The 71,336-nt window shown below is 40.2% G+C and overlaps 5 protein-coding genes across 6 annotated transcripts; 2 read left to right on the forward strand and 3 right to left on the reverse strand.

The window, feature by feature from the left end:
- The first annotated feature begins 445 nt into the window (after nt 1-445).
- Nucleotides 446-12,862, forward strand: pltp (phospholipid transfer protein). Its single transcript, XM_034685348.1, has 15 exons — nt 446-568; nt 5,733-5,874; nt 7,154-7,253; nt 7,429-7,557; nt 8,647-8,802; nt 8,950-9,013; nt 9,261-9,416; nt 9,494-9,670; nt 10,208-10,267; nt 11,540-11,704; nt 11,824-11,891; nt 12,113-12,155; nt 12,250-12,313; nt 12,445-12,521; nt 12,662-12,862. Exons 2-15 carry the CDS (start codon nt 5,754-5,756, stop codon nt 12,719-12,721), a joined length of 1,440 nt encoding a protein of 479 aa, XP_034541239.1. The 5' UTR covers nt 446-568; nt 5,733-5,753; the 3' UTR covers nt 12,722-12,862.
- Nucleotides 12,863-13,873: 1,011 nt separating this feature from the next.
- Nucleotides 13,874-25,005, reverse strand: khk (ketohexokinase). 2 transcript variants are annotated; one of them, XM_034697516.1, is made up of 8 exons: nt 24,642-25,005; nt 22,139-22,255; nt 20,976-21,110; nt 15,737-15,809; nt 15,439-15,585; nt 15,060-15,148; nt 14,788-14,945; nt 13,874-14,292 (listed from the first exon to the last, which is right to left on the reverse strand). In XM_034697516.1, the coding sequence occupies exons 1-8, from the start codon at nt 24,746-24,748 to the stop codon at nt 14,177-14,179; spliced, it is 942 nt and encodes a 313-aa protein (XP_034553407.1). In that variant the 5' UTR covers nt 24,749-25,005; the 3' UTR covers nt 13,874-14,176. The 2 variants fall into 2 exon arrangements, with proteins under 2 accessions (XP_034553407.1, XP_034553413.1); XM_034697522.1 differs by lacking the exon at nt 20,976-21,110.
- A 1,282-nt stretch (nt 25,006-26,287) lies between these two features.
- On the reverse strand, nt 26,288-30,820 carry rbm15b (RNA binding motif protein 15B). The gene has a single exon (XM_034682415.1). The coding sequence runs from the start codon at nt 30,550-30,552 to the stop codon at nt 28,015-28,017; it is 2,538 nt and encodes an 845-aa protein (XP_034538306.1). The 5' UTR covers nt 30,553-30,820; the 3' UTR covers nt 26,288-28,014.
- A 1,375-nt stretch (nt 30,821-32,195) lies between these two features.
- Nucleotides 32,196-40,943, reverse strand: manf (mesencephalic astrocyte-derived neurotrophic factor). Its single transcript, XM_034685240.1, has 4 exons — nt 40,716-40,943; nt 37,663-37,790; nt 35,458-35,599; nt 32,196-34,360 (listed from the first exon to the last, which is right to left on the reverse strand). Exons 1-4 carry the CDS (start codon nt 40,801-40,803, stop codon nt 34,176-34,178), a joined length of 543 nt encoding a protein of 180 aa, XP_034541131.1. The 5' UTR covers nt 40,804-40,943; the 3' UTR covers nt 32,196-34,175.
- A 10,190-nt stretch (nt 40,944-51,133) lies between these two features.
- Nucleotides 51,134-57,387, forward strand: oser1 (oxidative stress responsive serine-rich 1). Its single transcript, XM_034685319.1, has 4 exons — nt 51,134-51,506; nt 53,604-53,713; nt 55,038-55,154; nt 56,084-57,387. Exons 2-4 carry the CDS (start codon nt 53,637-53,639, stop codon nt 56,970-56,972), a joined length of 1,083 nt encoding a protein of 360 aa, XP_034541210.1. The 5' UTR covers nt 51,134-51,506; nt 53,604-53,636; the 3' UTR covers nt 56,973-57,387.
- Nucleotides 57,388-71,336: the final 13,949 nt, after the last annotated feature.

Here is a 71,336-nt window from a genome sequence, read left to right on the forward strand (position 1 = left end):
TTTAAATACTACACAGTGAACCTTTACATTTTCCTGGTAAGTGAACCTTATATGAAGTGCAATAATATAATATATATTATTATAGATATTCTAACCAGAAGCTATATAAAGACTCTGTTAGATTGAGATTATGCAGTGTGAAGGATTGATAAATGTGATAAATAAAAAAAAATAAAAAAACGTGCTGCGACTGTCCTCAGCAAAAGGATCCAACTCTGAGTGCCGGGTTTTGTAGGGTTAAATGCCTTGATTTTGAAATCTCAAAGTATATTTAAAAATAGCCTCCATGTAGTGACTGACTCAGGCCTTCAGCAGGGCCACTGTCATAATATCTTAATACTTAAACTGAAGGAGATCATCTAAATATATCCTCCAGCTTTTTCACACAGAGGAGAGGAGGAGGAAGAGGAGGAGTCAGTCCCTCGGGTTTAAACTCTCCACGGAGAGAGAGACAAAGTCAGAGTGAGCCGAGACAGAAGAGAGAGGACATCAGCTGCAGAATTTACAGAACCAAGAGAACCTGCAGAACCTACAGGACCGAGCTCCTTCTCCAGAAGACAGCTGATCTGTGAGTTTCAACATTTAAACTTCCAGAGTTAAACTGTTTGTTAGGCTTGGCAGGCGGCCAGCAGGTAAATAGAAGTCATCCTGGACAGGTCAGCTGTTTATCTGATCACATGTTGTCTCAGATTAAGATTAAACACACAGCATGTTTTTAAACAACAGGTTCAGACTTGTTTGCATATTTTACATGGATGTGTTATACATTTTCCTCTCATATTTTCAGCGTTTAGTCTTGTTGCCCTCCTGATCTCTGAGTCTTCACTGTGTTTCTGTCTGTAGGACAGAGGAGCTGATTTTAATATCATATTATCTACTCAGAACAAAACATGGTGAAGCAGCGTTTAGTCATTAGGCACCACACATCTGGAACACACTCCCTGAAAGCTGTAGGTCTGCTCCAACTCTCACCTCTTTTAAATCAAAGATTAAGACTTTTTTATTTGCTACTGCCTTCCTATCTTTGCTTATTTTTACTCACTTTAAATGCAAATCTTAATTTTATTTTTAACATATTTCAAATTTTCTTTTCTTTTCTGTTTTATTATATTTGTCACTTTAATTGTCTTCTTTTATGCTTGTCTGAATTTTTCCAATGCTTTTAATGTTTTAATGTAAAGCACATTGAGTTGCCCTCGTGTATGAAATGCGCTATACAAATAAAGTTGCCTTGCCTTGCCTTGCCTTACTCTCTAATTTTAGAGATTTCACATTATTAAAAGTACTAATGTTTATGAATTAGATGACGTTCAAAAGTATAAGCAGCCATTAAAACAATAATACAATCTGTTTTTGTGTAATACTGAGTCAACAGAATGAAAGAATAGAAATTAGACTTTTAATAAAATCACTGTTTTAAAGTTGAACTCTTTACAGTTTGCAGCCTAAACTCAGTGCATCATGAACGCTGTAGTTCAGTCTCTCTGACAGACCGGGGGGGGGGGGGGGGGGGGGGTCAGAGGTCAGGAGTCAGGCCGTGTTTGGATTCTAAATCTTCTCTTTGAACTGAAGCTTCTGATTAAAGGTTAGCCGTTAGCGGTTAGCCAGATGGCCAGATGTGGTCGCTGCAGCAGCTGGATGCTGATTGGCTGTCGTCACTGAGCTGCAATTAAATACACAGATTAGAGACTGAATGTGTGTGTGTGGTCCCGTGTGTCTATATTTGTGAGGACTTTCTACTCTTCAAAGACTGTTTGAAGAGTCAGATCTGAGGATTAAAGCGTGTCAGCATGTGTGTGTGTGTGTGTGTGTGTGTGTGTGTGTGTGTGTGTGTGTGTGTGTTTCAGGTCTGACAGTGAGGCTGTCAGTTAGAATTTATGTAGGTGACTCAGGAGGTTTTTCAGCTGATGTTAAATCATGTGTCATATGTTTGGTCTTTCCGTCCCAGTTAAAATAAATATTAATGTTACTCTAACATCACTGTGATATTTAAGTGGACCCTGAGGGGACATGGAGGGACGTTTATTTGGTTTAACCTGGGAACATTTTGTGACATCCAGAGGACACTTTGAAAAATTCTGAGGTCTTACAAATGTTTTTTATTAAGGTGAATTCTGAGTCATGCACTTAAGTAACAGCTGGTTGCACATAGAGGCCTCTGTGATTCTTCCAGTCTGGAGGACGGCTGATTCTGATGAAAACCAGGCTGTAGACAGCTGCCCACCTTACAGGTTTTATCAACGAAACATCTGCTAATGAAACTTTAACCCTAGAATCTAGATATATATATATTAGACACCTGTGACCTCAAGTGGGAACATATGTTGAATCTCACAAACATTTCTCAGGATCTTGCAAAACTTGTCTTACCAAAGTTGATCAGGTTCTAGATTTAAGTTCTCTAAAAAATTTCACAGAAACTTGCAGGAGATTTCCAATGTCTTACAAAAGTTTGAAATGGATCTCGAAAATGGTCTCAGGATTCAAGGTAAATTTATTTGGATCTTGCAAAGGTTTCTTACGATCATTCAAAAGTGTCTCAGTATTTCACTGTAGTTTCTCAGGAAGTTGCAAAAGGTATCTTGAAAAAGTGTCTAAGGATGTTGCTGAAGTTTTTCAGGTTGGCACAAAAGTTTCTTAGGATCTTGGAAAAAAACTGTAGGATTTTGAAAAACGTTCTCATGATCTGAGTCTGACAAGGACCCCCTTGGAAAGGAGATTACACATCTCAAGGGGTTATTCCCAGTTAAGAATTTGATATAATCCCTCAAAAGTTCCTCTGGATCTTACAGAATTTCTCAGCATCTCAAAAATGTTTCCCAAATCTTACAAATGCTATCTTGCAAAAATTCAACATCGCCAGTTGTCAGGATCTTGCAAAATATATTTTGAAAATGTTTCTCAGGAGCTGAAGTTTCTTAGATTTGCACAAAAGTTCCTCAGGATCTTCCAAAGGCTTCTCATGATCTTGCAAAAGTTATCATGTGAAGGTTTATCAGGATCTCGCCAAATTTTGTCAGGTTTTTGCAAAATAATTACAGAATCTTCAAAATGTATCTTGCTAAAGTTTGATAGGATCTTGTAAAAGTTTCCCAAGATATTGTGTGTCTTAGGATCTAACAATGTTTCTAAGGAAGAATTCTTGATATGACACATTTCCCTCGGATCATGCTGAAGTTTCTCAGGTTGGCACATTTTCAGGACCTTGCAAAAATGGTAGGATTTTGAGAAACTTAAGATCTGACAAAAGTTTCTCAACATCTCCCACAAGTTTCCTAAAATCTTACAAAAGTTATTTTTCAATTTCACGGGATCTTACAAGTTTCTCAGGTTTGCACAAAACTTTTTCAGGATCTTCAAAATGGTTTCTCTGAGGATCTTGCAAGAGCTTTTCATAATCTTGTGAAATTTTGTCAGTTTTTCACAAAGCTTTGTAAGGATCTCGAAAATGTATTGTGCTAAAGTATTGAGGATCCTGTAAAAGTTTCCTAGAATCTTGTGTGTTTTGGGATCTAACAAAATTTCACAGGATCTTGAAAATGTTTTTTTAGATAATGAAAAGTCTTCTTTGGATCATATTGAAATTTTTCATATTGGCACATTTTATCAGAATCTTGCAAAGTTGGAAAGATTTGCAATATTAAAAAAAACTGTTTTACGATCTTACCAAAGTTCCTCAAGATCATTAATAACCTTGCAAAAGTTTATTTGCAAAAGTTTAACAGAATCTTGCAAAAGTTTTCTGAGGATCTAGCTGAAGTTTCTTGGGTTTGCACAAAAGTTTCTCAGGAACTTACAAGAGCATGTCATGATCTTGTTAAATTGATCACGTGAAATTTTGTGAGGATCTTGCGAAATTTTGTCAGGAAATGTCTCACAGGTCCTTGCATATCTCCAAAAAGTTATTTGCCAAAGTTTGACGGGATCTTGCCATGGTTTCTCGAAATCAACCCTCTCCAGACATTTGAGAAAGATGACATTACTAAATTATTTAGAGGATGAGTTAATGGACGTTAATTTCATTTTTTTTTACAACCTTTATGGATTCAGGTGAAACCAGTTGATTAATTAATAGCATATAATCAGTATGATAGGTATAAAAAATAGAATCTGAGAGCCAAAACAGAAAGTAAACAGAGTTCTTTGTCCCTCAGGTTTTCTCAGAGAAGGGGGAGGATAGAGGGGGGGGGACAGAAGGGGAGGCCAGAGGGGGAGGATAAAGTGGGAGGAGTGTTGTGAAAGAAGGTTACTACAGTTCAAGATTAACAGTGTTTATAAGGACGACAGTCTGGGAATGTGTTCAGCTGCAAGCCGTGGAGAAACAGGAGACATAAAAACCCGAAAACTATCTGTACATTGTGACCTCTGGCCTACGGCTGCAGCTTCCTGTATACACTGGGGGACAGTTTGTCTGCTGACACTTTGTGCTTGTGTTTGACTGTGAGTCAGAGTCACTGCTCAGGGTCCAAACAACCCACGATGTGCTTGTTTTGTTGTTATGAGACAGGAATGCCAAATAGACAAAACCTTCCTGAATTGAATAAGTTTACATAGCGGTGATTCAGAATTATGGTCTACTGTTGAAGCCCTCTTCTCAGAATTCTTTGGTTAAACAAACCCTGTCTCCTGTTGACAAAGTGGCACCTACTACCTAGCAGTTTTAATGTACCCACCATGATGTCACCCACTGGTTTGTTTACTAACATTTTTCATTTGTACCAATCTTCTTAGTTTTACCTTTTCATTTTTGAACCAGAAGTGACCAAAGTGAGTGGAGTGGAGTTTGACTGGAGACACTCAGTGTCGTGGAATTTTCATAATCTTATATATGCGTATGTAAGAATGTTTAACTATTGTATTCTTTCTGTCTCAATGTCAAGTTAGAATAACTTGATTCCTATGTCATCTGTTACGGGTGAGATAGTGTCAGGGTGGTAGTCAAGGTCTCTCCCCTGCTCCTGTCTTTATCTATGTTTCATGGCCGACTTACTGTCTCCAGAAGTTATCTAACTTTAGCGTCATCTTCGGAGGGAATAAATACCGTGCCTGAGGATTGGTCTGTCAGAACTGACTTGGCATTGCACTGCACTCTCCTGCCTGTGTACTGTTATGTTAGTTCTCCTTGGCCAAGTTCTACATAAACTATTTCAACGTAAGCCATCCGAGTATCCTGAGTCTTCTGTGTCCAGTGTCCAGTTTGTTGCTGAATTCCATCACACTCAGTAATTAGCCAGTGCTAGCTCAGCCTTGTTTGGTTTGCACAAAACAAAACAAATATTATATTGATGGAGAAAGTTACTTTCTTATGCGTGCAAGATAATGATTTTGATCTGATAAATTGGATGTGGCCACTATGACGGCCACCATTCTATTTTTTTATATTTTTAGCCAAACTTGCCCATTTTCGGAAGGGTGAAGAAGGGAGCAAGGCATTAGCATACATTTGGTAATGAGCTAATGCTAGCTCTGGCTTGTTTTTTCAGCAAGATGAATTAGCATTTCTTTAGCAGCTGTGACTGGGCTTTAAAAGCACCCGAAGTTCTGCTACATTTGTTTATCCTTGTGTGCACAAGATTATTATCTTGATTATAAGTTGTTAACGTCTTTGGACAAGTGGGTGTGCCAGACAGAAGTCCAGCGTGCGGAAAAGCTCAGCCAGAACAACACACCATATTTTTATTTGTCGGCTAACTAAGGATCTTTATCGTTTTTACCTCTTCTGTGTTTCTAAGGTTGACGTGTTCTGTCTCAAGATGACTTCCTGTCTGCTGTCCCTCCTCTTCCTCTTCCTGTTCCTCTCCCCTATGATGTCAAGAGCCAACGCTCAACCAGCCGGATGCAAAATTCGAATCACTGACAGAGGACTTGAAATGTGTAAGTTCATAAACTCATCACAATAAACATGAAGTCAACTAAAACCCAAACCAGATTAAATTATAACCCTGATATAATTTATTACTGGAGTTTATTATCAAGGGGTCAAATTAAAGCCAAAATCTAAACTAAAACCCAAATGTGACGTATAACAGATTTAAAATGTAATCCATATTTAGACTGGTACTCAGATATGAAGTATAATCCATTTCTAAAGAAGGATCCAGATTTAGAGTTTAATCCAGGTATATAACCCAGATTTATGTTCCAGTAATATACAGTCCAAATTTGAATTTTGATATTTGAAGTGAATTAAAATACAGATTTAATGGAGGATCTTGATTTAAGTATAATTCAAATGTATCAGTAAAGGCTAAATAATTAATATGTGATCTAAATTCATAATCCAGTCTCACATATAATCCCACATATATAGTAAAATTGAGTCTTGAATTGAATCCAATAATTCAAAATATGACAATATATAATAATTAAAATAAAAAATACAGTTTTGAATATCACCAAAAAAGAATTATCCAAATACATCTCATTTTAATCCAGAATAAAACTACAATCCAGAAATAAAGCATAATCAAGATTTTTGAGTGAAATCAGAATTAAAATATTATCCAGATTCAACAATCTCAAAGTTTTACGTGAAATACTGTTCCAATTTTCACCAGAAGTCTCACACCTAGAAAAATCTAGATGTAAATGGTGGATTCAAAGTTGAATCCACATTTACATTTAAACTAGATTTAATGTATAACCCATGTCTTTAATTCAGATTTTGAATGTAGTGAAAATCTAAATATTGATTTGATTTTATATGTTAATTTTGATCTGGATCACAGTTCAAAGCAGGATTATGACACAAAAAATAGATAACACATTAAATCTAGATCCTACTTTAAACTTGAATTACTCTCTTAATCTGGAATAAACTTCAAACAAAAAATTTCAAACAAACAGAGTTACAGATGAAACTTACAGTGTAATTCTGAATAAAACTTAAAATCTCTGTACTCTTTATATTGGGATTAAAGTTAAATTTAGTGCTTAAATGTGGTTATAAATCAAATTTTTAACTGTAATCCAGATTGAATGTGTAATCAATGTATAGAATGGAAAGCTCACATATTAAACTGGAACTTGGATTCATCGTTCAGATTAAAACAAACAGATCAAGTCTTAAAAACAACTCCAGGTCCAAACATGAAACTTGTTTTAAAGTTGAGTTATTTGATGAGTTATTGATTTCAGTGTTTTTTGTTTCCAGTGAAGTTTGAGACTCAGAAGTTTGTTGCAGAAGAGCTCAGTAACATCAGCATGCCAGAAATGAAGGGCAAAGATGGACGCTTCCAATACACCATCACTGAGTATGAAAACTACACTCAGTGGAAAACCCAGTGATACTCTCATACTGAATATTCCACTTGTGTACTCATTCTCTCTCTCTCTCTCTCTCTCGCTCTCTCTCTCTCTCTCTCTCTCTCTCTCTCTCTCAATCACTCTCTCTCATGTCTCTCTCTCTCTCTCTCTTGTCTCTGTCAGTGTGAAGATTATTGAGCTGAACCTGACTCATGCTGATCTGCAGATTGTCCCTGATGTTGGTCTGATGTTTGGAGTCCATGACTCATCAATCTCGCTAACTTTCAACAGACGGATTCTCTACTGGTTTTTGTAAGTTCCTCAACAGAACATTAATGAGATGAGAATGTTGATGATGATCTTGATAGTGATGGTGATGACGATGATAATGACATTGATGATGAGAATGATAATAATGATAATAATGATGATGATTATGATGATAATGATGATGATAATGGTGAGAATGATGATGATAATGGTGAGAATGATGATGATGATAATGAGTATAATAATGATGATGATGATGATAATGAGTATAATAATGATGATGATAATGAGTAGGATGTTGATGGTGATAATGAGAATAATAATAATGATGATGATGATGATAATGAGTATGATGTTGATGATGATAATAATGAGAATAGTAATGATGGTGATGTTGAAAATGAGTATGATGTTGATGATGAAAATGAGAGCAATAATAATGATGATGAGTATGATGTTGATGATGAAAATGAGAACAATAATAATGATGATGAGTATGATGTTGATGATGTTCACAAGAGATATATTGGTAGCTATCTAACTTAAAGAATTGATTATGTTGTTTATGAAGCTAATGATGATAATTATGATGAAGATTATGATGATTATTTAATGAAAAAAACTTAAGATGTTGTGGATGATGATCATTTTGACTACAACAATTATATTGGTTATAATTATGAACATGATGATAATGGGGGTCATGATGTTGATGAAGATCAAACCTACATGATCAAGTCATTTTAAATAATATCAAACTTTAGTGGTTATAATGAACATGATAATGGTTATTTACAATAATGATGAACAAGAGGATGAGGATAATGATAAAGATAATGATTGTATTTAATGATGAAGACCAAGATTAGGATGATGGTTGATAATTTATCTAGTGAAATATTATTAGGATGGAAAACAGCAATAGGTCTAGATTATGATGATATAAGTGAATATGGTAATAAAGGACCTGATGATGATAGATAATGTTAGTAAATGATGATGATGATGATGATGATGGCAGTTACCGATAAAAATGTCAATGTTGAAGATGATTTTGGTGGCAGCTTAAATGATGATGATCACGTGACTAGTTGTACTTCAGTCTGAAGACGAGCTGCTATTATATTTCAGTTACGACACAGGAAACATCAACGCGTCAGCTGAAGGAGTGAACATCAACACGGTCCTGAATCTGATCAGAGACGATGAGGGTAGACTGAAGATCAATAACATCACCTGTGACGCCAACATCGCCAAAATGAGGGCCAAGTTTACCGGAACGCTCGGGTAAATAATCTGAGATACTCATCAATAATATTTTCTGTTAACTGAACAAATGTGTTACTTTTTATTATGAATGGTTACTGCTGTCATGTGACCTCAGCATCAGCCAATCAGGAGCTATTTGTGATCACTTCTGTTTTTAATTTTCAGGAAAGTTTATGATTTCCTGGCCACTGTTTTGACAACAGGCATGCGCTTCCTCCTCAATCAGCAGGTGAATCAATCATCTTTCTCAGAGTTAGCTCTCTCACCAATGTGTCTCTTACCTGTCTGTCTCTTAGATCTGTTCCTCTCTGACCTCAGTCTCCCTCTCTTATCAGCCTCTAACATGTTTATCCCTGACACATCACAGTCTCGCCCTCTTTCTGACCTGTCTTTCCCCATGTTTGTTTGGCTGTCTCCTTTACCTGTGTATGTTTAGTAACACTCTCTCTCTCTCTCTCTCTCTCTCTCTCTCTCAGATCTGCCCCGCTCTGAAAAATGCCGCCCTGGTTCAAGTTAACCAGATGTTGCAGACGATCCCTGTAAGGACAGAGGTTGATGAGTACATCGGGATTGATTACGCTCTGATTGAGGATCCGGTTTTGACGTCCGGGAGTCTTGACATGTACTTCAAGGTCAGTCTTTGGTATTTTGGTGTTATAGACACTGACTTGGTGTTAGCTGATACTGACAGTGTGTGTTGTGTCTGCAGGGGATGTTTTTTGACCTGTTGCAACCGAACGATACATTGGTGAACAATGCTGTGGATCCGGTCATCAAGGAGCACGACCGGATGGTTTATTTGGCTCTGTCTGAGTACTTCTTTGACAGCGGGATGTTTGCCTACTACAAAGCAGGGGTCTTCCAGATGAACATTGTTAATGAGAAGGTCACAACCACAACAGAACCTTAATAAGACCAATCAGACTGCTGAGACTATCATGAAAACAGATCTGCAATGAGGACTTTCACTGACCGACTACACAACTTATGCAAAACACACCCAATAGCTCTACACGCCCCAAAAACACCCAAAGCAACAACATATAACTGAAATACCTCAGACTCCAAACCAACGAAGACCTTAAACCACAAAATGTAACCAAACCATCAAAGATTGCAAAACAGAGCATTTCAAAACCCCCATGGTACTGCAAAAAAACACCAGACTACCAATTGTACCACAGGCCCCTGTACCACTATAGACACCTAATACACTACAAAACTGTCACAGGCTGTCATAACTAACATGGATGTCTAAAACCTGACCCCCATGACTAACACAGACTCTGTAAAGCACCTTACAGTAAACCTTGGATTTAGACCCCCATATCCCAGAGACCACCAAAGCGTACGGAACCAAGATTATTTTGTAGAAGTGAAGCGATCGTGTCTGACCTTCTGTTTTTATCTTCTCATCCTGCAGATGCCCAAAGACATGGAGGTGCTGTTGAGGACCACCTACTTTGGAGCTTTGATGATGATGGTGAGCAGAAACAGACTAGAGAATGTTGTTTCAGGTCTTTTTCTAATAGAGTGATGTCTACATTTACAGAGTGGAAGAGCAGGGTATGCTTTCAGAACTGTAAATCAAAACACAGGCTTTAAAAAGTGTTCCAACCACCTCATCAAAACATAGCCTCTTTAAATCAAAAGCAAACATGGCAATGCCAAAATGTCAGCCTGAAGCTACAGTCCACAAACCAACAGGCGATGTCATGATGCTAATGTCCACTTCTATGCCCGTCATCAGGGATAAATGCCTGTTTATGTAGTGTTAAAATAATATGCTTTAGTCTTTCCACTGTCTAATATTCATGATAAGTAACAACAGACCAGAGGCCTGAAGAAACAGGTTACTATAGTTGAATAGGAGCAGTCACAGCAGATTATTATGATGATGACAGACATTGTTAAGGCTGGTAACCATTAGACTAAGCTCAGAAGAAAACAGTTTAATACTGGAATAATGTAAATTATTACAGTACTTCATGTTCTCTCAGTGTTTTCCTGGTAGAACCGGATGAAGTACGGTGTGTTCTTTTACCTAAACCTCCTGTGAGAAGTTTTCAGCTGGATATGAAACATACTAAAGTTAAAACTGATCCTTCCTTATGACCCACAAAAACAAACCAGATCATCAATATCAACCCTGATCAATCAATCAATCAATCAATCAATCAATCAATCAATCAATCAATCAATCAATCAATCAATCAATCAATCAATCAATCAATCAATCAATCAATCAATCAATCAACCAATCAATCAATCAATCAAATCACAACAAATATTATTTGAAGACTCTTTACAGACAGAGCAGGTCTAGACCGTACTCTATGTTATATTATTAACAAAGACCCAACAGGGATAAGATCCAGTCCCATCTCACAGACAGGACTCAGTCTGATCTCATCTTAATCCACCGTGAGCAGAGCACTTTGCAGCATTTAGCAAGTTAAAGTGACAAGGACAAACTTCCTTTAACAAGCAGAAACCTCAAGCAGAACCAGACTCATGTTAGATCTGCTGAGACCGAGTTGGAGAGAGGGATAGAGGGAGATGTAGAGAGAGAGAGATGATAGTGGTGAGAATTATAAAAATAATTGGTCTAACCCTTGAAGGTCTTGTTTGCTTTTGTAGGTCATTTAGAGACACCAGTGTTGTTTCATAATCTAATAAAAAAAAACTCCTCACAGGAGCTTTAAAGGTGTGTGTCACTGATTTACATCTTAACCTGTCAGTATGTTCTCGGTAGAACCCGGCCATGCTCGAGGCTCCGCTCTCTCTGGAGTTCGCCGTCAACTCAAGTCCTAAAACCACCATCAAAACATCCGGGGCAACTGTCGTCATGACAGCTATCGTCAAGGTGATGGTGCTGCCTCCAGGTCAGCCTCAGGTCCAGCTCAGCAGCATGACCATGGTACGTACACACACACACACACACACACACACACACACACACACACACACACACAAGTACAAAAACAGTTAATCAAAATTATGATTTATTCATGTTTCGGCCTCTCTGTCCTCCTTCAGGAAGCAAAGTTTAACGCTAAAGTTTCCATGAAGGGGAAACGACTGGCTGTTCATGCTGACCTCCGCAGGTACACACACACCAAACACACACCAAACAAACACACACACACACACACACACACACACACACACCTAGAGGGGAACAGACGCATCATATGACAATGACATGAGCTGTGATTGATCGGTTTCTATTGTTGGATGGGTATCATGGGGATGTTGATGATGATTTCAGAAACTGGTTTTGGGTTCTGGATCGGCTCGCTAACGGTAACAAATTCTTTCCCTTCAGGTTTAAAATCTTCTCCAATCAGTCAGCGCTGGAATCTCTGGCAGTGAGTGTCTTCTTGTGTCACTACATTCAGAGTATAAACTGTGAGAGTGCATTTATAACAGTATAAACTGTCTGTCTGTCTGTCTGTCTGTCAGTTGATTCCTCTGCAAGCTCCTCTGAAGGCGATAATGCAGATGTCCGTGGTTCCATTAATCAACAGTAAGAATCTCATTCATTAAATATGTTGCATTAAATTTGTGTAGTCTCACCACTATCATCTCTTTCTCTTCATCTCCCTCGGTGTTACCTACTGATTATATTTGTGTGTGTGTGTGTGTGTGTGTGTTCAGACTACACTAAGAAAGGGGTTCAGATTCCTCTGGCTGATGGGATGGATTTCATCGAGGAGGTGGTTGAATATCACGATGTAAGTCAGTTTACCTGTGACACACAGTCCTGTGTTCTAATCAGTGTGTATTTCATTTTGTCCCAATGCTGATTTGTATAATGTACATGTTCCAACTCAGTGCTGCTCCCTGGTGTTTACAGTTGTGTTGCTCTCTGCAGGGTTTCATTGTGATCGGTGCAAATCTTCAATTCACCAAAGGACTGAGAGAACTGATCTAAAGATGTATATATGTAGAATATTAACAGTATATATACAGTGTAAGTCTAAACATGAATATAAATACTGTATATGACTCCATGTTGTAAATAAAGTCAGGTGACTAAAATAAAGGAATAAACTAACACCGAGTGTTGATGTAAGGTGTTGGTCTCTGAATTCTACAGGAGATGTGAACGCTGTTCTCACGTGATGAAGGAAAAGTCTACACAAACAAACAAACAAACAAACAAACAAACAAACACAAGGGTGCACTTTGTAATGTTTTCACTTATATATAGATATATTTTAACCAAAGCTAGTAACTCCAGTGAGATCATGTCAGGTTGAGTTTCCAGCAGCATCCTGAGCTTGCATTTAAAATAAGTGATCAAAAATTAATTCAAAACACAGGAAAAAGTTTACTCGTCACCTTGCTGACAGACCTGGGAAAACATAAACTAAACTATACTGTGAAGCTGAGACACTAAGGCACTAAGACTCCGTGGAAACAGATGGAGATACAGTAAAACTGAGACTCAGCAGCAAAGGATGGAGAAACTGAGAATCGGCTGAGGCAGGAGATACAGTGAAATTGAGTCTCAGCAGAGATAGATGGAGATACAGTGACAGAGACTCAGAAGATACAGATGGAGATTCAATGAAATTGAGACTCTGCAGACAGATAAAGATAGTGAAACTGAGACTTGATTGAAATGAGCTTGCAAACTTTGCCAGTATCATGCAAAAAATTGTCAGCTAAAATATCTAACTGTAAACGTTAACAGGTAAGAGTACTTTGTTTAATTTTAAGTGATTTTAAATGATTCTTCACTGTGTAATTACGTTTTATATAATAAGTGTCTTAGTGATGAAATCCATGTCCTGGATATTAAGCTTTAACTAACTAAGTCTGGTTGCTCCATTTTGAAGTACAATTCAGGGCACTTATTATCCAGGGATGGGGATCTTCTGTGTATGTAGAAAAATCCAAAAATCAGCACATACTTCAGTGAAAAATATCAGTCTGTATTAAGTCAGTTTTAGATGATTAGAGCTTATAAAACACCAAAGACTTAAATCAAACTAAAACTATTGAAGATTTCTGCCACAAACTTAAATTAAATCAACATTACAACAGCTTATTGACTATTGAATGAATCAACAAAAAGCTCTGTGTTTCACTTTATTTATTTATTAATTTATTTATTAACAGGTAAAAAAAAAGTACCATAAAATTACATGTCATTCCATCTGCAGTATATTCACAGTAATAATATCAGCAGTTATTTGGTAATATCAGCAAACTGTTGTTTTTTCCTCAGGTGACAGACCCAATAATTTAATATAACTTCATTACCAGTTAATCGACTTTAACATAATTACTTCTCTGAGTTTCACTTTATTTAAACTTCCCTCATTTTTCACAGTGTGTGTAAACTCAGTTTAAATCACAGCTCTATGGATACATCTCTGTTTTAACTCTTTGGACAGTCATTGGTGAACTTCTCAGCAATGCCGTCGTAACCGTGAAAACCACATTTTGCACCAGCGACTCTGCAGCCGAAGGTCAGAGCATCCTGCAAACTTCCACCTGTGGACCAAAAGTATGTTTATTGAAGTAAAATAGAAGAAAGAAAGAAAGAAAGAAAGAAAGAAAGAAAGAAAGAAAGAAAGAAAGAAAGAAAGAAAGAAAGAAAGAAAGAAAGAAAGAAAGTCAATCTTAGTGCAGAGAGCTTACGTTTTATGGGAATCAGATGTATATAACATTGTGTCATCTACATACAACCTAACAACCAGTTGCATTTACAATAAACAACAGGAAAACTTAGTTTTAGAAACACATAAAATAAATACATATCTATACTTGTACATTGCAAGTGCATGTAAACAAGTGCAAATGTGTTTTTAAAAAGACAGCGGAGAACCACATCTAAAGTGTTGACAAAATCAATAAAAGTTGCACTTATCAAACAACTAGGTCTGAGAATAAAGGCAGTTGATGAAAAAAGGGGAATCAAATCTTGAAATTCTGGCTCTGTAATGAGAAAGACTTCTTAGTTTGTGTCCTAAAGAAATCTAGTCTCACCGTTGGACAGCGTGAAGATGACGGCAGAGTTAAAAGTGTCTCCGGCTCCAAGAGTGTCGACAAGATTTTCAGGAGGAAATGCATCCGAGTGAACGAGAACACCGTCAGGACCCAAAGCATCTGCTCCTTTCTCTGCCCAGGCACATATCAGGACGGCCCTGAGACCGACAGGACACAAAGAGTGAGGCAGGTCAGAGACTGAGCCAGACATAGAGAGGAAAGGGGGGCAATGAGAGGGGAGGCAGGTGAGGCAGTCTCGGTCCTTGACTCACCCTTGTTTGACTCGGCTGTAGAATCCTCTCAGAGCAGCTTCAGCTGATAGGAAGCCAAAGTGTCGAGCAACGTCTTTACTGACAAACACCTGATAAAACAAGAACAACTGAGGAGATGACACAACCTGACGACTAGGGGACTGCTGATGATGACAAAGACACCTCAATGAACAAGAACATCGAAAGATGAAACAAAACCTGAAGGCCTGAAAACATCTAAGCTTCAAAAACACCTCAAAGAAAATATTGAGAACATCAAGAACACAAAAACAACCACACATGAGAGAGGAACCAGGAACAGGAGAACATTAGAAAACACAAACTGAAAGAATCCTGTAACAGACTTTATGATCTAAAAGATAACCACAAACACTCGTACCACGTCACCGTGAGGAAACAGCTGATACAGCGGCTCTCTAATCTTCTCTATTTCCACAGAGACGGTGATTCTCTGCTCCTGAGGCAGCGTGCCGTTATACGTCACTACCTGCTGGATCATCTTCACCTGTTCGACAGCATTTCTGCCCTGTAGGTGAGAAAACAGTTTAATAATATCAGAAATGGACCGGAAGAACTATTTATGTCTCATGTCCATCATTCAGACTACGTGAGTTTATTTGGCTGCTCAGGTTTCTCTGTTTGAGGCTCAGCCAGTTAAGTTTCTCAGACTGGCTCACCTCCCAGTGGATCCACTTGAACTGGTGGAGGTCAACTTTGGAGAAATCCTCAGCCGTGACATCAGGAAGGTTCCTGAAGGGCAGTCAGTGAGGTTAGGGTTTATGTTAACACTGAATAAATACAGGAAGACAAACAGAGACAGAAGCTCCTCCATCACTCGGGGTAAAGTTAGGGGAGTCTATGTTTACTCCTGCCCACAGTGATGACATCACAGTGACATCATCAGGCTGAGAGGGATCAATCAATACAACTAACATGAGGTGCTTTTCGACCAGTGGTACCAGGAACTACTCTCCAAGGGACTAAATGGTTACTGTGGCCCATTGTTGTCTGCGATTCAACAGAGGCCTGAAGTCCCAGAGAGATTATCCAAACCAGACCAGTGACGTATGGAGAAAAAATAAAAGTAATGCACTACACCGCCAGACCAGTAGAGGGCAGCAGACAGAGACGAAGGTCATTCAACAAAGATGACTCCATAGAAGGAGACAGACTTCATCATGAGTTACACCACAGTTAGCCTGTTAGCATGGAGGAGATTCCTCTTGTGTTGTTTTTGATCGTGCTGTATTACAGATGGATTCACTGAATCAACACTCTGAAGGAGACGAGCTCTAGAGACAAAGAGGATTCAAAACACCTGAAACACTCGACTCGAGCGACCATGTTAACTGGAGACTTTCAGCCGGATGCATCCCTCACAAACGTCTTTAGATGATCATTAAATATCTGATGAGGATATTTTGACATTTGAGGAGTTATTAAACCAAGTGAATCACAGGTGTGAGAGATGTTATTGTGGATGGAAGGTGAAATAAAACACTGTGGGTACTCTACCAATCAGAAATGTTCAGCATTGCAGGCCCTGCCCCCCAAAAGTTCCTGGACCTTTTGATAGTACTACCTCAAATTAACAACTTTTCAGGGGGAGACTAACTACCCCAAAACTAAATTTAGACCCTGGTTCCTCTAAAGGAAGGTTCCTCTAGTTCCTGGGGAAAGCTCCTGTGGTCGAAAAGCACCTTTAGAACACTGTAAAAGTAAAAAGAGTGGATTAACCTTTAACATGTATATTCAATCACAGCTGAAATCTCAGTGTGCTTTAAAGGATGATGAGGAGGAGTTTCTTACCTTCACAAAATTCAACAAGGATTACAAAAACGTTTAAATATTAAAGCTTGATGTGTCAAAGTGTCTGTTGGACTTTGAGAACAACATTTTATAGTTCAAATAGATCAGATAACCACAGCTAGGCAATAAAACTACTCATTAGATAAGGGATCAAAACTAAATTTACAGCCTCACTGATGACGTTCAGACATTGTTACTTGATAATACGTGATGACTGGAGATCAAACAGCCGAACAAAGGGCAGAGATGTGATTGACAGCCAAAGGTGGTTACGTTTTGTGCATCCATTTGAGGTACAAACACAGGTCCCTTGGTGTAGCTTTGTTTGAGCTGCAAGTAAAGTAAATATAAAGATTGAACCATAGGAGCTTGACAGTGACCAAAGTGGACATCTGTTTGTCTTCTCAAGATGTGTGAACAGTTAATTTTAGAAAATGGGGCCTTGAGGCCTAATCATATGAATGCTAATGGCAGCTCAGCTAGCAGCCCCCTTCACCAGATAATCCAGTGTCTGCCAAACGTCGTGAAACATTTGCTGATTTTACACCTGAGGTGGCTTTATTCCGGTGAAATGGGTGAACTCGTCATCGCAGGGTGAGGATAATAATAAAAATGTGTCTCCAGAGGTCCAACAGTCATTGTGTCACACAGCAAAATCATATTTTCTTCCCATTCTGATGGCCACAGACTGAAATCAGACAAAATATCGGCTTATTACGCATGTTTTCATTTTTCATTTACAGACATTAGAGCTTGAAGAGTTCACTTCCAACATGACCAAAAGAAATTTAAAAACTTACAGCATGTACGGAGACATTAAGGGGGTTACATTAAGTGATGGTGTGCCACACCAGGAAAAAGCTATTTTATGTGTTCTGTTTGTCGTAAATCTTCCTCAGTGTCTGTGAGAACAGAGGTCAGGACTGCAGATGTTTATCAAATCTAATTTGATCACTTTGGAAGAAAACTCTTCACAAACATCAGATTAAAAACTCTCTCATTATCCAACATATTTCTTCATATTTTTGCATTAATGAGGTCAAAATAAACATTCCAGAAATTAAACAAATAATTGGAATTAAACGCAAATTAACCAACAAGAAACCACTGCAGAGATAAACTAAACTGAAGAGTTTGTGGGGAACAAAGTGAAAGCTGTCAACAAACAGATTTAAAATAACTGTCCAACATTTACCTGATGGACCCAGAGTTAGATGGTTTCAACAAGTTAGCCACATCATCTAAAAACGCTTGCAGCAGTGAGGTGTGGAGGAAGCTTCAGTCACTTTTTCAATTATTTATCATTTTGTTTAAGGATATATATTAAGGTTATAGCTTGTTTAAAATGTTTTTACACCAAATAAAACAGTATCACTCTTCTACATGTCGGAATTTATGAAATATTTCCAGATTTTACTCCTCCCCCTTTAAATATATGTTGCATTTGAATGCCACCATAACACAGCCAGAGTGATGAAGAGAAACATAATGTGAAAATATTTTCTGACTGTCCAGATTTATTCTTTCTGAAGCTTCACTCAGATTATGATGCATCCTACAGTCAGGAGACGCAAGAAAATCGGCACTTAGACAACTTTGAGAAGCAGATGTTTGACATATTTGCCTAAAATACAAACTGAAAACACTTTGAGGTCATAAAAGTAGTTTTTAAAATGTTTCTTTTAATCAAATCATCAGTGATTTAGTTCATCGCTGCATCTCTACGCTAGAGGTGTTAAACGTATACCTGTTTTCCCTGAACAGAGCAGAGTCGGCTGCTCTCAGAGAAAGAAGAACCTGACACACCAAACAAACCCTCAGCTGACCTATGCTCCATCTGATTGGTTGTTCAAGGGTTTAGTTTCTCTGCAGTGATCAAGACCTGGATCAACTTAGGATCAGGATCAAATTAAATCAGGATCAGATGTTCATGCTTCCTTTAGGCAGGTCAAACAACGTTCACCAAACACCTCCGCTCGCTTGTTTCTTTAAACCTGCAGCACCAGGAGGGTGGAGCTTCTTATTCACCTGCAGCACCAGCTGTGCATAAGTTGTGCCCTAAGTTAGGGTGTAAAGTCCTCACTAAACCAAACATTGAAACTAGTAGGTTTGTAACTTAAGTTGTGTCGTTGTTTGGTTGCAACACAGAGATATAAGGTTCATCTTAACTAGTAGACAGTAACGTCCAAACTAACCAAAACATTGTCGCAGATATGACGTTTACACTTCCAGCAGCCAATCAGAGGAAAGCACCAATTTTGATGCACTGTTATCTTTCGTGCCTAATCGTCTCAGAACTGACCAACAGCTGAAACAAACTAAAGTAATGATAACTACAGTCTAAATCCTTAATCTACGGTGTGTATAATAAAAGTGACATCGAGTGGTACAATTATCAACTACAACATATGTTAATACTCAGGAGGGCAAATCTTGGTCATCATATTTTTCCAAAGGATTTAATCTCTCGCGGATATCGCGTTGCAGACGTCATATAGCTGGGAGGACCCTCTGTATCTCCTCATCATCCCACTTTTCAAAACGACGCGCCATGGCAGCCGATATACTGTACGGAGAACTTTACACCTACTAGGACCCAAGTGTAAGAATTAAGTTGCAACTTAGGCTTACGTTGGAACTATCTCAGCTGGTGCAACGCCCAAAACATTAGTAGAGTGTAAACTCCATCCTAAATGAGAAATTACGTTCAAACTAGGCTATGTTTGTACTTACGCACAGCTGGTGCAACAGGCTGCTGAGGATGAATTATCACTCAAGCATGCTGACGAATACACAGGGGTTCAAGGTTTTTAGTCACGTTTTTCTTTTGCGTTTTGTCACATAATGTACTCAGCCTCCAAAAGTCCTGCAATGTTGATCATTTCCTCATTTTCAACTTGTGCGCACAAGATAAAAGGTTGATAGGGAGGCGGTTGTGTACGCCATCATTTGCTAAGTGTGATGAACCAGACATAAACATTTAATTTTGGCCCCAGCACGCTGTTTCATCTGATAACAACAGAAGCATGTCAGGTCTCTAACAGCTTCCTCTGTAGGAGAAACAAGCTGAAGAAATGCTTCAACACAAACTAGTGAAAACTAGCATACGCCAATTTCAAGCCGTTTTGTGCGTACGCAATGTTTATAAATGAGACCTCAGACCTTTTAATGGGTGTGTATGTGGTTTCTGGTACTTGTGCAGTCAGCCTCAAGTGGTCGCTCGAGGAACTTTTTAGAACTTCAGCATAGGCTTCATATCTCACGGCTGGAGGTTGCTGCTTGACATCAACCCAATATAACAGGCCTACCTTACAACCCTGTCCAGCAGAGGGTGCTAACCTTGCAGAAGTTTGACTGGTTGGTTAAAAAAAGGCTTCAAGCTGCTTTTGCTGCATTTTAATACAGCACTTTGCTCTGTTTAAGTCCTTTAACAAACAAACATAGAAGACCTGGTGGTTTTTGGAGGGAAATCCGCCACACAGGAACGTCCCTGATTGATACTTTAATGTTAGTGGGTTAAACAGATGATTAGTAGGACTGAAATGTTAATAATGATATTTAGCTGTGTGACTAAGGAGAGGCTTAGTAAACAGTTATGAGTTATGTGATGAATCATTTTCTATTTTTCTATCTCTTTGAGCGATGACCTGTTGAGTTTACACTAACACGGTCTACATGGAGAAGAACAAGGTGTTTAGTGAGCGTTGTTTGTACCCGGCCGGTCGTCCGGTCATCTTACGTGTCGGACAGAACGACTGTTCGAGATCCGCTGGACGGACAAACCACACAACACGCACAAGGAGTTTGACCTTCGACCTGCCAAGCCACAGCCGACACATCGATCGCACGCTGCGAGAAATCAGCCGTGATGAAACTGACAGAGAGAGAGACAGGAAGCTGTTCATATCCACTCTGTCCTTCAAAATAAAACTACCGGCACTCAGAGCTGCGTTCTGAGTGGTGGAAAAGAGGCGGAGCGGCTCCATGATGCTGTTCCTGAAACAGGGGCTGTTAGTAACACACACACACACACGCACACACACACACACACACACACACACACGCACACACACACACACACACACACACACACACACACGGTCAAACCTGTTCATATGCAGGATAGTGCGGCTTCCTGTGCTGATGTTGCTGATCACCATGGAGGCTGGAAGGACACACTGAGCGTGCTCAGATGCCAGAGACACGTCGATGTGGAACTTCTGAAAATCCTCCAAAATAAAACTAGAGATGGGAAAAGGTTTACATCTCCCCTTTACGTCAAAATAAAAGCACAGACAGAAAAAAGGCCTCACTGATGACATCACAGATCAGAGCCAAAAAGACGACTATAGCTGGATCTCAATCTTCACACTCACTGACTCATCGAAATGGAAACAAAGCAAACATCGACAGTGACAACGAGAATAAATACATTTATAAGTGACAACATAGAAATAATCAGTTTTGGGGTTATTGCTCGATGTTTGTAGAGTTGTTTTGGTTTCAAACTGGGAGAGGATAAGCAGTAAGCAGGAGGATGACTTAGTTAAAGCGCACAGAGTGAGCTTGATTGTGTTACCAAAAAAGTTGACGAAAGGATATTTGACATGTCTATGAGGGCTTACAGTTTGAACAGAATACAAAACCTGCTGTCATTAAACCCTTAAAGCTAGGGTTGGTAGTCTCGGAAACAAGCATGAATTTGAATGTAGCATTTCCTCAGGACTCCGTCTAACCCCTCCCCCCTCCCCTCGGAACTCCTCCAAAACGACGACCCTGCTCACATGCACGAGCGCCGCTGATTCGAGACCATATGATAGTGACTGATTCAAAACCGGTCATCAGCACATCGTTAGTGATTTGCAATGCCTCAACTCATGTCTCACAAAACATTATCATAGTGAAAGTTAAAAACACAAACAAACATGAAATGTACGTGCAGGAGGCGGGCAGAACGGCAGGACGGGAATTGATTGGTTTCATATTTTGGCTCCTGATGGCAGGGATTGGTTGGTGTTTTCCCAGGTTTACTGCGGCTGTAGATAGCAGCTTTTTTCGCTCTTTTTTAAGAACACATTATGTATTGATTGCCACCGGGACATAAAGATCAGTTTAACCAGTAATACAAAAAAAAATCTGATTACCAACCCCAGCTTTAAGATGATGACTACTTAAAAAATCTTAACAGGAAAAAAATTAAGCCATCCTCCTCTCTCTCTTTGATGACCTCATTAAAAAGCGTATTGATGGATGTATTGATCAGCACTCACTCGGCCACGGGTCCAGCAGCCAGAGAGCCCATGAAGGCGCAGGGGGCTCCGAGCAGCGACAGCACCGTGCACGAGTTTGAAGCGTTTCCTCCTCGCTGCCAACGCTGAGACAGACACCTGCAGCACAGCCAGGAAATCATACTGTTAATAATTTGGTTACAAAAGCTCAAGACAAGACAACTTTAAAATATCAGATTATAATGGTTAAAACTGAGGATAGTTTAAAGCTTCTGCAGCTCATGGGAGTTTTATCTCAGGGAGGCCAATCCAAGGTGACACTGCAACGAGGGGTTACACCAACATGGATCCTCTGAATAGAAGGAACAGGATCTGTTAAATTGTATACTTATTTATTATTAATGTGGATACAGACATATAGATGATCTCGTCTTCTTCTTGAAGAACACCTACAAAGCAAACAAGGCCATCCACTTTAAGTCTGACTATTTCTATATAGCTATTTTTTTAACGTATCAAACCGCTGGGTGGGGGGTGGATGTCACACTAATAGAACAGCCTCTTGTTTACATTTTCCACTGCTAGGAGTCAGAGTAAGTGATTGATTTTTTATTTTTTAAGTTGTACTTTTGGACTTTGTGTCTTTATTAGATAGGACAGCTGAAGAGAGACAGGAAACGTGGGAAGTAGAGAGTGGGGGAAGACATGCAGGAAATGGTCGTGGCCGGAAGTCGAAACTGACGACATCTGTGCCTCTGACTATGGCCTCAATATGTGGGGTGCTTTGACCACTAGGCTACCATCACCCGACTTCTTTTTTTTATTTTTTAAACAAGATGGATTAAAAACATGACTTACACATGCACAGTTTCCAGAACAAAATCAGGAAAGCAAAAACAGGTATTGATTTGTCCACAGGGGGCGCCAGAATTTACACAAAGTGAAAGCTCCTCATTGGACCTCTTAAATCTTATTTTATTTTACCTCTATGCTCACAATAATTTATAAGTCTACTGTTGAATCACTTTCTTGTTTTATTTGCATTTGACCTTTTGTATTGTTAGGATTTTTCACACGTCTTTTTGTCTGTTAACCTTCCTGTTGTCCTCAAATTTATTAACATCTTTTATCCTTGGGGTTAATTTGACCCCAGCAATTTAAACCTCCAGAAACTGATTGTTACCCAGGTTTATATGGCAAGTACTTTATGTTTCTTTGTTGACTACCTAAATAGCCCTTTAAATAGAATATATTTCAAGCATAAAAACAATTAAAATCATTCAGAAGGACTTTATTTGTAAAACAGAACATCAAACTGCTGCAGGTTTGTCATGCTCTTATCGGCCCTGCCTTGTTTCTATGTTATCAAAATGTATGACACAGGACACATCATTGAATGTCTTTAGAGACATGGTGGCTGGAAATATTATATCTCAATCTAAAGGTTGGCGATTTGATCCCAGCTCCTGCAGTCACATACGGAAGTGTCCTTGGTTATAGTGACCTCATTATCCAAAACAACCAAAACAAATGTGTGTAAAATTTTGATATTTCTTATGTTTTATACAGCTAAAACAGCCTGGGGTCAAATTGACTCCAAGGACAGTGACACGTAATTTTTTTCTTACAGGAAATTGGAACATATCAACATTTTAATTTTACCTTTTCCAAGTTGTCCCCATTAAATTAGGAAAAGTCATGAGATATGAAGCCAAAAAAATTATATTAGTCATTAATTTAGAGACGTTAAACATTGAATGAGGTCCAATTGACCCCAAGGATAATAGGTGGGTTAAAGGTATATTTTATTTTGTTATTCTGTCATGTCTTGTCCCTCAAAGCACTTTTTTTTTCCAAAGGTGCTATATAAATAGCTATATTACTATTATTGACAGTTTTCATGTATCTATTTCATGCATTTAAAATAAAACTCTTTAGTGTGAGATCGTCTTTGAAAATGGATTAAAGCTGCTGTTGGTAGTTGTGATATTATCAGATATATATCAGTTTGGAGAGAGATTTCAAATGTCAACACTATCCCTTCCACCAGATTTCCGTCACTCAACCAATCAGAACAGAGAGTAGGAGAGTAGCTCTGATTGGTCAGTGATAATGGGAGCGAGGGGGATAATAACATTGCTTGATACAAAGCCTTTGGAAAACACAGAGACTTCGCCATAATCTCAAATAACTTTAATTACTGATGAGCACTGAAGGGTATTAAGACTGTTTTTCCAAACCCAGCTGAAAAAAATAATAGTTTTTTTACCTCATACCTACCAACTGCACCTTTAATCACTTCGATTTCAGATAAAACAGCTCCTGTTAGTCTAAGGGTCATAAACCCGTCACACATCAGTCAGAATAACACAAACACCGGAAACAGTCCATAAGAAACCGTACCCGATCAGATTTTTCAGAAAGAAGTGAAGTATTGATCATTCATTGGAAGATAATCATCAGTACAAACACGAAGTCACTGATCACCTGTGACCCTCTGTTAGCCCGTGTTAGCTATGGTGTTAGCATTAGCCTCTGTGCTCACCTGCTGTCAGTGTCTTCTTCCGGATATTTGTCCACCACGTTTATAATGTCCAGACACACCAGGCCCACACACAGAACCTTCTTCTTCTTCTGCTCCTCCATGATCATCAGCACACACTCACTCTGAAGCTGTCACACACACACCGCTGCAGCCTGGACTTTGACACACACACACACACACACACACACACACACACACACACACACACACACACACACACACACACACACACACACACACACACACACACACACACAGCAGAGTATAAAATAAGAGCTTCAGATAAAGGAGCTGCTCATTGTTTTACACCTCTCACATCTGCTCGCGACGAGCATCCGACAGGCGTGTTGTGTGGCGTTCACGCGCTCCTCGGATTTCCCTACTACTCGTAGACTAGTAAATTGTTCAATCCTTACAGTGCTATTTGAAAAACTTGTAACCTTTGAAAAATAAGAACAAAAGAATACAAAAACAAAAGTGAACTGTGAGAAAAAAAAATAAGAACTTAAAAATACTGAAATATATATTAAAAAAAAAGATAAAAAGAATGGGGAAATCTCAAATGACTTAATCTTGATAGATCCAAATCGTATGACAGAGTATTAGGGCCACACTGAAAAAAATGTTTGATTTCAAAAGAACAACGTTGTTGGGAAATATAGTCTTAAAGGTGAAGATGTAATTCTGCAAGAATAAAATCATAAGAGCGTAAACTCATAATGTAAGTATCAAAACCAGAGGAAAGTCTTAAGAGACTAAAGTTGTAATACATCAAGAATTGAGTCAATATTATGAGAATAAAACTGTTATATTAAGTCGTAAAACATATAAAAGGAAAGGAAGGAAATAATCTCTTATTATTAAATGATAAAGTTGTAATAATATTGATCTTTCCTTAAAAAATTACAACTGTATCCTGTTATTACCTGACTCTAGTAATATTATTTTACTTTCTTATGATGTTAGTGTCCTTAAGTAGGACTGAACTCTTGTGAAATTAAGATAGGATTCCCCTACAAGTTAAAAAAAGGAGGACTTTTCCCCTTCCAATCTTACAACTCTATTTTTGTTATGTTGAGAATTTATTTTCTTAATCTTACAACATTGTTATATATGTATGACGACTCTGACCTCTCAAGAAGCAGTTGATAAGTAAAACTGCTTTTAAAGCAGTGAACGGGTATTTATGCACATTAATATCCTGACAGAAATGAGCAAGAGCTCAACATAAAGCAAGTTGACACAAAATATTAAAGATGATGTATTTGTACAGCTAAAAAAAGCTGAAGACGTTGAATACGTTGAAGGTCTCAAATCTATGGCAGACATCACAGGTCTGCAGGAGTTTAATTTGACATCTTAAAATTTCATCTTTATTATCTGGGTGGGGCAAAGTCAGCGATTTGTTTTGTGAAATATTAATGAGCACAAAGATTTCCTGGATATTGAAGTCATAGGGGAGTTTGTGAAGCATCTGAGAGTTGATTAAATCTTTTGACATATTCCCCTGACTCGTCAAAACATGGTTTTATTCCAATAAACTCTGTAAATGTCTATATTAAGACACAGAAGCAGGACTGAGACGTTGCAGACATTCTTGAAGCTAAACTGCAGGAAGCTGAGGAATAAAGAGGAGCATGGGCGGGTAAAAGATGGATGGATTGATGTATTAAAATTGAATAAAAGTCATCATACAATATAAAATCTGAACCAGTAATACGATCAGAACACCAGAGCACCAGTTTGACAGCTGAACATGAATCAGCAGGTTACAGAAAGGGAAGCATACATGACAAAATATAAATCTTTTCTTTTCCAGCATGCAACAACAGAGCGGACACGGCCACGCCTTCAAAACAAGAGAAGAGTCTGGAATGGTTCGATTCATAAACACGATCTATGTCAAATATACAGTCACAGGATCAGGACGGGTCAGGAGATCCTGATCGTCTCCAATGACTCGTGCTTTTAGCAAAATCAAAAACACGTCACATCAGTCCAAACCTGCGAGTAGAGACAGGTGGAGGAGGAGCCACGTTCCCATTCAGTTTACAGTACAATCACTTTGTATAAAAGCAACCCGTCCAAGTCTGTCCATTTACAGAACGACATCCCATAAAAAGGCAATAAAATACAAATAAAGTAAACAAGCATAGAAACACACCTCTCCGATTTAGTGTTACACTTTAGAGTACAAAGATCAGAGCAGCCTTTACATTTACATCACATCTCCATTATGTTCCTTGTAAAACTGATTTAAAGGGCATTCTGTGCATTTCAAACATGATGACATATTTTGTGTCTGGACGACTCATGGGTTTAAAAAGTTTTGAACTGCTCGGGTAGTTTGCATCAGTCGAGACCAGACCCAGCGTCACGTCGGACCAAACCTGACACTTCAGTGTTTTCTTGGGCTTTGACTGACGCAGACTCACATTCAAGTGTCTTACAACATTACAGATGAGACAGATCTTTGTATTTAAAACTGAAATGCTTCCTTTAAACCACAGATAGCTGTAATGTTGCTTTTCTCAAAGCCACCAAACTTCATTAAAGAGGTTGCATTTTAAGCTCATCATAAAAAGGGATCCCAGATCTGCTTCTGCCGCATTCAGTTTGTATTTTGTGTTATTAAATGTTAAACATATATGGTGTTTCATCTATGCTGCCATTTAAACACCTAAACCTTACAATAACGCATAAATACTTGCCCATGAAGGCAGCAACAGACGGGCGAGTCCACCGCTTGATGAGGTATAATTTGTGTTTTAGTCAGAGGAGTCTGAAGGCTGTGAAGAGAGGGATGTAAAGTCTGTTTGTGGTTCCAGTAAGCATCTTAGTTTGTAAAATAAAGCTCTCTCTCTGCAGGGATTCTTTCTGTAATGAAGACAGACACTTAGAGTAACAATCTGAGCCTGTCAGGGACAAAAACAAGAGATTTTGAGGACATAGTGTGCATGGAGTTGCATCCCCCATGGCTCAAACACTCAACAGGAGCAGTCCCAAAGCTTTTCACCTGTTCCTAACATTGACCCAAATATAAAGTAAAAAGTTGAACATTAGAATTGCTTTATACCGTTTGCTTCTGCAGACGGCCGTGGTGCACACTCATTCATATCTGCCTTTAAAGAAAGCGCGTCAGAGAGGAGAGACGTGGAGTCATGACAGAGGAAGAGAGAAAGAGAGACGTAGTGTTCTTCTCTGTTTCATTCATAAGATAATCAATAAACATTAAATCTCACGTTTCTAAAAACAGCGTGGAAGTCACAGAGCGAGTGCCCTCTCTGCTCGTTGTGTGTGTGTGTTAGTGTGTGTTTGTGAGCATGTGCATGCCTGCACGTGTCTGTACAAGTCAGAGCTGTTCAGTGTTTCATCAGTTAGTGTCATTAACGATCACAATGACCATGTGCTCCTCGTCCGTGTTACCCACAGTCCTCTTGGCGGCCTGCAGGTACTGCTGTGAGAACACGCCAGGGGGGAAAGCGTACAGCATTGCCCCTGGCCCCCCGTCTTTGGCAGCAGGTAGACTCACCACTCCGGCTGCTTCCTTGTTCCGCAGGTAAGTCACCAGGTGGCGAAGCAGGCGCACCTGCAGCCCCGGCTCGGGGGCAGGGGCCTGGCGGTCGACAGGGCCTTGCAGAGCCAGCAGGATGGCAAACCCATCGGGCCGCCCGAGTTTGATGCGGCGCAGGACCTCGTCCAGGCGGGTCTGGTCCATGCGTAGCCGCTGGACGATCTTCAGCTGGCTCGGCTGGTTCTGACTCTGCAGCTTCAGACTCTCCTTCATCATCGTGTTGAAGAAGGCCACGCCCCCCTCCAGCAGGTACAGGTCTGTGGGGAAACTGCTGTTCTTCAGAGCGAAGAAGCCGTGCCAGATTTTAGAAAGTGACGCTGCGGCAAACTCTGACAGCGTGCTGGGAGAGGAGGAGGAGGAGGAGTGCGTGTCCATGACGGTGGCAGGAGAGCTGATGACTTCGCTGTTCCGATGGTGGTGATTGTTGAGATGGTCACTCGAGGACCGCTTGCTGTGGTGGCGGCCTGATGGGGGGTCTTCTTCATTGGTGGCGTGTCGCCCTCCTGCGCCGCTGTCAGGGGAGTGGTCTCTGGGCTCTGTGGTGGAGTCAGGAGCTCGAACGCATGCTCTGTCCGGGCTCGCCTCGGGAGAGATGACCCCTCCTGGACCTCGAACCCTGGACCTCCCCCTTTCCTTCACGCTGTCCCTCTCCTCCACCTGCCTGTCAGCAGACGGACTCCTGCTCCTCCTCCTGGCCCTCCTCTCCTCCCTCTCCTTCAGCCAGCGCTCCCTGCTCCGGCTCCGGCTCCTCACTGCTCTCCCACTCCTCCCAAAGGCCTCCACACCCCCGAGTCTCCTCTCCACGCTGCGGGTGGGGCTGGTGGAGAAGTCTCTCTCTAGCAGGACCCTGTCTCGCTCCCTCTGGGTGAGCAGGTTGTGGGGGGTTGGCGAGGAGCGGTCTCTGGCTCCCCTCAGTTCTCGCTCCAGGCTGCGATGGCGGCTGTAGGCCTCCCCAAGGAGGTCATAGTGGGAGGGGGCAGCGACAGGAGGCTGATAACCAGGAGGAAACGGTCGAGCAGGGCTCTCCTCCACTTTAGCAAAGTCCACCCTGAGACGCCGTTCAGGACCGCCTAACGGGAAGCCCCTCATCTGGCTGCAGGCGGCCTGCGCAGCGTCCAAACTCTCATACTGGATGTAGGCGAAGCTGTCCCCCTTTACATAGTCGATGTTCCTGATGCTGCCAAAGCGGTCAAACTCTCGAGCCAGAGCAGCGAGTGAGTTTCCAGGCCCCAGACCGCCGACCCAGAGCCGGGTCGTGGGGTTAGCTTTACCATAGCCAATCTTAATGGGGTTACCTCCGATGAGCCGCCCCTGCATGGCTACTTTGGCCCGGTGAGCCATGTCAAGGTTCTGAAACTTCACAAAAGCGTAGGCCCCACCTTGCCCACGAGCCGGCCTCTTGATCACCACGTCCTCGATGATGCCGTACTTGTCAAACCCCCTCCTGAGTTCTGCCTCTGTCACGTTTCCGTCCAGATTTCCTATGAACAGGTTGCTGGTCGCCCTCTGGTCGTCCTCCGGTTTTAAATCTTCCACCACAGGCATGGGAGGGAACCCGTAGGGCCGCCCCCTCTCATCCAGCATCCCGTAGTAATCCAACAGCCTCTCCCTCTCCCTGCTGAGAGTCAGGGTCTCCAGGGCGTAGTGTCTAGCTCTCAGGTCCCTGATGCTGCTCGCCCCGGGTCCCGGTGGGGACAGGGAGCGTTGTCTGTACGGATAGGGGGCGTGCAGAGGCAGATACCCGGCGTCAGGTGGCGTCACGCTCCGCCTCCTCACGTACATGGGCTCGATCTTCAGCTGCCGGTCACCCAGAACTAATCTGGAGGATTTGGCGTGCCTGGCCTCCTTTGCGTCCTCCGGTTGTCTGAAATTCACGTAAGCAATCCGGCCCAGCTCCGGGGTGTGAGACAGCTTCACGCTGACGTCCCCGAACTTTTTGAACTCATGAAACAGAGCGTCCTCCACGTCCTCGTCCGAGACCTGCGAGCCCAGGTTACTGATGAGCAGCGTCTTGTACTCCAGAGTGCCCGGCCGGGCGGCGGGAAGCTCCGCCGCCGTGGTCCGGAGCGGGGGTCGACCGAGGAGGCTGAGCTCATGTCGGTGGTGTAGCTCCAGGGCTGCCGCCCGCTCCGCCCTCTCCGCCCGCTCCTCCCGGAGCCGCGGCTTCTCTCGCTCCCTGCTGCGGCTTCGGCGGTGATATCCTCGGCTCTCCGCCAGCAGCAGAGCCAGAGGCGGCGGCGGGAGCTCTTCTCTCCGCGTACTCTCCCGCTCCCTCTCTCGTATCCGCTTAGCGGCGGCCCTGGACGGACTGGTCTCCCTCCCGGCCTGCCTCTTCATCTTCAAAGGATGATGGAGCTCAAACTTTTCGTTGCCTGCAACGGGAATCCGGCCAGAAGAGCGACTCTATGGGGGTTAGCTGAAACAGCGATGCAGGCTACCGGCTCGGCAGAGACACGCTATCACTCCGGGCGTTGAATAATTGCATAAATATCGAAATAAAAGCACAAACTCTTTTAAAAACATGACAGCATCAGGGAATCTGCACCTACGCCGCCATCTTGGACAATAGGAATGTGCGCTCTCCCGTTGGAGGGCGGAGGGTGTGATGACGCAGCTTCAGCCAACGTCATGACGTCGCAAGCTCGGATTTGGATAAATTACAAAAACAAAATTGATAATACACGTCCAATCCATAGACTGTATGAAATACCCCAAAAATAATAATCCCTTAATAATAAAAATAATCAATTCATTACGGAAGAGGATAAGGGCCACTGAAATAAAGGAGGGCGGTGCATGCAGAAACTTCTTTTTATCGTGTATTTTTGTGATTCAGAGATTTATGTCAGAATTCTGATGTTTGATTTTAGGACTTTTTTTTCTCATAATAATAATAAAAAAAATTACTCTTAAATTTTCAACTATTTGTTATTAAGACAACATGTGTATTACACTTTTTTGAGAAAACAACACATGTCTCATTATAATTCAGGAGGTCTTTCTCTCTCCCTTTTTCAAATTGTATTTTTTATAAAAATATTTTGTCTGAATTTTTGTAATTCAGTACCCCTTTGGTCCGGTTACTTGGAACACTTAGCAGTCTGAGTATTTTATCAATAAATATGTGTTTAATCAATAACCTGAAAAAGATCAAATGTTTTTTCACTTTCCTAAAGTGTATAGTTGGTCAGCAAGGATTAATATTTAAGGTTGTTTTATTTCATTTTTCGTTTTCCTTTAGATAAAATCTCATGTGGCTGAAAGATTCCCAAATCATCATTAATAAGTAATTTAACATATGGTATTCATGAAAAGTTCCTGTTTGTACGAAAACTTTCTAATAATAATAATTATTAATACCTCCATCAGTTAATTGATGTTACTTGATGTTAAAATGTTACTTAAATGTATATTTCTGTTTTTTTGCTTTCACCTTTGATTAATTCCAAAAAATACTAACGTAGTTTATTAACTTATTTCTTTAATAAAACAATTATCTTTTACTCTCTGTTGCATTTTTATTTGGAAAAATATTTATATATTTTTAATCTATATGATTATATTAGATTACCATTAGATTAACATGCCTTTTCTTCTAAACCAATCAAGTTATTTGAGTTCTATATAAGATAAAGAAAAATACCAATTTAAATTGTATTATGTTGATTAATGAGGACTGTATGGGAAGTAATTATTGCTACATTGAACTAAAAGGACACTTTTGTTCTTTTTTTAAATTGTGGTTACATTTTGGCTGAATTTGTCTTCCGTAGTTTCAACCAGGTGTTATATATCTATAAGAGAATCTGGACTCCGGAGAAATAAAATAAAATGATAAATGAAGTATAAAATAACTTGTTAAACAAATTGAACACCTAAAAGTTATTTCAGATGTAGTTCTAACTTATTTTCAACACAACATTTAAATAAATAATACTGAACTCCTGTCACGTGTTTGAGACACCGCCCCGTACACCAGCTTGATTTTTATATTTTAATGAAAAAGTAGAATAATACAGTTGTAACAAATGCCTGGGCCTTACATGAGAGGTCAGAGTGAAACAACAGCACATTTTAAATTTTCATCCCCCAGAACGAACACGTGTTCTCAAGCATCACAAACCGTTTAGCACGTTTAGTATTTAAGTTCAAACATCTTCTTGTCAAACATTAAAACATCTATCCCTTCTGAAACACACAGAAACCATAAATATTGTCTTACAGCTGAATTTGTAACACAGGAGAGGCTGAGGCAGATCCAAAGTGTTGTTACGTTGTTGTGTTTTTTTATCAGTCCTAATCATCGAGCGCCTGATGCCTGGTTGGGTTATTCTGCCCTCAGCTCTGCCTGAAGGAGGAAGGAGAACAGCAGGGGAGCGGATGCTGACTGCTTGAGTTAATCAGTCCAGTTAGACTGAAACAAAGCTGATAAACATAAAACACTCTTCAGAAATAAAAAAATCTTGATTATTGTTGAGGGTTCCTGCGACAGAGAAGAAGTCACTTTAACTCTGCGTCCCCTGTACTTATCTACGTGCAGACAGACTTTAAAACTTTAAATTGATGCAACAGCTCTGGTAGTTTAGTCAATATTACCACCGTGATGCTTTGCTGTGTTGGTCCTTTTAGCTTTTCTATTCAGATTCGAAACTTAAATAATGAGTCAGAACATTGGCACGTCACCTGTATCAGCCGATATAGGTTTTAAAGTTAAATATTGTCCATACATAACCATTGAAAATTATTCTTCAGTCACTCCTTACATACTCTTCAACAGTAGATGGCAGTATGCATCTTTAAACATGTAGAAAATTTTACAAGTTTTCTACCCGAGTAGCTTTTGGTGTTCAAAACAGAAGCCAGTGGAAAAGTGCAAAAAACTGCATTTCCTCGACTGTCCACTTGAGGCTGTCTCCAAAAGCTGAGGAAACCTCATTAGGTCCCATGTTAAAATGTTCATTTGTACAACAGAGTTAAACATGTTTACAGCCTGGTACGAAAAAACTGTGTTGTGGTCCCTGACGCTCTTTTCTTCATCTGTGGAAACTGTAAGCAGTCAGATTTCATTGACTGCAGAATTAAGGGAATGGTGACTGACAGGTGGGAGGGGTGGCCTCAGCCTCACCGACACACACCTCCTCGGGATTCTAAATGATAACTCAGGGGAAATATTTCATTTTGGTTGTACATCTACACTTATTTGGCGTTTCATTTCTATAAACAGTGTGATGGTCTGTGTTCCTGTACCAGCACTGTGTGCAGGATGGAAATCAAAGTATTAGCAACATCTAATTTGTACTGGTATTGTATCAAAGTTTAAAATTCTGGTATTGTGACTAACATACTTTGCTAATAAGACCCTGAATATATAAAAAAAAATATCCAAGAATCGTTATATTTACACTTTAAACTGAGTTACATTTTAACTATGGGATTTTTCAGCAGCCTCTAAGCTCATGATGATCTGGTTTAATGTGCATGTGAGCATGTCAGTGTTTTTAAAGGCACTGACTCATTCAGGTAAAGGAGAGAGGAACTCAAACATCTTTAAAACCAGGATTATTTTCGGAAGAACCTCAACATCTAAGCAGGTCACGTCAGCAGAGGCTGAAGAAGAGCTATGAGTGAGTTTATGAAGCGCAGGCTGTATAGAGACTTTAACAAATTATCTGTTTGTAAGAATATAACCAAGAGTCACTTATTTATCCAACATATGGTGAAATGTTTTCATTACACGGACAGAAAAACCTCCTCCAGCTCCCCTATACAATGCTCCTGTCAATGGAATCCTCCTTTAAAGTAAATCCACGGCTGCTGTGACAATGGATCAGTGTTGGATGGTCGGATGAGCGTACACCTTAAAGAAAAAAACAAAACAAAGACCCTCCTCCTCCTCTCTGGATCACAGTCTGGTCCAGCTCCAGTCAAAAGTTGTGTGTTGAGTGTTTTTTTGGACCTTTCTACAGATCTGTCCGTGCACTGGCGGCTGCAGGGGCGTACTTGGGCATGAGCTCTGTGATTTTGCGGATAAAATCGGATTTTTCAGCACAGCCTTTGCAGGACTCGCCCCACTCCTCCAGGATCTTCTTCAGGTCCTTCACTTTGAGCTTCTTCAGGTCCACTGAGGTCAGGTCCAGCTGTTTGTCTGAAGGACGAGACGGAAACAATCAGTAAGAAGATTAGATTTCTTTGATTTTTAGGCTTTGTTTGGCACAACACCCTCATTTCTTTAGCTCTTTCTGTCCCTCTACATGGAAACAAAAAACAAAATTTCCCTCAACCTCTTTCAGCAATGTGAAGTAAGATATCCTTCAGAGTGTTTCATTTTCTGTCTTTAAACTAGGGCTGCACGTTTATGGCCAAAATGATAATCCCGATTATTTTGACCAATATTGTTATCACGATTATTCATAGGGAAAAAAATCTGTATTTTTATTGCGCTACTTTTAAGCAAACAATATGTAAACCGTTTTCAGTGCAAAAGGAACTTTAAATAAGAATAAATGACAAATGATAAAAAATAAAATTTACCCAAGAATTCAAAATTTACAAAGGGCTAACAGAATAAATATTGTGTTAAAGAGTGCAATCACGAAGCGCAACTCAATGGAAACAATTACAGCTTATACAGAAAAGGCAATAATAGTGTTAGATTTATGTCAAAACGGGAGAGCTTGTAAAAACATATTCACGAGCAGATAATTTTTCACACGAGCAGATATGAAGTCCTCGCGAAGAAATTTAACAACCGGGAGGTATTTAGGCAGCTGCGAGCGCACATAAATGCATAGGGACAGAGGAGGGGAATGACACTGCTTCTGATTAACAATTCGCAAGAGTACAAATCAGCTCTGCATGGAAAGTTTCTGTCCGAGAGAGCGCAGCAAGGCATACAAACTTGGGCAGACACTGCTCTGCTCTCCAAGCCGAGTTCTTTTATGTGCGCTCGCAGCTGACTAAATACCTCTCAGTTGTTGAATTTCCTCCCGAGGACTTCATATCTGTCTATCATATATCATATATATGTTTTTACAAGCTCTCCCGTTTTGACATCAAATATAAATATCGCAGACGATAAGGCTTATTTAATCGTGGCGGCCAAAATCGTGATCACGATTAAAATTCGATTAATTTTGCAGCCCTACTTTAAACATGGATAAACATGAACACGAGCAGAAACATTAGGTCTGTTAATCATCAATAACTACAGACAGGGTTACAATCATTTGAAGTATCTCTCACCGTATTTCAGTTCACAGATCTGTCCATCCTTCTTCTTGAGCTTCTCACAGATCTTCTCAACGGGAACGTGATAACTGAGAGGCTTTGACACCTCGTTGACCATCTTTGTGGCTGCGTCACTCGTTGCTCCGATGTAGTAACACTGGAGAGAAGAAATATCGTACGACTGTTTTAGAGGATGATTGCAGGATGGGCAGCATCCTGAGATAAGAAAGGAAGTGAGGTCTCGTCCTCCATGCATGTATTCATGGAGCATCTACCAGATTAAATCATCTTAGTGTGTCCTGTTCTGCAGAATTTATATTTTAAAAGAACAAAACCTTCCACATGAGCAGCAGATCTCAGGTTAGAAAGAAGTTAAGATCTCAGGCATCTAGATTTGTGATCCAACGTGTAATTAGGGTCTTTATTTAAAAGCACAAAGACTGTTTATCAAAATGAGCTATTTTCAGTAAAGCCAAAATTAAACATCAAACATCATTCCTGTACATAGAAATGAAGACAGCTGAGAGTTCATTAGTGTAGGGCTGGGCGATAATTCGCTAACGATAATTAATGTGATATGATTTTTCTCAATATAAATGTAACAAATGTTCAATAAAAATGTGATATATTTAAACCTGCAATTATACCCCTTAACCACTGGAAAGGGAGGGGATGCTAATTTGTCTTAGAGGCTAGTTACCATCCAACATTGGACAGAAGAAGATGACGACATTGAACAGCCAATCATGTCACAGGATGAGAGGTAGGCGGGGCTTAAAGAAGTTTGGAGTGGAATGCAAACACAGCTGATACGAAGAAAACATAAAACCTACCAGTTCAAAGCAGAGTTGTTAGTCTGACACTGTTGACTCTGCATTAACTATTAACTTAATACACTTCATTAAATATACTTTCAGGATGTGAGAAAATAAATCTGATTATGCAAATTATCTTAACCTGAGGAAAAAAAGAACTTACAAAATAAAACTTCACAAAATCCCCTCTTACACAAAAGACCTGCTTCCTGTTAGCACCATCAAAAATGATGGATTCAAGAAGCTTATCAGAAAACTAAATCCAGATACAAACTAACAAACCGTCTTCAACTTTCACTCAAGAGCAAAAATCTGCCTTTACATTTAAGGAAATAATGATTACATTTTTACCATGACAATTATCGATATCCTCTGATGTGAAAAAAAATATTGAGATAACATCTTTTGTAATATCGCCCAGTTCTACAGTATTGTCAAATTGGAGTCACAGATTTCAAGTTTTGCCTATCAGACAGAGAAAAGGCAGGACAAAGGACACTACAGTTACAGTCACAGCAGTTTCATGTTTATAAGATAGAGTTGGACGCTATGATGACAAGTATCGCTTTTTATTAATGTTACATGTTCCTGCAAACATTCACTGTATCAACAAATGAGTGGAAAGAACATACAGGCGAGCACGATGATCACACTGCTCGCGCACTAGTTGTAGGATATGAAAATCATCTTCCACTCCCACCTGCTCCAGATCACATTTACCTGCTGTGGTCACTCATCAGCTCACTTATACCTTCTGCAGAAATCTGACAGAAGTCCAGGTAAAGCTGACAGGCCGTTTGCAGGAACCATACACTTACAACTCGTTCAGGGCATTTCCAGGAGATCAGTGTGTGTGATTCAGCTGCAGACATTTATTAAGATCATTTAACCAGAGACGTAAGCTCCCTTTACTCCAGGGTCTACTCTGGTGCTGTGCTGATATGAGCTTTTCATCCCGCTGAAGTAAAGCTAGGTTCATACCAAAAACTACTACATCCTCGTGTGATGTTTTTACAAAATCCAAAAAGAGTAAAATAAAGAAGAGCCAGCTGCTACCTGGTGTCTCAGAGACACAGACAGGACACTGAATGTTACTGTCAACCACAAACCTGCCTTTCATTCAGTCCAACATAAGTGCAAAAATCATTTTTCTAGGCAACTATCCTGATGTTTTGTGTTAAAGTAATTCAACGTGAGAAGTTAACACCAGGATTTAGTGCTGAACTCACTTCGTAGTATACCCCTCTGCTCTGTTTGAAAAAAATCTTCAGATAACATTTGTTGTGATTTGGCAATTTTTAAATAAAGATTGATTGATTAAAATGAAGGTGATCATCAACACTCAGCACACGTGACTAAAAGCTTTAGCACACAGCTGAAGGGTTTGAACCCGTTGTTTACTTACAAAGCGGTTTTCTTTGCCTTTAGCATCTTTGCAGGTCTTTGTGATCGCCTTCTCGATTTCTCCGCTTTTAAACTCCACATTGTTGTCCTTTAGTGACTGATAAAACTTCCCCAGGAAGGTCACGCACACTGCAGGAAACAGAGAAACACACACATTTAAAAACTTAAGGGAGTCATCTCAATGTGATGAGAGTTCAATGTGGCAAATGTTTGTTGATATATGTATTGTTTGGTTTAATTGTTTTGGGATAAAGTAGAAGAACAAAACCATCAAACCCAAACAGCCTTTGATTTGCTGCAGGCTGAAACACTTTGACTGGTTGCAGTACCAGAGGTTTTCTGTTTGGTGTAGGGATGACCACAATTAATCGATTATCGATTAATTGATTGTTAAGAAATTACTCGAAACACACATTTTTGTTATCAATTCTCCATCACGTGGAACAAACATCATGTGGTCTCATATTACACTGAGCTATCAGGGAGGTGTTTTAAGTTTAAAGCATGTTTCGATGTGATTCAGTTGTTAAAGGTGTTGCGCACAGCGGAGATGCTCTGCTGGTGGCTGCGGCTGGGCGTCAGGTCTCCACGTGCGCTTTTTAAAAGAGGATCAGTACAAAACTGCTGCCAACAACAACACGGACACGAAGGTTCCCAACTTTAAACTGGACATTTCCCACCTTTGGATACGAAGGCAACAGACAGGTGGGAAATTCAGGTACACTATGTTTGCTGAGCAGCAACATCAGAGCCGTCTGAGCTTTTCTGCAGCTGGACTGATTATGACCCGGTTGCGCTCCCGGCTGACACCTGACCGAATACACATGTTTATTTTTCTCAATAAGAACGAGTAGGCAGAAAACTGGACACTGGGAGTTTGAAGTAATTTTCTGTTAGTAGTCTCAGCCTTCACTTTATAAGATTACATCCGCGGAGAATATTTTTATGAGCCTGATCGTTGATAATCTGCGTGTCAAACATGTACCCGTACTCAGTCCTGTCAGTTCTATGCATTTTGTTGCCGTAGAAAATATTATAAAACAACGTATTTGGCATTGTTTTTGACGTAAGAATAATAATGTTATTTTTTTATCAATTAATCGATAATTGATCGTTAACATTTCCAAAAATCGATCACGGAAAATACTTAAAATGTACATCCCTAGTTTGGTGTCTCGCTTTCTTTGCAAAGTCATTGTAAACTGGAGTCACAGTTGTTTGACCTGGCAGAGTTTGCACTGGACCTCAGTTTGGTTTGTTTTTAAATAGAAGAAGTTCTTCACATAACCTTTCCATGACTGACAAAGTTTCTGCAGTTTTCTCTTATTCTAAATATCTCCTTGTTTCACTGGTATCTGGAAGTAACAGTTTCTTCTTCTGTTTATTGTTTGTTAGCAACAGCTGTCAGAAGGGCTACAGTCAGCGGGTTGTACCGCATTAAAGCCAGGCCCGGGTAGAAGCTGTGATGGCTGCAGCTTCATGATGGAAAAATCAAAATATGTCCACTTGTTCTTGTTTTAGTCCCTGACAGGCTCAGGTTCTTACTCCAAGTGTCTGACAACATTACAGAAAGGTTCCCTACAGAGAGATAGCTTAATGAGAAACCAAAAGCAGCTTCCTCAAATCAACTCTATATGCTGAAACATTCATTTTGCACTTGCTTGTTTGCGATCATTAAAAGGGCGGGAGAAGCTCAGTCTGAAACTAGAGGGGGGCCGGTACAAGTCCTGGTAGGGATCAAAGTATGTTATTCAGACTGACAGCAAGAGGTGCCGGTTAACATCCTGTACACTTGACGGGGAACCAAACCCTTCAACTGCTCATGTGCAGCCCCCTCACACTCATATCTATAGAATGAGGTCCTTGATATAATATTACGTCTCAGAGTGCACAAGACTGGATGGCAGTATCAGTGAGCTCTGATGATGATCGTTTTGAACTTCCCCTCAGTCCATCTTCAACGGGCACAGGACCAGAGAAGTCTCCAGTGTTTCTGGATCATGTTTATATACGGTTTCCTCTTTGCATAGATCAGTTTTAACCTGCATTTGTGGATGCAGTGATGAACTGTGTTCACAGACAATGGGTTTTGAAGTGATGTGAGCCCATGCAGTGATTTCCACTACAGAGTCATGTCTGTTTATAATGCAGTGCTGCCTGAGGGCCTGAAGATCAGGTCCATCCAGTCTTGGTTTTGGTCCTTGTCCCTGTAGTACAGAGATGTCTCCAGACTCTTTTTATGATATTTTTACTGTAGACGATGAAATCCAATCACTTTGTCATTTCACTCTGAGGAACATTATTTTCTGAAACTGTTGAACTATTTATTCACGCAGTCTCTCACAGATTGGTGAATCCCATCTCACCTTCCATCTGAGAAACTCAGCCTCTCTGAAGTGTCCTTTTTATACCCGGTCATGTCATTAACCTGTAGATCATTAACCTCATTAGTTGGGAGATGTTCCTCCAGGTGTGTTTTCAGCATTACAAAACTTTTTCAGAGACAGTTTTGAAACGTGTAGATAAATCACGTTTAAAATAAGCATCTATTTCTCAGAAAACAATATAATGTTTCAGTTGTATAGGTTGCCTTTGCACTATTTTCGAGAAAATACAGGCTTTAAATGATTTGCAACCTTTCTGGAACTGAAATTGTCTGTCCTCCTTCCTGTCCCTTCGTAGGACATACGTTTGTCCACACAGATATTGACGCTAACTAGACACTTTATGCTTTGAGGTGGTGTTTGGCTGCTCTGTGTCTTCAGTCTGGTCTTATTCTGTTTTGTTTCAGATTATTTAGTTATAAAATCTTCATCAGACCTGCAGCTTCAGAGGATACGGTCTCCTTTAAGATTAATGTGACGATCTGCTAGCATCATATAAGCGCTGAGAACGACCTCACTACACTAACACAGGCGGAATCTACACTTTAATCACAGTTTGAAGCTCCACATGGTGGATTTGTGTTGAAATACAATGTGTTAAAGTAGCTGAAAACAGAAAACAGCACAACTGATGCTGTGACCGTTAGCTGGAGCTAGCATGCTACCTTACCTTCACACTCTCCTTCCTTCAGTGCTTCAGAGAAACCAGGAACCAGCATGAGGGCCAGAGCCACCGACAGACCGCTTAAACACAACATCTCTGCGGGAACAAGTTACACTTTTAACCTTAAATCAGCTCCGGGTAATGTTCCTCCTCATGAGCCGCTTCAGTTCAGACGCCGGTAAACGGAGCACGCAAACGTTCCTGATTGTACGGGCTGTCCGGGGCCACGTCACACAAAGTGGGCTCTTGATTGGTCGAAAGGCCTGACTTCCTTGTTGGCCTCCACGCACTTTGCTATGATTGGCCGAGGAGAGAACATTCCGGGAACAACGTCCAGTTGGCGCCGCCTGATTGGACCACATCCGCCGCGTGCGCTGGAAGTATTTGCATCCAGTAAAGAAACTGTAGAATAAAAACTTTGCTCCGAGGCTTCTTTCCGTTTTTATAAGAATTTTATTATATCATACAAAGGATACGTTTATTAATGCTGCTGTTTGAGGTGTATGATAAAGGACGGCTAATATAAAAGACACGTATCAACGTAGCAATCAGTAAGTCGAAGTTAACACAAAAAGATGAATGTGTCCAAAAAGTTCCAGGAAAAAGGACTTTAATTGACCTTCCAGTACACAAATTCTCATGTTTTATTTTCTTACATTTTCAAGATTTTTTCAAGTTTTTTTTCTTAAATTCTCATATCTTATTTTCGTGTTTTTTTTTCTTAAATTCTCATGTTGTTTTCTTGAATTCTCAAGCACTATTTTCTTGAATTCTCATGCTTTATTTTCTTGAATTCTCACGCTTTATTTTCTTTAATTCTCATGCATTATTTTCTTAAATTCTCATGCTTTATTTTCGTAAATTTTCATGTTTTATTTTCTTACATTCTCATGTTTTATTTTTCTTAAATTATCATGTTCTTTTCTTGAATTGTCATGCTTTATTTTCTTAAATTGTCATGCTTTTTCTTCTTAAATTCTCATGCTTTATTTTCTTGAATTCTCATGTTGTTTTCTTGAATTTTCATGCATTATTTTCTTAAATTCTCATGTTTATTTTCTTCAATTCTCATGCTTTATTTTCTTGAATTCTCATGTTTTATTTTCTTAAATTCTCATTTTTTATTTTCTTGAATTCTCATTTTTTTATTTTCTTAAAATTCTCAATGTTTTCTTGAATTCTCATGTTGTTTTCTTGAATTATCATGTTTTATTTTATTAAATTCTCATTTTTTATTTTCTTGAATTCTCATGTTGTTTTCTTGAATTATCATGCTTCATTTTCGTGAATTTTCATGCTTTATTTTCTTAAATTCTCATGTTTTATTTTCTTAAATTATCATGTTCTTTTCTTGAATTCTCATGCTTTATTTTCTTGAATTGTTATGCTTTTTTTTCTTAAATTCTCATGCTTTATTTTCTTGAATTCTCATGTTGTTTTCTTGAATTTTCATGCATTATTTTCTTAAATTCTCATGTTTATTTTCTTAAATTCAATTTTTTTTATTTTCTTAAATTCTCATGTTTTATTTTCTTAAATTCTCATGTTTTATTTTCTTAAATTCTCATGTTTTCTTGAATTCTCATTTTTTAAAATTTTCTTAAATTCTCAATGTTTTCTTGAATTCTCATGTTTTATTTTCTTAAATTCTCATTTTTTATTTTTTTGAACTCTCATGTTCTTTTCTTGAATTCTCATGCTTTTTTTTTAATTCTCACGCTTTTTTTTCTTGAATTCTCATGCTTTGTTTTCGTGAATTTTCATGCTTTATTTTCTTACATTCTCATGTTTTATTTTCTTAAATTATCATGTTCTTTTCTTGAATTGTCATGCTTTATTTTCTTGAATTCTCATGCTTTTTTTCTTAAATTCTCATTTTTTATTTTTTTGAATTCTCATGTTCTTTTCTTGAATTCTCATGCTTTTTTCTTAAATTCTCACGCTTTATTTTCTTGAATTCTCATGCTTTATTTTCTTGAATTCTCATGCTTTATTTTCGTGAATTTTCATGCTTTATTTTCTTACATTCTCATGTTTTATTTTCTTAAATTATCATGTTGATTTCTTGAATTTTTCATGCTTTATTTTCTTAAATTATATGTGTATTTTTTTAAATTCTCATTTTTTTATTTTCTTAAATTCTCATGTTTTATTTTCTTAAATTCTCATTTTTTATTTTCTTAAATTCTCATGTTTTCTTGAATTCTCATATTTTAAAATTTTCTTAAATTCTCATGTTTTCTTGAATTCTCATTTTTTAAAATTTTCTTAAATTCTCAATGTTTTCTTGAATTCTCATGTTTTATTTTCTTAAATTCTCATTTTTTTTTTTTTGAATTCTCATGTTCTTTTCTTGAATTCTCATGCTTTATTTTCTTGAATTCTCATGCTTTTTTTCTTAAATTCTCATGCTTTATTTTCTTGAATTCTCATGTTGTTTTCTTGAATTCTCATGCTTTTTTTCTTAAATTCTCATGTTTTATTTTCTTAAATTCTCATGTTGTTTTCTTGAATTCTCATTTTTTATTTTCTTAAATTCTCAATGTTTTTTTCTTGAATTGTCATGCTTTATTTTCTTGAATTCTCATGTTTTATTTTCTTAAATTCTCATTTTTTATTTTCTTGAATTGTCATGTTGTTTTCTTGAATTGTCATGCTTTATTTTCTTGAATTGTCATGCTTTTTTCCTTCAATTCTCATGTTTTATTTCCTTAAATTCTCATGTTGTTTTCTTAAATTCTCATGTTTTGGTTTCTTAAATTCTCATGTTTTATTTCCTTAAATTCTCATGTTGTTTTCTTAAATTCTCATGTTTTGGTTTCTTAAATTCTCATTTTTTATTTTCTTAAATTTTCATGTTGTTTTCATGAATTGTCATTTTTTATTTTCTTAAATTCTCATGCTTTATTTTCTTGAATTTGCATGTTTTATTTTCTTAAATTATCATGTTTTGCCCCTCATTGCTGTAGATATATGACAGAAGATGCTGTCTATGTGCTTTGATATCTATTTTTTTTTTTTTATCTTACTGTCATTATGAAGGGGGAAAAAAAAATCTGTTGGGTAATTGTGGTCTTGTAAACCTCAGCCATATTTCTTTAGGCTCTAAATAAGTAACAGGTACAAAGGGCTTTTAAGGATCAGAGTCGGTCTCCTTGAATGTTGTGTTTTTTGTCAGATATTTTTTATAGTTTCTGACAACATTAGAGAAAGGATCTCTACAGAGTGAGACCCTTTTGTTTAGAGAAACATGTTTTTTTGTAGTTAGCAGCCACAGTCCCATCACTCTCCTCAGCCTCCGAACTGGAAAACATACTGTAACTTTACTTTGCAGAGCACAGGGGGAGTTGCTGAGTTTGATCGGTTACTTTGTTTGCACTTAAAAAACTGTTGCACTGTAAGCAGAAAGGTTAAACATCGAAGACTCACAGCAGCCCAAACAAATCAACCCTGAGCAGAATGCTCTTCTTTTTACTTACTTATGACTTTATTGACTTTACTTATGAGGTTATTATCCACCACTGGATGGTCTTGAAGCAACATTTTCTGTGCTGCTCTGCTGGTTCATGTTCCTCTGAGAGGAGAGAAGTTCTCATATGGATCTGATTTTCTATGCCAAGCTTTATTCTCCACAGAACAGGGTCGTCTGTTATATAACACTGACGTAATATTGTGGTTCCCATTCAGTGCTCACTTCCTTGGCCTGAAAGCTAAGTCAAACACACTCATGTATGATATTTAAAAATGAAGCTGATTCCACTCTGGAGTCATGTGGAAATGTAAAGGTAGGGGGGGGGGGGGGGGGGGCACTGGTGGCCCAATGGTCCATGCGCCCCACATACACAGGCCACAATCCTCGTCGCAGAAGTCGCCAGTTCGATTCCCGGCCGTGACCATTTGCTACATTTCTTCAACCACTCTTCTAATTATGAAGAAAATGTCTTAGTTTTTGTTTTTGCCAGTTTCTTTTATACCACACGTGCAAAATGACTGACAGAATTATTTTATAGTTAGTCTTTTACGAATAGTTGTGGATGTTTATCTTTTTTTATTAGATAAGATAAGATAAGGTAAGACAAGAAGATAAGATACTCCTTTATTCATCCCACAACAGGGAAATTCATGGAGTTACAGCAGCAAACTAGAAGGTGTAGAGTACAAGAATTTCAACAAGAATATATGCAGTATAGAAAAAAACATGTCCATCAGAGACGACAGCTTGGCCATAATTCTCCTGTCAGCCACCACATCCACAGGGTCCAGGACTGAGCTGGCCTTCTTCACCAGTTATTTCAGTCTTGCTCTCCTGTATCCTGTCCGCCCACAGCAGGTGAAATCCTTCCAATGTGGCCTTCGTGTCCGGTGTTAGCTCTGTTAGCATGATGCTACTCTGCCAGTATTCCCTCTGGTGCTGGGTTAGCTCGTCCACCTTATCGTAGATACAGTAGATCTTACATTTCCCATAACGGTGGGTGGAAGGACAGGTCGATGTCGTCTTTTTTAGCTTGCACCTCAGTACCAGCACTCCATCCTTGCCTCCTTCTCCTCCTTATGTAAAACCATTCAAAAATAATAGCATTATTATTATTATTATTGCACACAAAATAATTATCTTTCGGGAACAAGTTAATCATCTTGTGTGCAGAATATAAAAAATTGTACTACTTGGGACTTCAGGGCCTCCCCGTATAAAATGTCACACGATCTAAAAACAATAATAAAGAGTCAAATTATGAGCTCAATTGCATCATGGCTACAGTATAAAGGCTGAAAGCTCTAGTTTGTATTACATTAGGATGTTAGCCAAGCTGACATCCATCATGGACAATCCCTCTCACCCCCCGCATGAGACGGTGTGGTTCCTGAGCAGCTCCTTCAGCAGCAGACTGAGACATCCCAAAATTTCCCCAATCAATAAGGTCTATTTTATCTTATCTTATCTCATTATAGTTTTTCTGGCCTGTTTCAGTCTCTCCCCTGACAGGTAACCCATATTACCAAAAAAAAAAAAAAAAACTTACACTGACACTAACAAAAACAAAAACTAAGAAATGTGCATGGAAAAAAACTTAAAATTAAAATCTGTTATATAAATCTTATCAGCTATATCTTTTTGAATTTAACAAGATTTGGAAAAGTTATAATTTAGAATTTAAAACTTGGCAAAGTTTACGTACCCAAACATAGCCACTGAATGCTTTTTTGACAACTAAACGATAGGATTGATTCCTCTAACGTGTCTTGTGACATGGATCTATCAAGTATTTTCTACATTTCAAAGTACCAACAAAAGAAAACATCCTACATCTAAATGCAAAGAAAACCAAACCTGATGGTAGTTGATTATGACAGAAGGACTGCCTATGTCAGACAAATTGCTGACCAAAGTTCAGGGGTTTAGCTCCAGTATAAAGTACCTGCACTTCTAAATGTAACCCCTACTGTACTGGGACCTCTTACCAGCTGCCAGTACACTTTCTTGTCCTCTCGATATTACAGTTTCTCCTGGCAATTCGTAACAGAACCTGAAATACATTACCCATGGTGCACTACCTTGAGCTTGAATCCTTTCATGGACGTTACATAACACTCAAAGGAGCCATGAATAATTTAAGAGGTATATAGTATCTATCTTTGAGGTTTATAGCATGTTATTGTTTGTATATTTTTGTGGTGGGTTATTATGCTGTTATTTTTTCCCACTTAAAGGGATATTTCAGTTTTTTTTAAGAGGGGTCGTATTAGTTACATTGCACTTTTGCTCCTGCAAGCCACAATGATTGCCAGTGAGCTCTTCCCCTTTAATGAGAAAACTCCCAGATGACCAGCAGGCAAGCTAGGCTACAATTCTCTGTGGACGGGGACACCTCTTTCACATAATTTCGCTAAAGTTAAGAAAATATGGTCCAGGCACTCATCACGGTACGATTGCATGCTCTACTAGAAAAAATGTGAGCTATTCAGTTTGTCATCAGAAACCCCCTTTGTTTGGCGCTATTCCCGGACGCACCTCGCAGACCTGTGTTCTTCCGCTGCATGAGCACCGATACACACTGATCAGCTGTTTGGATCAACAAGCAGGTAGCAGGATCAAGTAGCGGTATCAGTCTTTAGAGTTAATTAAACTCAGTTTTCTGCAAATTTAAAAGATGGTACGTACTTGTCTTTATCCCGGCTGTTCAAACAAGCAAACCTCCTGTAAGGCAGGGAACCCTGGATGACGAGTGATGCAGACTGGAGCCGTAAGTGGTATCCTCTGATTCAGAAAGGTCCTGAAGTATTGTTGTCACTAAATCCCTCTCCCGACAGCAGAAGCTCTCTGGGTTCGTTGGCATGGGCTCACAGTTTACACACCGGCACCACCAGGTAACGTGGGATCTCTCAGGGTTCCCACTCTTTTCCAGAGATCATTTTCCAGGACATTTTCATTGATGATCAAGCTGGTATGACCATCTAAATTTAGTTCCTAATTTAGTTCCTAAATAGTCTAATATGTTCCTCTCAGTGGAAGTCTACATTGAAAGATATGTAGTCTATGGCTATCAATTAAATCATCTCTTACATACTTAAAAATGATGGCAAATTGATAATAGAATAGCCAGGGACCCCTTACAGGTGAGAAAATTGTCCATGGCCCCCTCATAATTGTAACACAGATTAAGCACAGTAGTGATGTGTCATGATCAAAAGCTGCGGCTCTGAGAGCCGATGCTTTATAGTGAATCAGAAGAGCTCGCATCAAGAGAGAGAGACGGCTCCCAGTTTTTTCCTTTCCCTCCTTAGCTCTCTCAGTGCTCAGCCCCAGCTCTGCTCACAGCAGAACTTTGTTTTGATTGGTCAGCATGGCGGCCATGTGGCCAATCATATGTGAGAATATAGGATACAGGTGGTGGAGGGGAGGCTGTGTATCCTGGCTTTTCCTTCAGAGAGAGTCTTCTTGAAGACCGGGCAAATACTCTGATTTTTCTCGATGCCAACCTGAGGACATTAAAAATGTTTGCTTGAGTTTGGTTCTGGTTCTGTTTGCTTGAGTTTGGTTCTGGTTTGGTTTACCTGAGTTGGTTCTGGTTCTGTTTGCTTGAGTTTGGTTCTGGTTCGGTTTACCTGAGTTTGGTTCTGGTTCTGTTTGCTTGAGTTTGGTTCTGGTTCGGTTTACCTAAGTTGGTTCTGGTTCTGTTTGCTTGAGTTTGGTTCTGGTTCGGTTCTGGTTCGGTTCTGGTTCGGTTCTGGTTCGGTTCTGCTTCAGTTCTGGGACGGTTCTGGTTCGGTTCTGATTCGGTTCTGGTTCGGTTCGGTTCCGATTCGGTTCCGGTTCTGTTCTGGTTCGGGTCTGGTTCGGTTCTGGTTCAAGGATGGTTCGGTTCTGTTATGGTTCTGGTTCGGTTCTGGTCCGGTTCGGTTCTGGTTCGGTTCTGGTTCGGTTCTGGTTCGGTTCTGTTCGGTTCTGGTTCAGTTCTGGTACGTTTCTGGTTCGGTTCTGGTTCGGTTCTGGTTTGGTTCTGGTTTGGTTCTGGTTTGGTTTTGGTTGAGTTTGGTTCTGGTTTGGTTCTGGTTTGGTTCTGGTTTGGTTCTGGTTTGGTTCTGGTTTGGTTCTGGTTTGGTTCTGGTTGAGTTTGATTCTGGTTCTGTTTGCATGAGTTTGGTTCTAGTTCTGTATGCTTAAATTTAGATCTGGTTCTAAACCTAACCCTAATCCCAACCCTAACCCTAATCCTAACCCTAACCCTAATCCTAACCCTAACCCTAATCCCAACCCTAACCCTAATCCTAACCCTAATCATAACCCTAACCCTAACCCTAATCCTAACCCTAACCCTAATCCTAATCCTAACCCTAACCCTAACCCTAATCCTAACCCTAATCGTAACCCTAACCCTAATCAAAACCCTAACCCTAATCACAATCCTAACCCTAACCCTAACCCTAATCCTAACCCTAACCCTAATCCTAACCCTAACCCTAACCCTAATCCTAACCCTAACCCTAATCCTAACCCTAATCATAACCCTAACCCTAACCCTAATCCTAACCCTAACCCTAATCCTAACCCTAACCCTAACCCTAAACCTAACCCTAATCCTCACCCTAACCCTAACCCTAATCATAACCCTAATCCTAAACCTAACCCTAATCCTAACCCTAATCCTAACCCTAACCCTAATCATAACCCTAATCCTAACCCTAACCCTAACCCTAATCCTAATCCTAACCCTAACCCTAATCCTAACCCTAACCCTAATCCTAACCCTAATCCTAACCCCTTACCCTAATCCTAACCCTAATCCTAACCCTAACCCTAACCCTAATCCTAACCCTAACCCTAACCCTAATCCTAACCCTAACCCTAATCCTAACCCTAATCCTAACCCTAACCCTAATCCTAACCCTAATCCTAACCCTAACCCTAATCCTAACCCTAACCCTAACCCTAACCCTAATCCTAACCCTAACCCTAAACCTAACCCTAATCCTAACCCTAACCCTAACCCTAACCCTAATCCTAACCCTAACCCTAACCCTAACCCTAACCCTAACCCTAAGCCTAACCCTAATCATAACCCTAATCCTAACCCTAACCCTAACCCTAACCCTAAGCCTAACCCTAATCCTAACCCTAACCCTAACCCTAATCATAACCCTAATCCTAACCCTAATCATAACCCTAATCCTAACCCTAACCCTAACCCTAACCCTAAGCCTAACCCTAATCCTAACCCTAACCCTAACCCTAATCATAACCCTAATCCTAACCCTAACCCTAATCCTAACCCTAATCCTAACCCTAACCCTAATCATAACCCTAATCCTAACCCTAATCCTAACCCTTGGATCAGGGTGAGAATGGTTTTGTAACAGAATAAATGCACACAATTGGGCAATTATAAGGCTTCTCATAAAAACACTGTACGTAAAGGGTTTTCAACACAAACTATTATTTTTTGCAAAATTAAGGTAAAAAATATACGGCAACAAAAGATCAAGAGCCGTTTGAGAGTCGAAAGAGCCGGCTCTCTGAAAAGAGCCCAACTTCCCATCACTAAAGCACATGCTTACTACCATTTGCACTCTTAGTTGCCCTTGGAACTATTTGTATTGTAAAACGTATCAATGTAAATACTTCAGACCTGTACTATAGTGATAAACAGATAACACTTCAACTTGAATCAAGTAAAAAACACTTGTATACTTTAAAACAGAGGGTCATTTCATTATGTGGACTCAACATGACAGCATTTATACTTTTCAAGTAATTGATCTTAAACGCTTTCAGAAAATAAACAGCAGCAAAACTCACATATCCCTTCGAGCCACCAAATGGTGTCATAACAATGGTGTATATGCTGTTTTGTAATGACACAGCACAATTTTATAATTTATTAGAAATGTATTCAAATTATTTCACGGACCTCCACGCTATGGTTCGCAGACCCCCAGGGGTCCCAGGACCCCACTTTGAGAACAACTGAGCTAGAGTACGGCAATTGAGCCAAATGTACCATAAAGCATAAACAATATACCCCCGATTTCTGTGAATGCATGATTATGAAGTGAAGGAGAAAATATGTGAAAAAAGTTGCGCAGTGTGGCTGTCTTTTCCAGCACAGCGTGCACTCAACTTTCAATGAATGGGGATGTGTTTTGTTAATAGGGTCAGGTCAAACGCAGCCATGTTGGAATCATTTTCCAGGACTATATGTGATTTTCCAGGACATTTTACTTTTTCTCCCATTTTCCAGGTGTTTTCCAGTACTGGAAAACTGGTCAACTGATTTTCAGGTTTTCCAGGTTTTCCAGGACACGTGGGAACCCTGTCTCTGCTGCTCACAGGTTAGCACAGAACTTTCTCCCCTCTCTTCTTCGGTATGTTGGGTCTGCATCTGGAGTTCGTTCTCTGTAAACTCTGGTTCATAGAGGTATCCTCTTGTGTCCACAGTAAACAGCATGCCATCGTTGCTGTCAGAATCACACATTTTTGCAGTTTGTAGTGCAGGCAGATCCAAACAGCTGATAGGCGTGTATCCGTGCTCGTGCAGCGGAAGAACACAGGTCTGCAAAGTGCGTCCGAAATAGTGCCAAAACAAAGGGGGTTTCTGGGGGGAAAAGTCAAGAGCTGCAATTTTTTCTAGTAGAGCATGCAATCGCACCGTGATGAGTGCCTGGACCATATTTTCTTAACTTTAGGGAAATTACGTGAAAGAGGTGTCCCCATCTGCAGAGAATTGTAGCCTAGCTTGCCTGCCGGTCATCTGGGAGTTTTCTCATTAAAGGGAAAGAGCTCACTGGCAATCATTGTGGCTTGCAGGAGCAATAGTGTAATGTAACTCATACGACCCCACTCTAAAAAAACCTGAAATATCCCCTTAAAACATGTAAAGAGGGGCCCATATTTCCCCGGACCCCATAAGTGCACGCCCCTGGTAGTAGAGCACAAACAGCACCGGATGACGTTAGTGAGCTGGTTACGTCAGCGGGGCTGCGCGTTGTTGCAGAGTCACTGCGCCTGTCTGTAAACAAGGGGGAGGAAAGATTATACACGACATTAAAGTCTGTTCATCCATCGAGTTAATTATATAGAATACTCAGAAGTGAGTGATTTTTAGGAACATGTCATGTGATCCACGTGTAGCCTGTAAATAAGGCGCAGGTCGTGTTTTCACGGAGACACGGAGCTAGCCTGTTAGCACCATTAGCCTCTCGCTAGCTTAGCTGGCTAGTCAACAAACACGGGTCTGCTGAGAGGAAACAACCTTTATGCGCCGAGTATCTCTCTCCACTGCGACCAGGATATCCTAAACCGTGAGTATCCCTTATTTGTGTGCTTTTAACATGATTCTGTTCACAGCCCTTTAATTCCACGTCCTGTGACCAGTGAGCTGTTAAAGTAGCTGCTCGTGTTATCCAGCAGGGTGTGAGTGTTTATGAACCCAGTGTTTACAGGCAGGTGTTCACAGGCAGACTATACATGGTGTATTTACGAGAGATGTAAGGGTAGAATTACCTTAAAACATGTAGACCAGTTTCTAAGGGTCAACGTCACTAAATGAACTTTAATTTAAAACACAACATGAGGTTTATTTTGCTCCTCGAGCAGCAGCTCATTACTCACGTGATGCCCGATCAACAGAATTAGATATATAGTGAAACATCTTCTTATTCTTTGGGTAAGGCAGGCTAGACTCAACAACGGCGTATTGCTAAGTGAAACATCATCAAACACCAATCATTATATACAGTGGTTCATTACTTCAGTCAAAGTATAGATCCTCCATGTCAAATATTACTCCAATACAAGTGAAAGTTGCTCTGTCAGATTATTTGTAGTCAAGAAAACATAGGAGTATATTCTGTTGCATCATGTTTATCTAGAAACCATTACTTGAAATCTCTAAAAACTATATCATGGAATAAAAACAGCAACTAAGTTACTCCAAGCACAGACAACTTATTTTGAAATGTTCATCTTGATTGAAACAAATGTTACGTAGCTCAACACACTTCTTCAGGTTGGACAGTGAATTTTTGTATGTTTGGGTAGAGTGGGAAACAGGGAGAAAATTTCAAACGGATACATGGATAGCAACAAAAAGCTTTCACAAGTACAACGACTTTGATTAGATTAGATTAGAAATACTCTTTTCATCCCGGGGGGAAATTCAGTCATTAAAGCTGCTCCTGTACACAATAATTAAGAGTATCAAATAATATTAATAGAAGAAGTATTTAATAAGATATAAATACAAGTACAATGAAAATAATGATAAGAAAAGTATGTACAGAAGACAGAATAAGCTATGTAGAAAATAAATTGTTGAAGTCCCCGAAGATTAGGAAGAGGCTGTTGACGGCATAATAGTGATAATGGTGAAATCTCACATTATGATAGCATCTCCATACAGGGTTTGGTAATGTTTCAATGTGATCAACTCCTGATTCTGATTCCATTATTGTTGAAGAGTAAAATAATAATGATGATTACAAAAACAAAACGTAGTCTGCCTTCAGTCATAGGACCTGGGTGGAGGGGAGCTCTACGTATAAATATCTGCAGACTTGATTTGTTTACCTTTGGATTCATGTGAACATGAGCTCAGCTGTGTTTTCATACGTGAGACTGACAACACATTACTACAGCTGTGGCCGGGGAGACCCCAGCGCATCGAAGGCAGAGCATCCCCTAAATAAATGTCTTAGCTGACGCGCTGACCGCATTACTGTGTCTGTATCCTTTTTATTGAAGCTTAGCCACACTTTCACTCGTTCATTGAAGTCCAGGACTTTGTGGACGTTCTGCATCACGTGATGTAATGTTACATCCTGGCACATAAGAAAAGCTTTCTATTGAATGTAAAATTCTCTCTGAGTTTTAATCCTGAAAGATTTATGTGTCTGTTAGGAACTGAAATGCACCGTCACAGGTCCACAACGGCCTCAGGACACTTGAGTTCTCGTGATATTGCAGAGTTGGTGATACCATCACATCCCTATGGATCCCAAATAATCTGTCTAGTCCCACAGAGCTGGATGCTGCGAACAGGTTGAAGCCACGTCAGCTGCTGAAGGATTTTATATCACATGACGATAAAAATCACTATATTTCTGATGTTCCAGCTTTATTTACACCAACTTTCCCCCATCCTTCTGACCTCTGCTGACCTCATCAAAGAAAACTACCATGATGTAGAGAACTGGAAGCCTATTGGCTTTTTTCACTTGACTTATACTTAAATACTGATACGTGACGTCTGCCCCTAACAAGGTTTCCTGTTCACAGCGTCGACTCACTGTCAGATAATACGTTTCATATAACCTGCCAAGCTAAATCTGTTTGTTAGCTTACTGCTTCATGATGCTGTTACCTTGATGATGATGATTTGTTGTGTTTCTTCACGTCAGCTGGGTGGCTGGTCAGAGCGGCCTCCTCCCACCATGGAGGCAGGAGGGAAGGACTGCGAGGAGGACACTCTGCAGACGGCATTCAAGAAGCTGAGGGTCGACGCTGAGAGGTAAGAAACAGTCTTTACAGATATGATAAACTCTGTTCTCCCCTCTCAGTGACTCTCAGTGAAAGGAGTTACTGCTGAGATATTCTGCAGAGCCACAGATCACAGCAGCGGTTGGTTAATAGTCCACTAGTAAAATTTGATCAAGGAGTCGGGGTGAGCTGATGTGAAGGTACGGAGGTGATATGACTTCTTTCATGCATCATTAACAAGTCTCGTCCAGAGGAGAAGGGTTGGGTACCGTCAACTGTGACGTGGATTATTCTTTCTTCCTTCATTAAACATTTCTCTCTCTTATCAGGAAAGATCATGGGCATTTTCAAACCATAATTATTGAAATAAATGAAAGAAAAAGAAAACAAAGACACATTAGAATATTAACTAATGTCAGCACACATAATGCATTTTGCATACCTTAACGCTGGTGGCTTAACAGACAGACATATCCCATCACCACAAATCTTCCACTGCAGAGACTATCTTCCTCTTTCTCCTCGTTCATCTCGAAAGTGAACAGAGTTTCTGCACGACAGGGACCCCTAATAGGACCCGGGGACCGTGGGGAGCTCTGTTAACTAACAAAAACATATTTGAAATATTTGTAGATGAGCTTCGTTTAGTTCATTATAAATGTGAAGGTGAGATCAGCTGTGTTGTGTACCTGATGTCACTACAGCTGCGGGGGGAGGGGTGTTTTTATGAACATGAGACCGCAGCACATCGAAGACAGAGATTCAGATTCTCTTGGTATCATCTTTAATGAAGCTTATCCAAACTTTGGATCCACCGTGACCCTCTACTCCCCCCCTTTTTTTGACGTGCTGCGTCACAAATGAAGTAATGCCAACACAGCAGGTCCTGGCAGGTGAGAGAAACTGTCTTTGGACAGTCACATTCTCACCGAGGTTTAATCCTGAAAGATTTAAGTCACTGTTTGGAACAGAAAGGCAGAACTGAAAATCATGTTCCTTATCGAATCCTTGAGTCTGATACATTTGGAGCCGGTTCAAAATTGGAACTGGTTTTCGGTACCCAAGCCTACCACAAGCAGGTCAACTCTTGTGATGACGTAACATCGAGTGAAAGATATAAAACATCAGCGGGTTAATTCAGCGTCTTTAGAAACAAGCTGATGATTCATTTAGTCAAACATCAGACACAAACAGGAAGATAGAAACAGAGGTGTGAGACTCGCTGCTGTGTGTGCGTGCGTGCTGCGTGCGTGCGTGTGTGAATATATAAAGTCACCTCTTATAAACCATGCTTGTGTTTTTTACAGATTTATCCAACGACCTTAAAGTGAAACTGTTTTACTTTTATCTTTCAGTCTACCTGGAGCTGTGAGTGTTTCCGAGGCGTTAAATCCCAGAGCAGCATCTCGAGCCGGTCTGGACTCCAGTGGAGCAAAACCTAAACTGAGCTGCCCCAAGGACAACTGGCACGGGTGAGTCCTGGTACCTGCTTCGTCACTGAGTCTTTAACTTGAGTTAGACATTTTCCTTTGTTGAATGAATCAATCTTTATTTATATAGCACCAAATCACAACAAACGTTATCTTTCCAAAAAGAGCAGGTCTAGGCCGTACTCTATGTTCTATTATTAACAAAGACCCAAAATCAAGTCAGGATAAGATCCAGTCCCATCTTACCGACAGGACTCAGTCTGATCTCATCTTAATTCACCATGAGTAGAGCACTTTCAGCATTTAGCAAGTTACGTAGGCAAGGACAAACTTCCTTTAACAGGCAGAAACCTCCAGCAGGACCAGACTCATGTTAGACACACTTCTGCTGAGACTGTGTGAGAGAGGGATAGTGGGAGACAGTGGATATGCTCTCAGAACAGATCAACTTTATCATGATGATTCAGCTGATTTTAAGAAACTCTGCCCCAAACACTAATGTCAACATACGTGTAGGGGGAAGCTGATTAAAAAGAGGAGCTGCCTTCATCTTCTGGAGTTTGGTCCCCGACTTGTTCAAGAGGAGGTTACTGCAGGTTAACCAGAGTTGCCTCCTCTGCTGCCTCCAATTTGTTGAATTGTTGGTGAAGACTTCACAGATCACATTAAGTTGCAGAGAGGCTGAGGCTAGGCTGAACAAAATAAATAAATCAATTAAATCAATTAAATCCAAGAAAATACATTCTACTTCTTATTGATGAGAAATTTGATCAGCTCACGCAAACGTGCTGAGATCTGTGATCAAAGAAAGCAGAAGATGACAAAAAATATGCCGACCCAGCTCCCCCTCTTTCCTCCCTGATCTCAAAACTGGACAGACGTCTTCATCGGTCAGAGTCTTTGGATGTTTGAACTGAACACACAACATAACGTTTAATGTTTCTCCTCTTCCTCCCTCCGTCTGTCTTTAGCTGCATGAGGAAATCTTCTCGAGGAGCATCAAGAACTCAGCGTCGTCGGAGGTCCAAGTCCCCGATCCTGCAGCCTCCCAAGTTCACCTACTGCAGCTCCACCGCAGCCTCTGCACTGTCGCCACCTAGTGGCTGCCTGAAACACCATCGCCTTGCGGTCCCTGAACCCGCAGAGCCACGACCCGCAGCCGACGGAGGAACCGCCTCCTCTGTTTCTGTCCCTGCCCAGAAAGAGATCAACTCTTCGGGCACCCCTGGCCACATCTCCCCTCTGGTTTTTGGATCCCGTGCTGGTTTTGAGACCCCAGAAATCCCAGCTGTTGTTTCTTCTTTGGCGACGTCTTCAGGGCAGGAAGGAGCGAGTTCTGCAGAGTCGAGCGAGGAGAGCGGCCCGGAGAAAAGTGTCTGTGATGGAGCGGAGTCTGGAGCAAAATCCAGACCGGCAGAAGCAGCTGACTTCAGAGCTTTATCCGAGCTCCACAGCAGTGGCTCCGCAGACAGCCCCCTTGTCCCCTGCTCCTGCGCCTGGAAGAAAAGCACAGAGTCCCCGGAGGAGAGCGCGCAGGGGGCTGAACCTCAGTGCCAGTGTCGGTCCAATCAACCAGGCTGGGCCGGCGTCGAGGTGTACTCCTTCACCGGGCTCCGAAACGTCATCTCTGAGTGCGAGAGGAGCCACGCGGACCCGGCCAGAACTCTCAGCACCAACAGTAACGCTGCCGTAGGTTCCTCACCTTCATCGTTGTCTTCATCGGGCTCCCCTCGCTCGTGTTCGGAGCAGGCACGCGGCTATGTGGACGACATCACGATAGAGGACCTTTCTGGCTACATGGAGTATTATCTCTACATCCCCAAGAAGATGTCACACATGGCCGAGATGATGTACACTTAAAGTAATAATTATTCTAATATAAGAAGCAAAGAGATTTTTGTGTTGTTGGGGAGCAGGTGGCCTCTGAGGAATGTCAGTAGTGGTTAGAACAGATCAGGCATGAAAGTTGTAATTTAAATAAACAACATTATCTGATTTGAACCCGTTTTCCCGCCCTCTGTTTGAGCTTTCCCTCCTTTCACCAGAGCTGACAGAAACCAGTCACACCAGCGTTTTCTCGTCAGTTCTGACCTTTGACCCTCTCCCCTTTTTTGTGCTGCGTTTAAATTTTCATTTCCAGTTTACAGATGAAGTTGCCAAAGCTCTTGGTGCAGCCTTTGCAGAAGGACATTTAAACAGGAATATATGCAAACATGTAAAGCCGAGCGTTTGTGTCTGGATTTAATTTCACTCAATAAAGAGAAAACTGAGCAAATGTTGTCTTCAGTCTCCATGGTGTCAGACTAACAGCTGTCATACTTGATGATCATTTGAAGTACTTTTATGGTTGGACATGAAGTTAGAAAATGTTTCACTTCATTAGTTTTTTGGGACGAGGATGTTTTTGCATTGTGTTTAACTTACATAGTTAAACTTTTTAAATATTATTTTTCATTCAAGCAAATGTTTATGTTTGATGAAATCTTTTAACGTCCTATGAGATATTTTTATATTTAGTGAAATGCAGGGCCTGGCACATGTACGTTAATCCTTATATCGTTTATTATGTTGTTTTTTTTAAATTAACTTCCAACTTTGACTCTGAAAAAATATTAAAATCTCACTTTCTTTAAACTTGGTTTTCTTTGACAGTAAAGTTAGTTTTAAACAGGTTTTTCATCTTTATTATTTTATAAAGGAGAGGACAGTGGATGGGTTCGGAAACAGACTGTATAAATAAAGGATGTAGTATCCATGACGTCAATCCTTTGTTCCTGAGCGCTGTTTTGTCGGCGAGAGTCATATTGGAAATGCGAAACTCATCCAAACTTGGGCTGTTTTCGAAAACGCCTGCTCCATATTGCCTACGAACGTAATAGGCAGTAGGTACTGCCTACTACATACTGCGTTTGAAGGTAGCATGTCTGTTTAGTTCGATCAATTCTGCAGTATGCTGGGTCAGAGCAGGGTTCCCACGCGTCCTGGAAAAACTGGAAAACCTGGAAAACAGTTGACCAGTTTTCCAGTACTGGAAAACACCTGGAAAATGGAAGAAAATGTAAAATGTCCTGGAAAACCACAGATTGTCCTGGAAAATTATTCCAACATGACTGCGTGCGATCTAACAAGGTTAAAAAAAACACATCCCCATTCAACATTTGTGGCCATTTTTGTCATTCAGATCTATTTAGGTACATTTATGCACTGATCCTCTGATTATTATTATTATTTATTTATTTCAGTAAGGCAGCTTCCAGAGTCCTTTGCTGGTTCTTTTGTTTTTTACTTAGCTCATTTTATATTTTTTAAGAAAAGAGAAAGCTGAGATGAGAGTTGCCCATCATTGTTGCTTGGTTGCACTAATAAAGTGTTGTACCTCTGTGGTTGCATTATTCTATAATCAATTTGCCATAATTTTTAAGCATGTAAGAGATGATTTCATGGATAGCCATAGTCTGCATGTCTTCAATGTAGACTTCCACTGAGAGGAACATATTAGACTATTTAGGAACTAAATTAGGAAATAAAATTTAGACTGTCATACCAGCTTGATCATCACTGAAAATGTCCTGGAAATGTCCTGGAAAATGATCTCCGGAAAAGAGTGGGAACCCTGTCAGAGGTCACTGGATTTTCTGGTTTCATAAAGTGGAAGTAAACAACGGCCAAGCTGATAGCGAAGTGCTTCTTTATCATCACTTATGTTTTAAAAAGTTAAGAAGTGGTTTGTATGGAATTTAATAATTTCACAGTACCTATAACTGAATGCCCCACGTCAAAAAAAGAAAAAGCGGAACGAGCGCTGTGTATGGTGGGAGACAGTACCCGAGGGAGATTGGTGCAATGCATACTTAGAAGTGTTGGTTTTAGCATACTGCAGATTTTTCTCTATTTCACATACTGCATACTGGATTTTGGCCAAATCAGTACATACTGCCAATATAGTAAGCGGTTTCGAAAACAGCATTAGTGTGAGGTAAAGAGGCGGAGTTTGAGCCTCCTCGCCAACAGCTACAGAGCTCCCGCTTGTCAGTCAAGTCAGTCATGTCCTTAAATGGGCAAAACTTGTAATCTTCACCCCTGTATTTGGTGCATGCCAATCGATAAATTAGCTTCGTAGACCGAAGCCGTTTTTTGAACCAGGCTGTAAACATGTTTATTTCTGCTGTAAAGATCGGCTTTTTTGAATAGGTGTGTATGTGGTTTCGGATGTTACAGCAGCCAGCCTCAAGTGGATGCTCGATGAACTGCAGTTAATAACACTTCAGCATGGGCTTCATATTTTGAGACCGGAGGTTGCCGCTTGGTAGGAAATTGGGACATAGTGGAGGAATGACATGCGGGAGAGAGGCTGCAGGCTGCATGCTACATGCTACATGGGCTCACAACTTAATCATTAGTCCAAGTCCGTGCCCCGATATTTAACATTTCAACTGGTTGCAGAGTTAAAATATTTTTTAATGGAATTGCATTTCATGAAATATTTTCATTTTTGGGGTTGTTTGTTCCTTAAATGTCGACAATTCGTTACGGTTTTTAGGTTTGAAGAAATATTTCTTCATTTAGTTAAACGTTTCTGTCATTCGGTAAAAATTTTTTGTGTTCGTGAAATGTTTTGTGCGGCCCTTAGGGCCACCATACGATCTGCTCAAGAGTCTGAGACGTCACAGAGAGGATCCCTGCAGAGAGATACCTTTTAGATCAAGAGGAAGATGATTATTGGACTTCTTTCACCACTGAGACAAATGTACCTCTTTTTCTATTTATTTATTTATTTATTTTAAGGTAAGAGGGACGACTTTACATGAACTTTTATTGTACTTTAACTATTCTTTTTTTTATTATGAAACTTGTTCTCTCAATCCTTTTTATACAGGACTTACATTTTTTATATTATTTCAACTGTAGGATACTGTTCTCAAATAAAACCTGTAAATACTTCCTCCACCTCTGCAGCAAGTTTATTTATTGAAGTGAAATAAAGGTATCACAATCAATCGGTAAAATCGGTCAATTACAGAGTTTTAGATCTTAAATAGATTGAAATGTAATCATTAGATATTCATCATGGGATTCACCGTGAAAGGTTTATTTCTAAAAATGTGAAAATTTAAAATGTAGTAATTTGGGACATGGAAACTGAAATGTTTCAAGCATTTCAAGTTTGATATTTATGGCATCCAGCTTAAAGACAAAAAAAGCATCTTGAAATATTAGAATAGGTCAAGAAATATTTATATCAATCAATCATTCAATCATTCAATCATTCAATCAATCAATCAATCAATCAATCAATCAATCAATCAATCAATCAATCAATCTTTATTTGTATAGCGCCAAATCACAACAAACGTTATCTCAAGACGCTTTTACAAACATAGCAGGTCTAGACCACTCTATGTCAAATTATGAACAGAGACACAACTTCAAGACAGGGTAAGACTCAGTCTGACACCACCTTAATCCATCATGAGCATTGCACATCGCAGTATTTAGCTAGTTACAGTGGTGAGGAAAAACTTCCTTTTAACAGGCAGAAACCTCAGGCAGAACCAGACTCATGTTAGACAGCCATCATGCCTCGACCGAGTTGGGTCTGGAAAGACGGATAGAGGGGCGTAAGAGAGAGAAGTGATAGTGATGAGACGAGTAGTAGAAGCTGTTGCCGCTGGAGTCCAGCACGTCTGTATCAGCTGGAGGAATCTATGAGACAATGGAGCTCAGGGACTCCAGAAAGGTCTATGGTTAGTAACTTTAATGGGGCAGGCAGAGTTAAAGTAAGTGATGGGGGTTGGGGGGGAAGGGTGTGAGCTAGGATCCCAGTGTGTCAGTGCGCCAGTTCCCCCGGCAGTCTAGACCTATAGCAGCATAACAAAAGCTGGTCCAAGCCTGAGCCAGCTCTAACTATAAGCTTTATCAAAAAGGAAACTTTTAAGCCTTCTCTTAGAAGTGGAGAGGGTGTCTGCCTCCCGGACCCTGACTAGTAGATGATTCCAAAGGAGAGGGGCCTGATAACTGAAGGTTCTACCTCCCATACTACTTTTAGAGATTTTAGGTACAACTAGCAAGCCTGCATGTTGGGAGCGTAGAGTTCTAGAGGGGTAATAGGGCGCTATGAGCTCTTTAAGATACGAGGGTGCCTGATTTTTAAGGGCTTTGTAGGTTAAAAGAAGGATTTTAAATTCTATTCTACATTTTATTGGGAGCCAGTGTAGAGAAGCTAACACTGGAGAGAGATGTGCTCCCTCTTCCTAGTTCTAGTCAGTACTCGAGCTGCGGCGTTTTGAACTAGCTGAAGAATCTTTAGAGACTTATTGGGGCAGCCTGATAAGAGGGAGTTACAGTAATCTAACCTGGAGGTAAGAAATGCATGGACTAGTTTTTCTGCGTCGCTCTGAGATAGGAAGTGTCTAATTTTAGAAATATTGCGCAAATGAAAATAGGCTGACCTTGAGATTTGCTGAATTTGGGAGTTGAAGTATAAATCTTGATCAAATAGGACTCCTAGATTCCTAGCAGAGGTGCTGGATGCCAGACTAATGCAGTCTAAGGTACTTATATTATTAGAAAAAGTCTCTCTGAGGTGTTTGGGGCCAATAACAATCACTTCAGTTTTTTCTGAGTTTAGCAGTAAGAAATTTCTGGTCATCCAGGTCTTTATGTCTTTAAGACAAGCTTCTAATTTAGATAACTGATTGGTTTCTTCCGGCTTCACTGGTAAATATAGCAGAGTGTCATCAGTCTCAAGTTAGTTTGCTGATTTCAGTTATTAAAAAAATAGTTTTTGTCATGATATTCAGATTTTTCTAGATGCTTTAGTATCAATAGAAATTTCATCTCTGATTGGCTCTGTGGTGCAGTAATCAAACATGACCATCAGGGGGCAGCAGCATGTTGTGTGTCCCTGCATGTGTTCCAGCACAGTGCTCAGCTCCGTGTGGTCTCAGAGCTGGCTGTGACCTACATGATTCAGGAGGGTGTGTCTCTTGTCTTCAGGTGTCCAGGGATGAAATCGATCCATACACCTCGAGCCAAACGGCACAAATGGAAAACGCTGAAGCAACCGATGAAACACAGCTCCTCTCACTCGCAGGATGTTTGTTTACTGTGATTTCTCAATCTCAGAGTTTTTCTACCTCATCAGTATTCTCAGTTTGTGACTTTCCTCATCATCTGGTTTCACTCAGATTTTCTGATGCTTCAGCTACATGAAGACATGAGCAACATTTCCTGGGCATGGTGTATCTCTTTCCGTTTTGAAGGTTTTTGTACATTAAGCAGATAAAAAATGTGAAGTATTGGCCTCACAGGAAAAGTTAACAAGTCACAGGGTTTTACAACTCATCCTTTGGGACACTAACCGAAACTACAACATAAATGTGTAGTTTGGATGAACTGAACCAGCAGATAAACGCCAGTTCACACGTGCTTTTTAATTTTCTTTACAGTAGTTCAAGAGAAAAAGGAGAATACACGCCTCGGATGTGGGAACTGAAGGCTGTCTCCCGAGATTAGGCTCATTTGTGCTGTGAGTGGGATACTAAGCTGATATCATGACAGGAAGCTGCTGTGGTTTCAGTCTGGTGACCCACATGCAACAATGACCACAAACAAATGAGTCCCAGGAAACAAACTGTCCAAACAACAACAACAGGAGAGGACAGGAGAAACACTCATCAAAAAGGAGGAAATAATGTTCATCATGTTATTAAATTATGATTAAAACAGATAAGTTATCAAGTTTACTCCTACGTATTACCAGGCTGTGTTAAATATTTGAATCTGATTGGTCAAAACCATAGACCTATTGGAAATGCTGAACTCAACCTAACTTCTGTCAAGCTAGTGTGAGGTAAAGAGGCAGGCTTTGAGCCTCCTCCCCAACAGCTACTGTCTTCCCGCCTGTCAATCAAGTCAGCTGTGCCTCTCATAACTCCTCTCATAACTCATAATCTTAATATCTTTGAAATTGCTGCTTGATGAAAAAATTAAGCCCCCGTACAGTGTGTGCCAAAAAATTAGCTATTCAGACTACACTTGTTTTTTGTACCAGGCTGTAAACATGTTTATGTCTGCTGTAAAGATTGGCTTTTTTAAAATTTGTGTGTATGTGGTTTTCGGTACTTCCGGAGCCAGCCTCAAGCGGACACTTGAGAAACTGCAGTTTTTAACACTTCCGCATTGGCTTCAATTCTTGCAGCTGGAGGTTGCCGCTTGGTCAAAACCCCAAAACAACAGTGATTCATTCTCAACAGCAAAAGTAAAAAACAGGGACCTGATCACACGTCATATCAAATCACTCCACAGAAAGTAGTCTGACTCATTCCCCCTCTGCTTGTTGACACTGTGGTAAAAACATTAGTGTAGACTCAGGCTGGTCTTGAGTGTGGGGAAATAATGACAGTTTGCAGGCACAGATGTGAGAGCAGCCTGAGGAGCTACTGGACCCCAACAATCTCTGAGAGGAGAAAGTGGAGCAACATCCTGTCCTGTGATCCAGACAACGGTAGCAGAGCTGGTGAGAGCATCTCTAAGCTGCTGATCTCTACAAAGTCACTGAAACCAGGAGAGGTAGAGTTAACAGACACAATGTTCAAAGATGAGACATTTGACTCATTTATGTAGAAGTCTCATTCACCTCGTCTAACGTTACCTTCAGTGGTAATGTTCACTTTAATGTGAATTACAACAAATAAGCAGGATCATTTTGAACTTGACCCCAAATAGAAATATTCAGTTTGATGTTCATTGGCGAGAATCTGTTTCGGAAGTGTTACCGCATGTGAGATCATAGGGACAAGCTGTAAACGAAATCAGGTCTAAGTCAATATTGTGTGTTATCTTGTTAATGTCTTCATTTATGTCTTTGTGTTCTGATCCTGCTTACCATGGGGCGTGTCCAGAGGGATAGCTCTAGCCCACCTTGAAATCTGATTGGCCACTCCAGGTGCCACCCCAAAATGCTAAGCTATGATTGGCTATTTTCACTGTCAGTAGGGACTTGTGTGTTAACAGACAGGCAGTAGCTTTCTTTGTATTTACATTCTCTCTTGTTTGTGCCTTCCATTGTGACTTTGGACATACATTTTATTTTAAGTACAGAGTAACAACACAGAGGTTAAATGCTTTTAACTGGCATGTGTGCACATACATACCTTGGCCCCCCCTGCCTGTCATTGCCCAAGTTGCCCCCCCTGTCAAAACAGTCTGGACTGTGCTCACCCCGTCAGGATTCTAATTTGCAAAACCACCCATTCACTATAAATATTCCCTTATGTACATGGTGCATGGTAAAAAACTAAGCATATATTATATATTCATCATTTGGTCCATTATCTGTATCCGTGTTTTATTTTACTGATCACAGATCAAATAAACAGACCAAAAAGTGCATTCAGCTGCATTGTGTCGGTCAGTTTTACTTTCATGGACGTATTTTAAAGTTACTCATACACCACACGTACTGTCTGTCAAATTCCCCAAAGGTTTCTGCCTAAATTACGAGGAAACTTCAGTTATTTTCACTTTCACAAAATAAACCGGTGACAGGAAAACCCTGCAGATGCACACACTCAGAAGTCGGCTGCGTCGGTCGATTTCCAGCTAGGGCTGTTAACTTGAGATAAACCAGAGAGCAGAGAAAGAGGGGAAATCCACAGTCCAGCCCACCACAGTGCTGATATGCTCTCAGTCAAACCTCACTGATGAGAAAAAGACGCGCCTTCAGTCTCCTCTGATAGAGTGTGAAACCTCAGAGAAACCACCCAGAGAAGCTCTGAGGTTATTCTCTCTACCAGCAGTTCGAGGCGCGTCTCGTAAATCATAACCTGATACCAAGATGGAATACACATCTCTCTGAGGTGGACAACAAGTTCTCAAACCTCAACAATCGAACACTTTTATTGTTAATGGCTCACAACATGACATCACTTTTCCCTTAAATACCCCAGAGACCAAAACCTTGTTTCAGTTTTTGAAGCCTGTGCAGTCTGGCCAGGGCTCTGCACCAAAACTACGATGATACATTCAGGTTTAGGCAAAGAACAAGTAAGTTAGAGTGAGGCACAAATATTTGGTTAGGTTAAGGAGCCCAAACCAATGAGCTACCAAGTCAACATTGTTCTATTCAGGTAACACAATCTAGGCAGTCATTTTTGGTACCAAAATGTCCTAGATCAAAGCTCCAAAAGCCACTTGGCTAGATGAAGGTAAATCACAACTTCTTGCTCAGGTAAGGATGCCAAAAGGACTCGGTTAGGTTCAGACAAAACAAAATGCTTGGTTAGATTTATGTATAAAATACCAGGGGGTTAGAATTAGCACTGAAACCAATCAGCTAGGATTAGAAACCAAACCTTTAGCACAGCGTTAGTTCAGGTCACAAAGTCAAGCTCGGCCTACAGAACATCAGCTTCTCTTAACTTTAGCCCTTATTAGCTCAGCTGATCACATCGACACATCCAATCAGCAGTCAGTAAAATGTTTGTTTTACTTAAACTGCTTTAGCCTACCTTCTCCTGCTGCTTCCTCTTAGTCTTAGTCTAATTTAACAGTGTCCAATGTATTGTCACTGATACTCGCTCTGTTCTGTACCACGGGGGTCTTTGCTGCTGCTCTCCCTGCCTTGGCTTTTCACCAAGCAACAACCTACAGCCTTGGGAATTGAAGCCAATGCAGAAGTATTAAAAACAGCAGTTTCTCCCTCCAAACATTATAACAAGGTCAATTCCTGTGCTCCTTTGGAGAAAATAACCTGTTCCATCAGAGGTAGCCCACAGCTGTTTTACAAGACCTGGGACCCCTGGGTGGCCTATCTAGAGTCTGGTTAATACAATATTTAACTTATTGATACGCGTACTTCATCTGTATTCAAATGTCAGCCCCTGTAGATGTGTGAGTACTGTGTAAGGGGAAGATATGTATATGTATGTTACATTGAAGATTGTGGGTGCAGCTCTCCTTGTCATGGCATGGTTTTGTTCTTTTTTTTTGTTTTGTTTTTGTACTCTATGGTGTTTTGTAAACTGTTTGTCTGAATAAGAATGAAGAAAAATGTATAAACAGAATTTTCTAAAAAAAAAACCCAGCAGTTTCTCAAGTGTCCACTTGAGGCTGGCTCCGGAAGTACAGGAAACCACATACACACCAATTCAAAAAGACGATCTTTACAGCAGAAATAAACATGTTTACAGCCTGGTTAAAAAAAATGAGTTAGCCTGGATAGCTAATTTTACAATCGGCGAGATCACAAGTTTCCCATTATGAGGGGCACAGCTGACTTGATTGAAGTGGGAACACTGTTGCTGGTGGGAAGGAGGCTTTACCTCTTTGCCTCACACTAGCTAGACAGAAGTTAGGTTGAGCTCAGCATTTCCAATATGGCACCTGCAGAAGAGAGGGGAGGTGTGCTCTCCCCACCTTAGGCTTTGGCATTCCATGTAGGCACATGGAAGGGCAGGGAGCCCCCAAAATAGAGCCATTCTACCAAATTTAACTTATTGCATTTAAATGATTAATTAATTTGATGAGAGCAGTCCTGACTGAAGTAATTCTTTAAGTTTATCCACCAAAGCAAGTTGGCTACACCAGGACTACTGGGTGAGTGTCCTGCACCAAGTTACGATAAGTTATGGTACAATAATTCATGCATCAACAGTTCAGTTTAAAGTGGCATGTGTGTGTTTTCAGGAGCACAATGTAGGGAGGAAAGTGAAACATGCCGGCTTGAGTCTATTTGAGTAGAAAGTTTGGAATCAGCTCTTCAGATAGTAAAATGCCAGCCAGCAGGCAAATCTGACTCTGAAGAGGAAAAAGAGTGGACACTGACTGGTTTGATCCAGGTCACACTCAAAACACCTCAAGGACTTAATCCAACCTTTTTGCATCCTGCAACTCACTTAGCACCTGGATTGTGCGCCACTTGACTAGCTTAATGAGGTCGGACACACCCTAATTCACCCTGCACCACGTGCTGCCGACTGTTCATTTCTGATCATTTAAAAAGAGGGTTAGGGTTAGACTTTTGCATTTCTTTCTTGACACTTAAATGTACTTTGACATGTTTTAGAGTTAGGCCTAAAAAGATAAGATAAAGGCATGGACACCTCTTCGGTAAACTAAATTAAGGTACTCCTTAAGGTTGAGCAGCAAGCTAATTTTAACATTTTGGCATTTCAAGTACGTGGATCGCCCCAGAGATGTAAAATGAGTTTAATACCAAAATGACGTCACCCATACTGAGTCCATTACATCTAACTTCCTGGAGGAACATTCAGAGGTTAATCCTGTTGTCCCTTCTCTCTGCTTAATAACAGCACAGTGGACACACCGGTACCTTTGTCACTTACTATGTGGCCTATAACAGGATTTGTTTATATTTCTATGTTTATTTTATTATCCTCACCTGTTGATTGGCACCTGATCAAACTGGTTCTAAATGTTTGGTCCTCAGTGTCCTCCCAGCAGAGGAACCATCGGTCAACATATATGGTTACACTGTGAACCACTTCTCTGTGGTTCTCATGTGTAAATAGACAAGTTTGCTCAAGACACATTTCACAACCAGCGAACACAATACACTCCACAAACAGAGTCAGAAAGTGTGTGTGTCAGAGGTCGAGGGAAGAACAGAATGGAGAGTTCAAAGAGTGCTGAAGAAAACCAAGAGTGATCGGCTGTCAGTCAAACATTTCTGTTTCACATTCAGCAAACAGAAGGTACACTTGATTGGTTGTCACACAAACACACTTACACACACACTCACTCACTCAACATTCAGGTCGTGTCAGGACTGGACGACTCTCCTGAACTATGTCTCCACTTTCATTGAATGTTATTTTTAAGAATGTGTGAAAAGGTGCAAATTTCATATTTCCCAAGAAATTCTTGGAAATTTCCTCCAAATTCTCAAAATATCCCAAAGTTCCTAAACATTTCCATTTAAAGTTCTTGATAACGTCCCGGAAGAAAAATAAAAGAAATAATTTGTTTTATTTTTTCTTATTACATAGGTTAGATGTCATACATCTCTGCATTGTGCCTTGGTACAGTGACAATACAGGACTGATTCTGAAAGTTGGGCATCTTAACATTATAAAAATAATAATCTTTATCTAAATAGAACTTTTCAAAACAAAGCTACAAAGTGTTTCACAAAGAACAAGAGATACAAAATAGAAAAAGAACTTTAAGATCCTAAAATGCAAAACAACACATCAAGAGCAGAACAACAGATTTACACAGTTATTAAAGACTTCTAAAAAAAAAAAAAAAATGTTTTAAGAAGTGATTTAAAATTTAAAACAGATGTAGCACGCCTGATTTCAGGAGCTCAGACTGCAAAACCTTGAAAGCCTTTACATGGGACTTCCACCAGATCCGCGTTCAGTCCGTGTCCGGTCTGTGTCCGGTATGCGTCTGGTCCATCTCTGATCCGATGCTCTCTCGTCCATCAACACCGACCGGTTGCGTTTTCGGAACGAAGCACAGAGCAGGACCGCCATACAGCGGGAGTCATGTGACCAAGGTTTTCCAGTGGTAATTACTGAATCAAGGATTCTCCTCCTCCTCTCTTTATCCTTATTGTCTTCATCATCTTCTGAAAACCTCTGACCTGTTGACTCCAGGCCTGGCTCCGCTCATATTGATGGTTTGTTATTATAGTTAAGTGAAATACGATCTGGTGATAATACAGAGTGTGTTATTCTGCTGGATCAGAGACGCAGCCGGAGCGCAACGGAGCTGAAAACAGTAATGGACCTAGAAGTCTTGAGAAACACCTTGTCTGAGGTAAGCGAGAGATGATGCAGCATTGCCAATTGAGATAGGTAGGATTGGAGCGAACTGAGAGCAGCCCCTATGATGCCAACCCAGGATCCTAGACGTTTAAGGATGAAGGAAACTAAATGGGAGTTTGAGCGTTTTTCTTTACTTCTGTGAGAACTCACCTCCAAATAAACCTCTACTTTCTTTTCAGGAAGAGGATGATGAAAGTTTGATGAATTAATTACATCTACACCAAAGTCCTTAGAGCTCAGGGACTAAACACAGGCGTAAACATGCTAACTTGTACTCTCCCACTGTGAGCGTGCTCCTTGGCTTCTTTTGTCTTACTCCCTGACGTCTCCTTTCTTTTTGTTTGCAGGAATGCAGGATGTCAGATCAGGTTCCTATACTGTGATGGATAAAAGAACGGAGAGAGATACAATTACAGAGTTAGCAACAAAGAGAAATAAGGTGCAGCTGAGAAACAGAGAGAGATTTTGAATGATAGATGCTAGGAGACAAAATCTTTCAGATGAGCGGTGTTTCCACCAAGCGGTAAGCAACTTTGGGAAAGGTACCATACGTCCCAAAAATCTGTGATGGTTGTGGTACCAAGTGTACCTGCCTGACAAGGGCAGAGCTACACAGACTGCAATCTGTTGATTAAGAGAGAGGAGAAGGGATGAGAGATGATACTGGATTATATCCCTCTTAACCCGATGTTATTTTATCACTGAGATTATTTACCTGGTGAGTGTGGTGCTCTTCTCAGGGTGTGGTAGACAGGAATAGTTTCAACATTGCCGCCCCCAAAACTGATCCCAGTTTTGACTCCATCTCTGTCCATTACCTGTTGTCATCTTTGAGCTCTGGCAGTGGAACAACCTTGCAACTGGTCTAAGGTAAGTTAGGGTTTTCACTTTGATCTCTGCTGTTCTGACCTGACCAGTCCAGGGTGCGTCTGAATCAACTTTCCAATGGGCCAGAGAGCACGAGGTAGCTGAGGGTCCACAATCATTACCACCTTTCCACAAGTTTGCTGGTGTCAACATGCCACTTGGGGCGTACCTGCAGATTTAGCAGGTAATGGCGGATAAGAAACTTCAAGTATTGAAGTATTGAACATCAACTTTTTGTTTATATATGATTTGTAATATGGTATCACCATCAGGTGTTATATAGGCTGATTAGAAAAGTTATTTATTAACATTAGCACAGTATTTAACGCTTAATAGCATGTCAGAATTGTCAGCATTTATTAGCATCCTACCTCCATTAAACAGTTAGGTAACGTTAAACCTGACTTTCTGAATTAAAGGCATGTGAACACACCGAAGTCTGAAGAATAGCTTGGAAACTTGGAAAGTGAGACATCTGAGGAACTCATGAATGCAGCGTATGCCCCGCTGACTCACATCATGTCCTCTAAGTTTCAGCGCCCTTTCCCTTCTAAGCAGGTACTGACACCTCAACCCGTCTGTGACACGGAGTACAGGACCAGAAACCACAAATTTAATAAATGTAACTAAAATGTGTTTTCTCTCTTCTCCTCAACAGCGCCACCAGCTGGATGACCTCATAACTAAGCGTTGACTTAACGTAAACGCATGTGTAGACAAGAGGATTAATAACTCTTACATTCACATTGGTTGGATTCATGCTCCTCCCTGTTTTTGATACCTGTATGTTAACACAGAGGTTTTACTCTTACACTCACTGGTTCTCTCGTAGATGTAACTCTATGTTTGATGATGATATGTGTTTGTTGTGTTCTTTGTGAGGCTGCAGTTTGTTTCTGGGAGGCCTGGCTCACCCCTCTCATTTGACCTTTGACCTCTGTGCCCGGGTTCAAAGCCCTCTCAGGGTGGTGTTTAGGGGTGATGGGGGACACAGCGATTTGAAGCTGCAAGCTCTAAATGCTTCCACATGCTTCCGCCTGAACGTCTGAGAGGATGAACGTGTGAGAACCAACTCTGTGGGAAAGCAGGCCTTCAGACCGAAACCTCCAGGAAATGTTTCACATCATGTTTGTTTAATGAAACTAAAATATGACATTCCTGGAGTCTACAATTCATTTGTTTGAATTACAGACTGCTGAATGTCAACATCTAGGGGGTTATTCATTTAAAGAAATAATTATATGGAAGGGAAAAAGGGCAAATAATCCAAAAAAGACAAATAAGCAAACTAAGGTTAACAAATATTTTAAAATAGCGTTTCTTAGAAAGTTTGGATGTTTTTGTAAATGTAGATAAAGCAAAATTTGATGGTTTGCAAATCCTGTAAAGCCAATATTTGATCTAAAGCAAAGAATCAGTGCAAAGTAAAAGGGCCGAGTGCTGGACACTGAGTTTAAACACGGCATTTTAATAAATAAACACTGCATAAATTTGTCTGACAGGGTGAGCTGGCAGGTTGGTGTAACGCCAGTCGAGCTCTTGTTGACCTCTGCTGCCGTCT

This window comes from Notolabrus celidotus, chromosome 1, assembly GCF_009762535.1.
Source record: "Notolabrus celidotus isolate fNotCel1 chromosome 1, fNotCel1.pri, whole genome shotgun sequence".
In the NCBI taxonomy this organism is placed as follows: Eukaryota; Metazoa; Chordata; class Actinopteri; order Labriformes; family Labridae; genus Notolabrus; species Notolabrus celidotus.

Bases quoted from the DNA above. Each gene is read 5' to 3' on its own strand.
- pltp (XM_034685348.1), top strand. From the start codon at position 5,754: ATGACTTCCTGTCTGCTGTCCCTCCTCTTCCTCTTCCTGTTCCTCTCC. The intron at 11,892-12,112 runs GTACACACACAC...CTTTCCCTTCAG, and splicing joins GTTCATGCTGACCTCCGCAG to GTTTAAAATCTTCTCCAATC. The intron at 12,314-12,444 runs GTAAGAATCTCA...GTGTGTGTTCAG, and splicing joins CGTGGTTCCATTAATCAACA to ACTACACTAAGAAAGGGGTT.
- khk (XM_034697516.1), bottom strand. From the start codon at position 24,748: ATGATCATGGAGGAGCAGAAGAAGAAGAAGGTTCTGTGTGTGGGCCTG. The intron at 15,149-15,438 runs GTACGAGTGTTT...TTGTTTTATCAG, and splicing joins TGTTTCCTCACGGTGACGTG to GTGTTTGTCAGTAAAGACGT. The intron at 14,293-14,787 runs GTGAGACTAGAT...TTTGGTCCACAG, and splicing joins CATCTTCACGCTGTCCAACG to GTGGAAGTTTGCAGGATGCT.
- rbm15b (XM_034682415.1), bottom strand. From the start codon at position 30,552: ATGAAGAGGCAGGCCGGGAGGGAGACCAGTCCGTCCAGGGCCGCCGCT.
- manf (XM_034685240.1), bottom strand. From the start codon at position 40,803: ATGTTGTGTTTAAGCGGTCTGTCGGTGGCTCTGGCCCTCATGCTGGTT. The intron at 35,600-37,662 runs GTAAGTAAACAA...TCTTCTCTCCAG, and splicing joins AAGGCAAAGAAAACCGCTTT to TGTTACTACATCGGAGCAAC. The intron at 34,361-35,457 runs GTGAGAGATACT...CTCGTCCTTCAG, and splicing joins GATCTGTGAACTGAAATACG to ACAAACAGCTGGACCTGACC.
- oser1 (XM_034685319.1), top strand. From the start codon at position 53,637: ATGGAGGCAGGAGGGAAGGACTGCGAGGAGGACACTCTGCAGACGGCA. The intron at 53,714-55,037 runs GTAAGAAACAGT...TTTATCTTTCAG, and splicing joins CTGAGGGTCGACGCTGAGAG to TCTACCTGGAGCTGTGAGTG. The intron at 55,155-56,083 runs GTGAGTCCTGGT...GTCTGTCTTTAG, and splicing joins CCCAAGGACAACTGGCACGG to CTGCATGAGGAAATCTTCTC.